The sequence below is a fragment of the Lontra canadensis genome, unplaced genomic scaffold (genome assembly GCF_010015895.1).
Source record: "Lontra canadensis isolate GAN:19392208 unplaced genomic scaffold, GSC_riverotter_1.0 scaffold109, whole genome shotgun sequence".
Lineage (NCBI taxonomy): Eukaryota > Metazoa > Chordata > Mammalia > Carnivora > Mustelidae > Lontra > Lontra canadensis.
In genome coordinates this window covers 5,264,377-5,336,465 of record NW_022631103.1, presented here as the reverse complement: position 1 = coordinate 5,336,465, position 72,089 = coordinate 5,264,377, and positions in this window count along the sequence as shown.

Genomic DNA, 72,089 nt, shown 5'->3' with positions numbered 1-72,089 from the left:
ATATTTAATTAGCTCCTTATGGTACAGTATAATTGTTAATATTTACATAGGTTTTCTTAAATCATCAATTTAAGAAGACGTCTACCTGTCTTCATGTCTTCATGCTGAAAGGATAAGAGAAAAGTATTTAATGAAAAAGAAAAAAAAAAAGGGAGAATGAGTTCCTTGTCTATGAGAAGTAACCTGGCACACCACGTAGTTGTTGGTGCACAGAGACCTGGGTTTCTACTTTCACGGGAACCACCATCTCTTTTTGCCTCAGTCTCCTCTTGGAAAATAATGAGAAACTTAGGATCAGAAGTTAAAAGACTTAAGGCTTTTTCTTTGGAATTCTTCTGTTTGCAAATGATAGAAACCCAAACCAAATAAGTTTAAGTAAAAAAAAGTATATAATTATTAAATAATTAATATAGTCACTGGAACAACTCCTAGAACTAAATTACAGAAATCATACAAAGGATCCAGAAAACTAGAACCAGTGGCTTGAATATCACTAGACTCTCTGGTCTTACATCACTGTTTTTCTCTGCAAGTCTGTCTATGTTCTCTTTCTCCTCCCTTCTTTCTCTTTTTGCAATGGTTTCCTCTAATCTTCTGGTGCTCCTGCTGGGAAACAGGGACAGGATCAGCATAAGGCACTTTGGCCCCAAACTGACCCAGGTGCTCACTCTCAGAGCCCTGTGAAATCTGACTCTAAATGCTGTGCTTCCTGTGCCTTGCTTGCCTCTCCTTGGTCCCTATTTTGCTGAAAAATATGGCTGTTGAGAGCAACCACATTTTTAAAAAAGCTATTTCTGTCACTTTCTTCTCTTATTCCCAAGCCAAACTTCTTAAAGCAGGTAAATCTTAGATTGGTTTGAGTTAGTATGCATCATCAACTAACTGTGGCCAAGGGTTGGGCATAGTTTACACAGTAGGAACCATGGTACACATTTGAATGAGATTGGGACAAGGCAAGAGGAAAGTTTCTAAGAAAGTTTCTTAGTTTCTAAGAAAGTTTCTAAGAAAGAAGTGTTAAGCAAAGCAGTTATTGATGGTACCCCAAACACTGGATCATTGCCTGTTGTTGGTGCCATAGTGGGATGAATAGTGAGTCCCCAAAAGATATAACCTCATCCATCCTAACCACTAGAACTTATGAATGTGACCTTATTTGAAAAATAAGTGCTTTTGCAGGTGTAATTAAGGATCTTAGGGGGTCCTAAATCTAGGTGGGTCCTAAATACAATGACAACTGTCCTTACAAGAGATACATAGAGAAGAGACAGAGAGGGGAGAAGGCCATGTAAGGATGGAGACAGAGATTGGAGTGCTGCAGCCACAAGCCAAGGAATGCCTGAAAGCTGAAGAAGGAAGGATCAGATTCTCCCCTGGAACCTTGGGAGGGAGTGTGACCCAGCAAACACCTTGATTTTTTGACTTCTTGCTTTTAAAACTATGAAAGAATCCATTTCTGTGTTTGAAGCTGCCAGATCTGTTGTAACACATTATTGCAGACCTAGGAAACCAATACAGGTGCAAAATAAGAAATCACAAACAACTCATAAGACTTCTGTGAAACGGGGAAGACGTAACATAGTGTTAAGAACATGAGCTCTGGAGCCAGGCAGTGGGGGTTTGGATACTGGCTCTGCCATTTAATAGATACCATCTTGGACAATTATTTAACCTCTTCTGGGGTTCAATTCTGCATTCCTAAAAGTAGAATAATAATATTTGTTAATTCATGCAGAGTTTAGAACAGTGATTAGCCTATACTATATACTGACAACGAGCCATAGTTATTCATGTATGAATTTGAGGTAATAATAATATTTCCTCTGACCATACCATTTTGTTGTTCGGATAATTCACTAGGAATAAGTGTGAATTTCATTCATGTCAAATGACCTATGTGTATGAGGAAACAGGGTGGTAAGTGCAGGGGGAAATAAAGTAAATATCTGGCCCTGAGGAGTGTATGATCCTGTTACAGACTGCACTGTATTCCCTCCCAATTCACATATTGAAACGTTAACCCCTAGTGTGACCGTATTTAAAGAGACACCTTTAAGGAGGTACTTACCGTTAAATGAGATCTTAAGTGCAGGACCCTAATCTGATAAGGCTGGTGTTGTTATAAGGAGAGACACCAGAGACTTTTTTTCTCTCTCTCTCTCTTTCTGCGTGTACACAGAGAAAAGGCCACCTGCGGACACAGTGAGCTGTTGTCTCCACGATGGGAAAGAGAGTTCTCACCAGAAACCAACTCTATTACCACCTAGATCTTGAACTTCTGGAACTCTGAGAAATAAATTTCTGTTGTTTATGTAACCAAATGTGTGGTGTTTTGTTATGACAGCTCTGGAAGACTAATACAAGCCCATTAATGGAAACTAGAAAACAATCCATATTAAAGTTATTGTATTCTACTACTATCAATACTAGCAGCTAATTCTTGCAACCAGTATACTTTCTGTGGAATGAAAGGATGCCTCTAAGATACAAACCTTTCTTCGTTTTACACTCTGACTCTAAAAACTTGGTGCAAATACACAGTGGAATTCTGAAAATTCGACAGCTCTAAATGAAATGCTCCTGTGAGGGTTGTGAGTGGGAAAGAGATTAGAATAAAACAAAATGCTTTCTACAGGGAGAGACTTTTTGCCTTTGTAAAATGTGTTTGCTCCATTTGCCCTCTCCTCTATATTTTTACCTTCATTTTGGAAGTCTTAAAATTGAAAAAAAATTGTTTTCCTGAAGTATGGGTGGAAATGAGTCTAAGGTAGAATATCATTTCCTTACTGGAAGAGGGAATTATTTTCCTTCCATATATTAGACAAAGACTATTCTTCAAAAGTCTCTGTCATAAAATTTCTGTTCAGCTCTCAGGTGCACTTACATGCCACCTCCTCCATGAATCCTTCTCTGATGCCACTTCTCTCAAATTAGAATTAACTAATTCCTTCTCCATCTGTGCCTGACATGTATCACAATCTGATCTGGGGCAGGCACATCTCCCTAGATCTTTAAAGTCAAGGACAGTCACCTTTAGTTCTCAACTCTTCCATCTCCTTATAGCCAATTAGGTGCCCATACTTAGAAGAACTTTGGTATATGACTTGAGAGGAATTTCACCTATTATTAACACACACACACACACACACACACACACACACACACACACCATTTCTATTTGGAATTCTTTTCTTCTGGTGTAACCTAAGTTTACTGTAGGATAAAGGAACAGTAAGAATGAAACATTTAAAGATCAAAAACTGGCATCTTATCCTGACCACTCTAATCATGTACATTTAAAGTCTGATGGACCTACCCTAATACCCCATCTCTGGAAGCTGTTTAAGCCTGGTGATGGGGAGTCTCAGCATGCCTGTGGCAATTACCTTAGCCCTTGACTTGATTCCGCACTCCCAGCACCATTCTGGCTTTATGGATATTGGCATGGTATCCAGTTTTCTGCCCTGTCCCTGCCTCTTGAGCATAATGAGTGATTTAGCTCTCCTGGTTTCGACTAATAGCACTGATGTTTCATAACTCAGTATATCAGGGTTTTAGACCTCAGCACTGTGCATTGCATGTTGGGAGGGTGGTTTTCAAAGTGTGGTTTCTGGACCAGCAGCAGTAGCATCACATGGAAATATGCTGGAAGTGCATGTTATATAGCCTTACCTAAGAACTGCTGACTCAGAAACTTAGGGGGATGGGTGGGCAGGAGGTATGCCCAGCAATCTGTGTTGTAACAGTCTTCCAGGTGATTCTTCTGATGCTAAAATTTAAGAACAACCACTATAGAAAGTTCACTGAATTTCTTCATGTTCTCAACTGTGTAGGTATAATTTCCATTCTGTGGGGTGATTTTTGTGACTTAATAAGCCCTAAAGTCCACTAAGTTCACATTGAAAGTGCTAAATAAACAGGGTTGAATCTGAACCTAATAGTCCCATATTAGCGCTGTGGGTCTGAATAACCACAATTTCACTTCACGGGGCCTTCTATTCACATGGGTTTTGTGCACCTGCTTCACAAGACAGCAGCACTCTCACCCATACTGTGGCAAGCGCTCAATCACCTGGCGCATATGCTGCTCCCAGTCTCATCACACCTTGGTGAAGGAACACATGGGCCCATATGTCAGGCAACGTGTTTATATTCTCTTATACAGAAAGGGGAAATACGTTTCACAATAAATGTTTGCATACTTTGGAGAAGACTTTTTTTTTTTATTTTTTTCTAAGATAGAAAGAGAGAGACAAACTTGGGCTAGAGCTCATTGAAGCTTTGTTTCTTTGCATTGTTTTTATCACCCAGTCTTGAAAAGAGCTTGCACGTTCACTGGGAAGAATCTGTGCTAAACTTCGGGTCCCTGGAGACTGAGCAAGTGTAGAATGTGTTTGTTGAGATAATCCGGAGGGGAAGAATCAATGGATTAGAGGTAAAAATTCTCAGAATCTATGCAGGGAAATCAAAACTAAGAGATACAAAATCCCACATGCTAAGAGGTGGGAGCTGAGAGCTGGAAGGATACAGGAGATATGTCATTAATAATTTAGAAGTTTGCTAGGTGATTGCCAGAGTGACCCTGGTATGCTTTAGTTCACTTCTGTGTATACAAAGGGAATGGATTGCACTTAGGAATAATAAAAGAAGTGTTTGGGGGCTCCTGGGTGACTCAGTTGGTTAAGCATCTGCCTTCCACTCAGGTCATGATCCGAGTCCTTTGATCAAGCCCTGCATCGAGACAATGGGTTGAGCCCTGTACATGGTCTCCCTGCTCAGTGGGGAGTCTGCTTCTCCCTCTCCCTTTGCCACTCCCCCTGCTTGTGCTCTCTCTTTGTCAAATAATTAAATAAAAATTTTTTAAGATTTTAAACATGTCTATTAGGTAATTGTGATTCAATAATAATGGTAATCCTAACAGGATGGTAGAGATGGTACGTGATAGGAGAAACTGATGTGCCTTTTTTGTGTGCACATCTGTTTAACCTTGTGACATTCTCCCATTGAGGCTCAGAATCAAGAAACAAATATTCCTTCAAAGGAGGGCTTTCAGTGGAGAAAATGAGAAGCCAAATAATAAATAAAAGTATTGATTTGAATCTCCCTAATGGCTAATGATAATGAACATTTTTTCGTATATCTGTTAGCCATTTGTATGTCTTCTTTGGAGAAGTGACTGTTCATGTCTTCTGCCCATTTTTTAAATGTGATTATCTGTATTGTGTGAGTTGAGTTTGAGGAGTTCTTTATAGATCTTGGATATCAGCCCTTTGTCTGTAGTGTCATTTGCGAATATCTTCTCCCATTCCATGGATTGTCTCTTTGTTTTGTTGACTATTTGCTTTGTTGTGCAGAAGATTTTGATCTTGATGAAGTCCCCAAAGTTTCCTTTGCCTTTGAAGACATGTCTTGAAAGAAGTTGCTGTGGCCAATGTCAAAAAGGTTACTGCCTATGTTCTTCTCTAGGATTTTGATAGATTCCTGCCTCATATTAAGGTATTTCATCCATTTTGAGTTTATCTTTGGTATTGTTTCTGTGTTTTAGAAAACAACATTTTAGGTGTAACAGAGAAATATTTGGGAGAAAATGAGGCAGAAATAATTTGCTCTAACCCTTCCCCATCCCACCCCCCCAGAGAACAAATCCACTAGATGAATATGTTCCTCCAAGCTAGGGAAGAAGAGAACATTTAAAAGATGCAGAAAACAAATGTTAATCACCACAGAAGACTATCCTGTATCCTTCTCTCCTCCAGCCATTCTAATGAGCAGAAAACATAGAACCCTCAGATGAATACAGGGATCTAAGAGTAGAAGAAACCCATGCTCACCTCCTGCCCATAATTCTGAGAGTAGATTCACAGATGGTCTCCACAGCACCAAGTCATAGAAACTATACAGAATTATGCCAAGTTTGATGCTAGGTTCTCTAAATATAGTTTCTGAAAACAACTCATATTATTAGACTCCTTTTAAAGAGGAAGAACGGAGATTAAATCCCAATGACTTCACAGCAATTATGTAGGAGAAGTGGTAAACAAATTCAACAAAATAGCAGATGGAGAAAAGCAGTCCTTGGTAAACTTCAGAATCCTGTCTCCTTGAAAACTTATGTGAATGTGGACAAAACACTTAATCTTTCATCATCCACAAAAATATGGGCATTTACTTTCACTATTTCATAGAGTCCTTGAGAAGATAAGCAAAATGCAGCATTTTGTTTTTATCCTGCTCAGGGTTCTTTGAGTTTCTTGGACATGTGGTTTGAGGTCATTTATTACTTTTTGCAGAATTTTTGGTCTTTATTCCTTCAACTAATTTTTTTCTGCATTGTTACCTCTGTTTTCCTTCTCTTTGGAGGACTCCAGTTACACATAGGCTAGACTGATCCTTTCACACAGTTCTTGAGTGTCCTGTTTTGGTTTTATATTTGTTGGTACGTGTTTTATTTGTTTTCAGTTTTTTTTTTCTTTTTTGTGTTTGTGTTTCAACCTGGGTAATTTCTAATTGATCTATCTTTGAATTCACTGATTCTTTCCTTGGCTATGTCAAATGTAATGATAAGCCTGACAAAGGAATTCTTTATCTTCAGTGTGGTCATTTTTTATCTCTCCTGGTGCCATTTGCCCTTTATGATTTTCATCTTTCTATTGAAATTTCCCACTAGTGTTTTCCAACTTTTTCACTTTTTTTAATACTGTCATTTTAAAGTCCAACACATGGGTCCTTTCTGATTGTGCTACTGTTAATTTTTTTTTCCTCTTGACAATAGGTTGTTTTCTTTGTGCCTTTGTAATTTTTTCAATGAATACCAGACATCTCATGCAGAATAATAGAGACTTGAGTAAATACTATTTTACTCCTAAAAATAGGCACACATTTTATCAGGTCAATGATGTGAAGGTTTGAGGGAACTCTAGCTAAGAGTTGAGTGAGGCTTGGGCTTTGTTGTTGCTATGGTTACCTTAAAGCACCATAACCTTTCTTCTAAAAATACCTTGTGCTTAGGTTGGAAATCGTGGTTTTTGGGGTAGGGTGGAGTGGTGGTTTCTCAAGGTACTTAGTCCATCCTTATTTTTCAGCTTTTCTTCTGACATGTGCCATGGGGTAATGTTCTTTATTTATACGTTTTCACCTTCCTTAGTGGTATATTGTTGTTAGTTATTTGGTGTGTGTAACACTGGTGAAGGGGGAGCAGAGGGCCTTCCCTTTTCCCTGTATAGCCTCAGTCTTAGGAAGATGCTATGTGGGTGGGTCTCTCTTTCCATTCTACATGCCCCAGAAAAGGGATGCTCCTCAGTCTGGGTACTGACATGAAGATAAAGCAGAAGAGAACCAGACTTGACCCCTGATGAGCAGGTAATGTGAGCAGGGAATGCATCTTTATTGTTGCAAGCCAGTAAGATTTTGAGACCTTCTGTTACTGAATAATAATTTAGCCAAATGTGATTGATATAACTCCAAAGCACTATTTTTCTCCATTTAGGTGATTAAAAGTATTTGCATACAATCAAATATTTTTAAAGCTCAGGGAAATAGTACATTTGGTTACCCAAGTATTCTTATTACTTAAAATACAGGCCTCTTTGGAATCTCTTACATTTAAATGGCTTAGGCAAAGGGTGGAGCAGGATCAGATAATGCAATTGCACTGGATTTTAAGTCAAAAGATATGGGTTTGATTTCTGACTTCATTTTCTTTACTTGTAAAATGAAAGAGATTGGACTAAATTTAGTAATTTTTCAACTTGTAGGACTTAGAATACTGAGTGACCATTCAATGGGTTTGCCTGTCCAAATAAGCTTGAACATTATTTGTAGCCTGAATAACCGATGTTTTCACATAGTGTTGTGGATTAGACTGTTTTTCTCTCAAAAAACGTGTGTTGAAGTCTTAACCCCCATTTACCTTACAATGTGATCTTATTTGGAAATAGGATCTTTAAAGAAGTAGTCAAGTAAAAAGGAGGTTATTAGGGTGGGCCCTGATCCAATATGATTAATGTCCTTATAAAAATGGGATATTTGGACACAGGAACAGACACTCCCAGAGGAAAACCAATGTGAAGACAAGGAGGGAGAAGATATCCCTGTGGCTGGAGTGATGCATATAAAAGCCTTGGGACACCAAGGGTTGCCAACAAATTCCAGAAACTAGAAGAGATGGGGAAGTAATCTTTCCTAAAGTCATCAGATGGCCCTGCTGACATCTTGATTTTGGACTTGGAGCCTCTAGAACTGTAAGACAATAAATTTCTATTGTTCTAAGCCACACGTGTTTTGATACTTTGTTACAGCAGTCCTAAGAAATTAATATAAATTCTGATATGAGGAAGTGGGATGCTGTTGTAACAAATATCTAAAAATGTGGAAACAGTTTTGGAACTGGCAATAGGTAAAAGATGGAAGGGTTTTGAGACACCCGAAAAGGCTCGATTACCTTGAAAGATTATTGGTAAAAATATGAATGTTCAAGTTGTTTCTAGTGAGGTCTCAGAAATGAAAAACATGTTACTGGGAACTGGAGAAAAGGTGGTTCTTATTATAAAGTGGCAGAGGACGTGATGAATTTTGTTCTATTGTGTGGAAAGTAAAACTTGTAAGTGATGAATTTGGGTATTTAGCTAAGGAGGTTTCTAAGGAAAGTATTTAAAAGGCTGGCTAGATTCTCCTTTTTGTTTATAGTAAAATCCAGGAGGAGAGAAAAGTTCAAGAAGGAATTCTGTTTCAAGACTGAAACACAGAAATCCTGACAGTACGGGCCTTCTCTGTGGATTTCAAACTCAAGACATTAATTCTTACTTGAATTTGCAGCCTGCTAGTACACATAGATAGGTGATTCCTTTCAAATCTATGTATATGCTATGGGTAATTAATATAAGCAAATTCATGTAAAAGTATCATGGTTGCTTTTTGTCCCTAGGCAACCACTGAATCCCATGGGCACGGTCTTGCTGCTGCACCTGGTTCACTATGAAGTAGGTCCCTTGTCAGATGCTAATCTGAATGATACTCCCTGATAGTGAGTCAGACATTCCTTAAATCCCTGGATTTTAGTGCTGGCTGAAAGTTTACAAGCAAGAAATATTATGCTATAGAATATAGAATAGCTATCTATCCTTGTGAAGACAAATTACTGGTCCCATCTAGGATGGAAGGGACCCAGTGTAGTTAACTTGCTATGAAATGGCTGGTTGGGCTAAACATTCAAAATTAATGGAAGTTAGATCAGTCTTGGTAAGGTGGAATCCAGATGTTTGGCTCATGTGTTACACCTATTTCTGCCTCTGTGCCTGCTCCATTCATGTGTCTATCATACCAGTTCTGGGGTGGCTGATTATAAAGGCTGGTTTATGTCAACTGGCTGAGTCATTTTTTCTCTTTGTTCTTCAATGTCTCTTCCATGATGGATGCTTCCTGCGGTGCATTAATGTGTAATGCAAACCTTTTCATACTCTGTGGTTTCTCACATATGTCCACTCACATGCCTCTATCCCAGACGTTCCTGTCTCTAATCTTCCAGGCTTTTTCATTAAAGTTCCTATGATCTGGTTAGATGATTAACTATTGCCCAGGACACTGTATGTTTTCTCACTTTAAGTCAGTTTTCCTTCTACATAATGTAGATGAATAGGTTTACTGCTCAGAGCTTAGAGTAAAGATTTTCCCCTTCTGCTATTTTTCAAGTCCACTCCTGACTTTGGCTGCAATGCAGGTGCACTTTTCCCCTCAAAAACCTCTTGTTCATCAAATCCATTTTGGTATCTGCTTCTCAGAGTAACTAAACTGTAAAAAAAGCTGGTGTTGAGAGTGATTTGAGAAAACAGGTTTGGGAACTGGCTCGTTCATTGACCAGCTAGCAGGGAAGACCTTATCTTGGGTGGAAGTTGGGTATAGACAGTTCTTGGCACAAAATTTCACCATAATTGCTGATGATTTACCAGAGTAGATGTAGAAAGATGTCCTAGTGGAAGAGAATGCCCAGGCCACAGTGGACTTGGCTTCTGGTGTCTAAGAACTGTTACTTAAAGAAATAGAGGGGCTCCATCATGTCCATGACTATTAAGGAGCCCAGTTCTGAGAGCACTTTCCTACTGTCAGCTTTTACCTGCATAGTGGGCCACTACTGCACTTTTTAGTGATGCCTTTGCCCCTTCTCATTAGCATATTCTTGATGGCCTTGAAGTCATTCTTGAGGTCTAGGCTACAGTACAAGCAACCCCGCTGCTTGTGCAGACCCTATAGAATTTTAAGTATCGGGGTAGAAAAGATGTAATATAGAGTTTATGGTAAGCCCTATTGGGAGAATCACAGCATAGGTCCCTGACATTCTGGAGCAAGGCCATTCCATCTGCAAGGGAGAATTATATGCCTTTTGAGAAGAAGTTTCTTGTGTGTTACTAGGTCCTGGTAGAAACAGAAGGCTTCCTAACGGGTCACCAAAAGAACATGCAATGGGAACTACCCATTATGGTCTGGATTGTGTCAGAGATACCAATTTTAAGTAAAATGGGGGCCAGGAGTTGTCCATTCTAAGATGAAAATAGTACATTTGATATTGATCTAAAGTGTGAATGGGGGCTCCTGGGGCTCAATTGGTTAAGCATCTGCCTTCAGTTCAGGTCAGATCCCAGGGTCCTGGGACTGAGCCCTGTGTTGGGCTTCTTGCTCAGTAAAGATCCTGCTTCTTCCTTTTCCTCTGCCTGCTGCTCTGCGTACTTGTACTCTCTCTATCTCTCTGTCAAATAAATAAATAAAATATTTTAAATTTATTATTGGGGGAAGTTGAAGGGGGAAACAAACCATGAGAGACTGTGGACTCTGAGAAACAAACTGAGGGTTTTGGAGGGGAGGGGGGTGGGGGGATGGGTGAGCCTGGTTGTGGGTATTAAGGAGGGCATATACTGCGTGGAGCACTCGGTGTGGTGCATAAATAATGAATCTTGGAATACTGACAAAATTAAATTAAATTATAAAATATGATGTATTATTTGTTTCAGGGGTACAGGTCTATGGTTCATCAGTCTTACATAACACACAGTGCTTACCACAACACATACCCTCCCCAATGTCCATAACCCAGCCACCCCATCTCTCCCACCCCTCTTCATTCCAGCAACCCTCAGTTTGTTTCCTGAGATTAAGAAAAAAAAATATTTTTAAATAAATAAGGTGTGTGAATGATATGGGTAATGGGACAGAAATTAACCACAGGATCAAAGGAAAGAAGGAAGATAAATAGCAAGAGCTTCAGACTACAGGGCAATTTAGAGAAAATGTTGGCCAGGCTAATGGGAAGTCTCTAAGCAAAGACTGCCTGTTAGATGTGTCAAGTGGGAATGACCTAGCTCTAGCACCCATACTGTGCTTAGTCCCTGGCTGAAAGCAACCTGGCAAAACCTTCCCTCAGTATGAACACTTTGATCCAAAGTGTGTTGTCCAGGGGCTGTCAGTCAACTATGCTTCTCAGAGGAGGTTCTTTCGAATGAAGATCTAAGTAGTGCTCCTCATTGCTGACACATCTGCTAAGTCATAGAACTTGGTTTTCCTTCCTTCTCTTTCTCCAAGTTATACTGACATAGTCCTGACATACACCATTCCCTTTGCTTGGAAAACTCTTCAGTACCTCCCGCCCCCTGCCAATCACTCAACTGATCTTCAGTTCAAAAATCACTTCTCCAGAGAGGCTTTCTTTGAACCCCCAAATAGATTCGTTACCACACTATTTCCTAACTTGCTGTACTTTTCATCCCAGTACTTATCACAGTTTAGAATTACACATTAGTAAAATGATTTTTTAAATGCCCTTACAAGCCTATAAGCTTTATATAGATATAGTCTTTTCTATGTTCTATCCCCAATACCTATCTTAATGCCTGGCAAATAGCATACATGCAATGTGTATTAAATGAATTAATGACTCAATTGTCTTTATTCATTCCAACTTATTTCTTTTTCTTTCTTTTTTTTTCAGTAACTGAAAAACTCTGAGAGGCTTAGGTTCATAAATTTGGACATAAGTTTTACCTTCATCATGTAGATGGATGAAGGTATAGAACATTCAAGGAATTGATGCCAAGAAGTTATAATTTATGAAATATACCTTTTTGGCTTTTTCCTGAATATGGATGGAATTTAACAATAACAAAGATGTTAACTTTTGGAGAATTTTGTATATTTGCTTTCTGGTCTTCAAGACTTTAGAAACGGGCATTTAATTAAAATAAAATTCCAATACTAAAAATAATAATGATATCATATAATTTCTTTTATGTGCCTTATATTGTACTGTCTTATATATGCTCTATTTCACTAAATATTCTCAACCTAGTAATTATTATTATTATTATAGTTTTGCTGATGAAGAAATTACATATTTGCTTAAGGTCTCAAGCATCACATCTTCTGATTCTAGTGACCATTGCCTTTATCCACAGTCTTATAACTGCTTAAATTTTAAATTTGTTACCCAAATACTGATTTTTAAAAATTTCTCTCTGGGAGGTTATCTAAAGAATAAGGACTTTGAAGTCTTACCTAATTTGATCCTTGATTCAAGTAAAAATTGAGCCTCAAATCCTCCTTAATAGGTCAAAGTCTCCTTTATGAGCTTTAGAACTCTAACCGCCAGCACCCCACTTGTCTCCATCTGGATATATTTCTTGTTTACTCCTCAATCACATTACGTCCAAGGTAGAACTTAGTGCTTGGATTCCCATATTACTTTGTTTCCTTGGTTCTTTTTTTCAGTAGTGTTGATGATATACTGGTGAGCATAGATACATTTCTTAATTCCCCTTTTTAATAAATTCCAGCACCATATTCCCAGGCACCCAGGTTTGAAATCTCAAAGCTATGTATTCTTTTCCCAAACAGTACTTAATTTAAGTTTCTTAAGGATAGAGACCTTGTTCTGTTTTCTCTTTGTGTTTAGTCTACATAGCATCTGGCATGAAATAGGTGTTCAAAAGTCATGGTAAAATCTCTCCTTCTTTCTGGATCCAGGCATCCAGATAAAACAGTGTTAAATGCAAGACTTTTCCAGTGAGAAGTAAATTCTGTTAAATATGATGCTTTTTAACAGGAGGTCAATGGATGTATCAGTCAATCCTTTGAAAATGTTATGAAAGTTTTTGTGTATGGGCATATATGGTCATTTTTTAAAATATGGTCATTTTGTAGGAAAGAGCACATCCTTTAAAGAGTTAAGGAATTGGGGCACCTGGGTGGCTCAGTGGGTTAAAGCCTCTGCCTTCAGCTCAGGTCATGATCTCAGGGTCCTGGGATGGAGCCCCGCATCTCTGCTCAGCAGGGAGCATGCTTCCTCCTCTCTCCCTCTCTGCCTACTTGTGATCTCTCTCTCTGTCAAATAAATAAGTAAAATCTTAAAAAAAAAAAAGAGTTAAAGAATCACTGGTCTTTGGAATTTTGCAACATGGAGGTCATCATATTCAAGAGCAATTTCAGTGAGTGGTAGAGGAAGAAACAGGTTTCAAAATGTTAAGAGAGTGGGAAATAAGAAAGTGGTAACAGAGACAAATAGGTTCCAAGGAGGAAAAAATAAAGATGGATGTAGATTAAAAGTATATTATGTTTCAAGATAGGAAAGACTTGAGCTAGAAGGGGATTATAAGAGCTACTTCATTGGACACTTCTTATGTTCTGATCATTGAATCATGTGCTTTACATAGATTAGGTATAAGTTTATTAATCAAGTGAGTTCTTGAAAGATAATGCAGTTGGGAGAGGAGACTAAAAAGAAAAATGGAACAGAAGAGGTGGCTTTGGAGAACATGAAGGATGTCACCTTCTCTGAGATTCAAAAGAAGGAGGGAAAATTGATTACAAATATAGAGAAGGGAAAGAAAGTTTAAGTTGGTTCATACAGAGGGACTCAATTTTCTCTGTCTGGTATAAGGCAAAGTCCTTGAACGAAAGGGGGAAGTGAAGTTGGGTATGGAAATTTTGGGAAAATTTTGAAAAATTCTGAGAAGCTTTTCCTCTGTATGTAATAAGTATTTTTTAAAAAACCTATCATGGAGATACTGAGAATACATTGTTCTTGTTCTCCAGGAAGTTGGTACGTTTAATAAATTATAAGTTTCTGAATGGTGTGGAGCATGTTATAATTATTTACATATTTCCCAATTGTGCATAGCATAGTGCTTTGAGGATAGTAGGTAAACATTAAGGTTTTAGGTCAACAAAATTGAATCCACAAGAACTGTTTATTTTAAGCAAAGCCTGAGAATCTTGGGCCATGAAATGTTTTGGTGGGAATCCTTTACATCCAAATGACAGAGATCTGTCAGTTGAGAATGTAGTTTGCAATCCTTGGTAACTAAAAATACATATGAAGCAGAGTCTCTCAGCCTCAGCACTATTGACATTTGTACTGGATAATTCTTTGTTTGGGGAGTTGTCTTACATTGTAAGAGGTTTAGCAGTATCTTTGGCTTCTACTGTCTGGATTCTGGTAGCATCCCCCAACTCTGACCCAGTTCTGACAAAAATCTCCAGACATTGTCAAATGTTCCACGGATGGGAGGGGCAGAGAGTGCAGCAAAATAAGCCCAGACCGAGAACCCATAATTTAAAATATTAATGGTTAATTTATGTAAAAATCATTTTGCATAACAAATAACTAATTTAGAAAATCCAATTATCAGGTGGTAATTACCAAGGCTTGCTGCTCTCCGTTTGTCTACTGACTGGCATTTGAACAATTTCCATTTCTCCAGCAGGGAAAAGTGAGGCGACCCTCAGGTGATGATTGTTCTCTCCCCTTAGTGGCTCTAAATGAGAGGTTGCCCATATTTCTTTGACCTTTGCCTTCCTTTCTTTATGATTGGAGAGAATGGGTTGTCCTTACTGCAGATATTTTCCTGTGATTGTACCTGTGTCCATACAGTGTGCACAATACATGCTGCGAAAGATATGAAGATATCCTGGGTTTAAAACCAACTTAGTTATATAACCTTGGTAAATCACTTATTGGTTTTTTAATTGTTACAGGGTCATTTTGATAATGAGATGAAGAATATAATAGACCTTTGTAAATTATAAAACACTGTGAAAATTTGAGAATTAATATTTCTTGCCTTGTGCATAGATTCAAGATGATCCCTTATTTGGAGATAATGGATCAGAAAGATGATTTAAAGAGAAAACTGGAAATATTTTGATATTTTTTATGTGTTGGGGATGACAGGAAGTCAAAGATATTTTCAAGTCACATTTTCAAGGTTAATGAATATGATTGTGATGGAGTGATGGTGTCATACATTGAAATAAGACTTATAGGAAAAGGTGGTTTTTTGAAATTGAGATTCATTTCATGTACCATAAAATTCATCCTTTTAAACTACACAATTCAGTGTTTTTTGGTATATTCACAGAGTTGTGCAACCATCACCACTATCTATTTTAGAATATTTTCATTACTCCAAAAAAAACCCTTATGCCCAGTAGAGATACTTCCCATCCCCCACTATCCCATTCTCTGGCAACCATTAATCTATTTCTGTCTTGACAGATTTGAATATTTTGCAAATTGCATATAAGTGGACCATATGATTTATGTCTGCCTTCTTTCATTTAGCATGACCTTTTCAAAGTTCATCTATATCGTACTGTGTGTCAGTACTTCATTCACTTTTATGGCTGAGTAATATTCTATTGTATAGATACACCACATTTTGTTTACTCACTCATCAGTTGGTGAATATTTGGGTTGTTTCTACTTTTTGGCTATTCCAAATAGTGATCTATGAATATTTATGTACAATTTTTTTGGGTGGAACTATGTTTTTACTTCTTTGGGGAGTATACCTGGCAGTATAATTGCTAGATTGTATAGTAACTCTATGCTTGATATTTTCAGGAATTGCCAAAGTGGCACAAAAGAGATAGTTGAGAAACTTTAGTTGAGCGTTAACTTGGATTTGTACATGTTGAATTTGGATTGTTTTCAAGACATACAGGAGACTGTTTTGGGGAGATTGCTAGCTATATGCGTTTTAGGCTTAGGAGAATAGTATGAGTTTGAGATATAGATTTGGCATCAACATGTAGAGCTGGAGATAACAGAAAGCAAGAATTCACCCAAGGAAAGTATTTAGAGAGAAAATGGCAGGGAAAATGAAGAACTACATCTCTAAAGTCAGTTAAGATAAATATGCATGGTCTATGTGAAGGGAGACAGGAAAGGGGAGATTAATTTGGATTTAGCAAGCTATGATCAAAATATTCTCCTGTTAACAAAAAGATTTGTTTGACATGAAGGATTTCACTGGCAGAGATGAACATACAGAGAAAAGAGAATGGCATTTTGATATGGAATCTTCAATCTTGAGGGATGAGAAGGAGTCTACTAAATGCTGGAGTGTGGGAAAGGCTTTCCAAGCATAGGAACCAGCATGCGTAAAGCACAGTTGTTCAAAGTATAGATGAACTCAGGATAATTAAACAATTAACATTCATTTGGTGGTTAATCTGTGCCAGCACTGTACTAGATGCTTCACCAGATGATCTCATTTAAACCTTTCAAATGTTTTCATTTTAGAGATAAGGAAGCAGACTCAGGGATGTTGCATACTGAGCTAAGGTCATGCAGCTAGGAAGTGGTAGAATCCAGACATGAACGAAGATAATTTGATTCCAGAGTCAGTACTCTTACACAATAAAGTATCTTCTATTATTAAAAAATTTTTAAAAAATTATGTTATGTTAGTCACCATACAGTAAATCATTTGTTATTGTTGTTTTTAAAGATTTTTTATTATTCACTTGACAGAGGTCACAAGCAGTCAGAGAGAGGCAGGCAGAGAGAGAGAGAGAAGGAAGCAGGCTCCGCACTGAGTAGAGAGCCTGATGCGGGGCTCGATCCCAGGATCCTGAGATTGTGACCTGAACTGAAGGCAGAGGATTTAACCCACTGAGCCATCCAGGTGCCCCAATCATTAGTTTTTCTATTAAATTATTTTTATTGACATATAATGTATTATTTGCCCCAGGGGTACAGGTCTGTGAATCATCAGTCTGACACATTTCACAGCACTCACCATAGCACATACGCTCCTCAATGTCCATAACCCAGCCACTGTATCCTACCCCCAGCCCCCAGCAACCCTCAGTTTGTTTTGTGAGATTATGAATCTTTTATAGTTTGTCTTCCTCCCGATCTCATCTTGATTCATTGTTTCCTTCCCTACCCCCCACAACCCCCTGCCCTTCATCTCAAATTCCTCATATCAGAGAGTTCATATGATAATTGCCTTTCTCTGATTGACTTATTTCACTCAGCATTATACCCTCTAGTTCCAACCATGTTGTTGCAAATGGCAAGATTTTATTTCTTTTAATGGATGCAGGGTATTTTACTATGTGTGTGTGTGCATCTGTATATATAGACACACACACAGGTGATATATATATATATATATATATATATATATATATATATATATCTATCTATCTATCTATCTCACCTCTTCTTTATCCAGTCGTCTGTTGATGGACATCTAGGTCCTTTCCATAGTTTGGCTATTGTGGACATTGCTGCTATAAACATTCAAGTGCACGTGCCCCTTTAGATAGCTACATTTGTATCTTTAGGTTAAATACTCAGTAGTACTATTGCTAGGTCATAGGGTAGCTCTATTTTCAACTTTTTGAGGAAACTCCATGCTGTTTTCCAGAGTGGCTGCACCAGCTTTCTTTCCCACCAACAGTGTAGGAGGGTTCCCCTTTCTCACATTCTCCCCAACATCTGTCATTTCCTGACTTGTTAATTATAGCCATTCTGACTGCTCTGAGGTGGTATCTCACTGTGGTTTTGATTTGTATTTCCCTGATGTCAAGTGATGTGGAGCACTTTTTCATGTGTCTGTTGTCCATCTGGATATCTTCTTTGCAGAAATGTCTGTTCGTGTCTTCTGCTCATTTTTTGACTGGATTATTTTTTCTTTGGGTGTTGAGTTTGGTAAGTTCTTTGTAGATTTTTGATACTAGTCCTTTATCTGATATGCCATTTGTGAATATCTTCTCCCATTCCATCAGTTGTCTTTTGGTTTTGTTGACTGTTTCCTTTGCTATGTAAAAGCTTTTGATGAAGTCCCAATAGTTCATTTTTGCCCTTGCTTCCCTTGCATTTGGCAATGTTTCCAGGAAGAAGTTGCTGCAGCTGAGGTCGAAGAGGTTGCTGTCTGTGTTCTCCTCAAGGATTTTGATGGATTCCTATCTCATATTTAGGTCCTTCATCCATTTTGAGTCTATTTTTGTTTGTGGTGTAAGGAAATGGCCCAGTTTCATTCTTTTGCATGTGTCTGTCCAATTTTCCCAACACCATTTATTGAAGAGACTGTCTTTTTTCCATTGGATATTCTTTCCTGCTTTGTCGAAGATTAGTTGATCATAGAGTGGAGGGTCCATATCTGGGCTCTCTATTCTGTTCCATTGATCTATGTGTCTGTTTTTGTGCCAGTACCATGCTGTCTTGGTGATCCCAGCTTTGTAATGTGGCTTTAAGTTAGGCAACATGATGCCCCCAGCTTTGTTTTTCTTTTTCAACATTTCCTTCATGATTCAGGGTCTTTTCTGGTTCCATACAAATTTTAGGATTATTTGTTCCAGTGCTTTGAAAAATGCCATTGGTATTTTGATCGGGAGGGTATTGAAAGTATAACTTGTTCTGGGTGGCATAGACATTTTAACAATGTTTATTCTTCTAATCCATGAGCATGGAATGTTTTTCCATCTTTTTGTGTCTTCAATTTCTTTCTTAAGTGTTCTGTAATTTCTAGAGTATAGATCCTTTACCTCCTTGGTTAGGTTTATTCTAAGGTATCTTATAGTTTTTGGTGCTATTGTAAATGGAATTGATTCAAATACCTAGTATCTACTAGGTATTAAGTACCAGTATTCAACATCAATGCTGTGCTCCTGGTAGTTGATTTGGTGCTTCCAATCCTGGCCCTCACTCAATGATTTGACAGCTTATTTGATATGCTCTCCATTGTTCTTAATTTTAAGACAGGGTTTTCAAAATGTCAAAATCATTTGGGAAGTACTTGAAGTATCTTGGCCCTTCTGTAAGATTTACATTCTTCACGATGAGGCCTAAAACTCATGATTGAGTACCCCCTAGGTGATTATGCTGCATCTAATCTGGATCCTGCATAATGTCTGTCATTAAGGACTCATTTCCTAGAGTCCTCAGATGTCCAAACTGGAAGAGAATACTTCCCAACTTGCCCAGTTCAGTTGCTAAAATAATAAAAAAATGCTAAAGATGGTTGTTCTGTCTGTTCTGGACCTTATTTATTTTAGAGAATTTTTTCTTTCATACTTACTGAATACTTACTAAGGACCCATCATGTGCTAGGTGCTTTCACTAAAACTGACTTGTTTACTTCTCAGAATATCTCTATGAAACTTATCATATTATTCTAGTTTAACATAAGAAGGAATTTAAACACAGATAACTTAAATAACTTGACCTGGTTTATAGGACTAGTAAGAACTAAGATTTAAACCAGATATTCAAAATTCAAGTCTAGGACCTTTCCACCCTCCCAGACAATCTCTCCCATGGGAAATGCTTAATAATAGAATCAATACATTTACTAGGTTTCCATTAATATATTCTTCATTCCTGGAATGTGGAAAGACTTGCACAAGGCTACTTATAAGAAAATTCCAACCTATACACTGGTCACACATTGTTATGTGACTTATATATTTTCAAAAGAAATTTTAAAAGTTTGAATTCTTCCTCCTCTAAAATGCAAATCAGAGCCGTCATGTGGTCTGAGGACACAGTCCATTGAAGGATCACAGACCTTGTTGGCAGAGGAAAATAAACCCCAACAGTTGGAGCTGCAAGCCATCTGTCCTTAGCTATTTCACATTTTGTCAAAAATCATCAGCATAGTTGGAAAATAGCTGTGACCAACTAATATTACTAAAATGTAAAGTAAAATGATTAAGTGGAATACTCAAACTATTTATTCAGAGATGAAATATATATCCTTTGACATTTTGGAAGGACACTACAAATTATGGAAATATTCATATTGCAAAGCTATTACAGAATATTTGATGGTTTGGGAAAGAAAATGATTTAAGAATCTTTGTTTCCTACACTAGAACTGCAATTGACTTCAGAGACCATTTGACTAAACTTCTTTGTTTAGTAGATGAGAAAAATGATACGATGAGAGATTAAATACATTGTCCAACATCAAAAAGTACTGGAAAAATGGCACCTAAATCTTGTCAGTATATGAAAAACAAATAGTTCCAATTTATTTGATGCTTATGATTTTGAGAACTTTATATATATATATTTAATCTATAATCTATATATATATTTAATATATAATTTATATATATATTTAATATATAATCTATAATTTAATTTATTTAATCTATACAGCAAAGGTAGATCATAAATATCATCATTGCCATCTTACAGAGGAAAAACTGAGGCGCATGAAGCTCAAGAAACTTGCAACAGGAACTCTATACAGATATGCAGAATGACATAAATAAGCAAATAAATACATGAGGAAGAAGTGATTGTTCTTCCTTGGATTAAAAGACCATCTAATCTGTAATGAAGAACAATGAAATAAAAAAATCACCAGTAAATGAGCATGATCATACTCACTGATTAAGGGAAGAATCATAAGATGATAAAACCAGTGGGTGAAACATTAATGAGATTAATATATTTACTTGGATCCCATAATTTTGACCCATAAGATACTTATTGGTTAAAAAGGAAAATAATAGTATTTAAATAGTATTTTACGGTGGAGAAACCCAGATATCATCTTAACCAATGACCAAAGTTAATATCTACATGAACAGGACAAAAATATCTTCTTTCTGACCTCATGCACTGAGAAGGACACAACATCACCTCTGGGGTATTCCTGTCAAAAATATATAACCTGAAACTAATCATGAGAAAGCTGAAAAATGAGGGACATTCTAAAATGTATATCTTGTTCTTTTAAAAATTGTCAATGTCATGACAAAGACTGAATGCAACAGGTGATTTGGGATTTTCTTTAGATATGAAGGACAATATAGGGGCAACTAGAGAAGTATGGATGCAACCTGAAGGTTAGATAACAGAATTAGATCAATGTTAACTTTCTGATTTTGTGATTGTCCTATGGTTATGTAACAAAATATCCTTGTTTTTAGAAAATACACACTGAATTATTAACAGCCATCATGTCTGTAACTTACTTTCAAATGATTCAGAACAAAATGTATATGTATGTATGTATGTGAATGATAAAAGAAATGTGGAAATGATTTTATCTTTAAGGAATCTGGGAGAAGGTATAGGGAAATTCTTTGTACTACTATAAATTTTCTCCAAATCTAAAATCATGTCAAAAAGAAGTCAAAAGAAAAAGAGAATAAATTTACAGTCAGTCACATGCCACATCTGGGACACTAATGCTGGTCTGCCTGAGTTCAAAGGGCATACTCTCTAGCCTCCAGTACTAAAGAATGTTAAACTCCCATGGATGTTATGCATTGTCTCATCTCAAGAGAGGGGCTCTACCTCACCCACAAATCCTCTACTTATTACTGTGAGGCAAGGAGTCCTATTTACTTAGATATATACTTCTCATGTATTTCAGCAACAATAACTCTTACCCTCGTCAGACAGTGTAGTTCAGAAGTGAAGTCTGGAAAGTAATAATTATCTTTTGTGAATCTCCGTTTCTTCATCCAAAAGGTACAGTAATATGTATCAAGGATTGTTATGAGGATTAAATATAGTAATCCTTTCCCCTTCAGTATTTACCATGTCATTTAGGTTAGGCAGAGGGGGTCTAGGGAACTGACTAGGTGATGACTAACACTTTTTGGAAGTTGGACTAAACTATTCCAAATTGCTCTCCCCAGTGTTCTAGTTCTATAAGGAATGCATATAGCTAAGCATGTAACTTTATGCACTCTGTCACAAGTGTTCGCAGAAGGGAGGTGAGATTATGAGTTTACATAGCAGCAGAAGAGCTACATGGTAGCAGAGGGTGCCTCTTTTCTAACATCTCTTTATGCCAATGTTGCACATCTACAGGATACAAGAAGTTTTAAACTACCAAGTTTTCTCAAATTTGTCTATTCCTATGAAAATCTTAGAGAGGCTTTTGTGCAACAACAAATTTATTCTAAAATTCTAAGTTAATTCTAAAATTTTTATATAAGAGGCAAATATAAGAAAAGTAAAAATACCTTAGAGAGGAAAATAAAAGCCGAAAACGAGGGACATGACCTATTAGATATCAAGATCCTTGTATAAAACACTAATAATTAAAAGTGTAGTATTAGTTTGAGAACAAATAGGCTAATAAAATTAGAATAGAAATGGAAACAAACTCACAGATATATAGAAATTTGATATGTAACAAAACATGCAGTACAAATCATTTGGTAAAGAAGAGACTAATTAATGATACTGGATAAAATAATATTTATACTGGAAAAAATTAAGTTGGATTTCTTTCTCTCTTTATAAAAAGCAATATTAGTTAAAGGCTCAAATTTGAAAAAGAACTATGAAATTGTTATGGAATATTACATAAAAAAACAAATGATATATTGTGTGGTGACTACCATAAAACAATAAAAAAAAGAAATAAAATAAAAAAGAAAGAGAACCATTTAATTTTTAGGAGATGATACAGGAGAATATCTATGTGACCTTGGGGTAGGGGAATATTTTCTAAAGAGGCCACAAGAGCACTACCATGAAAATAAATTTTATACATGTGACTATTTTGTACATACTATTTTGTTTTTGCTAGAATGGCCAAAATTTTTAAGTCTGCTAATATCAAGTTTTGGTAAGAGTGTAGAACAAAACAACTCACATGACTATTGGTGACTCTACATTTTACACCCTATTTGGAAGACAATTCAGAATTCTCTCCTAATTTGAAGATACATCCACCTCACAAACAAGAAATTCCTCTCCTGGATTTATACTTTAGAGAATTTCTTACACATGTGTATAAATAGTAAAGTACAAAACGCATTTTTTGATTTGTAATAGACAAGAGAGAAACAAAACAATAGCAACAAATATCACCACAGAGGAAACAACTCCATTGACAAGATGGTGTATAAATATAGTTTAGCTATGTGATGAATTAGGTCACAGGTGTAAAGTACTGAATCAACTAAAGCTATATAACTCAGCATGATTAAATAACAAAAGAACTCACACAACATGATCCCATTTAATGAAATACTAACAACATATTGTTTAGGAATATATGGATAATTTGAAAAAACTATCAAGGAAGGACAAGAATAATAAATACATAATTCAGAATAGTGATCACTATTAGGGAGAAGGGAATGAGATCAGAAGGCACAGGAATTCTCAAAACATTGTGTAATTGTGTACCATATTGTGGTACAGTGGTTTTTTTCCTCAAGTTGGATGAGGGTTATGTAGATGTTTATTTACTTTTTAATTCACACATTTGTTATAAATGTTCAGATTGGAACAACTGTAATTTCACCTATAACTTCTCTTTTTCACCTCTATCTTCTATTTGAGGGTTTTCACTGAAAATCTCAGTTAAATTTTGTCCTGTTAAGAAGTCATGATAAATAATGTTTCTAATTTAGTATTTATTTAAGATTTCAGAGGAATGGTGATCTGTTTTAGATTCAACAACTTTTATTTTATTTTATTTTATTTATTTTATTATTATACTATACTTTATTATTTTATTTATTATTTGATAGAGAGCACAAACAGGGGAGCAGCAGGCAGCAGGAGGGGGAGAAGCGGGCTTCCTACTGAGCAGGGAGCCCCATGGGAGGCTCAATCCCAGGATGTGGGGCTCGACCCCAGGATCCTGGGATCATAACCCCAGCAGAAGGCAGACACCTGACTGAGACACCCAGATGTCCCTAGATTCAGCAATTTTATCTTTTTGTCAAAGTTATCAGTTCTTGGCAACTTAAATATGGTAAATCTCCATTTCCAGCAAAATGAAAGCCATTTAGGTTAACCACACTGGAAATAGAGTCTTGAAATTGTTGATGTTTCCATTGTGGCCTCTTAGGTGAACTTTCTCCTCATTCTCATTGGCTTATTCTCATTCGGCCCTGAATCACATCAGCTCTTGTGCTGGTTGTAGCACCCCCAACACTGTCTTTTACCACATCCATCAATGAGTCGACTGCCAAGACTCCCAAATCAATGAATTTGCAACCAGATGATACGAATTTGTGCCTTTTCCTATCCACTTACTGCCTATGTGACTTCAGCAAAATTTGTGTCAGGTAGAGTGGGGAGAGATGGAAACTCAGTGACCAGCAACAGAAAAAAAAACAACCTAACACACATTTATTAGATTCTTATGCTGGACACGGGAGTAGACAGAATAATGACACCCCAAAAATGTTCATGTCTTGATCCAAGAAAACTGAAGATGTTAACTTAAATAACAAAAGGGACTTGGCAGATGTGATTAATGATCTCTGACATGGTAACAGCACCATGGATTATGAGGTGGGGCCAATATAATCCCAAGCCTCCTTATAAAAGGGTCTATAGACACTGGCAAAAGCAAGGTGTGGACTTCCTCCCAGAGGCACTGGTAGGAATCCAGTTCAGCAAACACCTTCCTTTTAACCAGGTAAGAACTATTTTTGAACTTCTGTTCTCCAACACTGTAAAGTAATAAATTTGTGTTGTTTTTAGCCACCAAGTTTGTAGTTATGTGTTTTAATAGCAATAGGAAACAAATACAGACACCTCTTGTATGTCGCTAAGAAACCTTGTGGGCTCTTGTGTTTCGCCCAACTGCTGCTGGTGTGACTGGTTCAGACTAGCTTTGTGCAGTAGCAACTGCATGGACCTTGCCCCTCACTTTTTTTTTTTTTTTTTTTTTTGGCTCTGATACCTGGATTTTTTTTTTTTTCAGCGTAACAGTATTCATTGTTTTTGCACCACACCCAGTGCTCCATGCAATCTGTGCCCTCTCCAATACCCACCACCTGGTTCCCCCAACCTCCCACCCCCCAGCCCCTTCAAAACCCTCAGATTGTTTTTCAGAATCCATAGTCTCTCATGGTTCACTTCCCCTTCCAATTTCCCTCAACTCCCTTTGCCCCTCACTTATATTGCTGAAGGTTTCTCTGGTGGCTGCAGGAACTTACTGACAGGCATACACAACCTGAAAATGCATGACCTAGAACTGTCCTTGACTGGTGGGGGATGGTTTCTGATGACTAAATACTTCTCACTTTTTTCCTTCAGTAAAGTGTCCTAGGATGCATTTCATAACCCTCCAGGGAAGAAAGGTCTAGTGCTAGTTATCTGTGCTGGAGACCAGCTGAATAACTTCCTTCTACTAGTTTTCCCTGTTTTCCTTCCTGGACCTTCACTCCTCCTGAGTGATCCTGAGATCACACAGAATAAATCCCATGCATACCTCAATTTCTGATTTCAGATGGTTTCAGACTAAGTAAGAGATCCTACGCAGATTGTTTTACCTGCACTTTCTCATTTAATTAGACTACCCAGTCAGTAAGGTATATTTATTCATATTCCCATAGTTTTATAAAATGTTTTTGACTCAGAGAAATTAGTTCATTAGCAGAAGATAATTCAAACAATTCAATAAGCAGTTGATGAAACCTGGATTCACCTTCCAAGTTACAAATTAGGTTGGCTATAAAGCCTGAATATTTTCTATATTACTTGTGTTTTCTGATATACTTCTCAAATACTATTGGGCGGGTTTAAATGAGATCATAGGTGTGAGATTCTTGGCGTGGTTAATTCTCAAAAAAAGGCCTACAATTTGTAAAATCAGTTTACTTTGTTCAGGAAGGGAAATACTCCACAATCTACTTTGCCCTTAAGGAAACATGGACAAATTCAGCTGAGCTTCCAAATTCCAAGTTCTATGCTTCTTAGAACATTTTGTTCCTATGGAAAAGAAACTTGGAAGAATTTTTATCAGGCAAAGACACTGTAGAGGGAGAATAGGAATCAGGCCATCACATTATGCCCCAAATGTAGAAGAGCAGCTGAATCTGATTGCCCTGCCCCTCTAAGTGCAGTGAAATTCTGGGAATTGGGATCATCCGTCACTTCAGACTTGTCATATTCTGCTGAAATAAAACATATAGTCTAATTTGCAAAGTTCTCTTGTGGGAAGAGTATATAACCTCTGCCTTGGTAATTCCATTAGGAATTTATCCAACCCAAAATCTAAAATGCAGAAAAAGATCTACATGTTGGATGCTTATGGCAGCCTTCTTTAAAATTATAAAAATTGGAAGCAAACAAAGACTCAAAAAGAAATACTGATGGTTAAACAATGTAATACAGCCACCTATACTATGAAATGTAGCAATTGAATATTCAAAGTATGTTTTATAGGAGAAATTATTCATGGCCTATTATTTGGTTAAAAATAGAATGAATTGTATTTTGTAAACCAGTGTTTCTACATTTTTATGAGCCTGAAGGCTAAGACCAATGACTACTTCTAATTGTTGGGACTAAGGGTGATTTTAATTTTCTTAAGGCTTTTGATCTTCTCTGAATCTTTAATAATCTCCAATAATTAATAACAAAAATACAAGTTTTAGAAGTTTCTTTTCTCAATAATAATATTATAGATCAACATTTTTATAAGAATCCTTAAAAAGTGGTATTAAACCATTTGACACAGATATTTGAATTTGCCTACTTAGAGTAGAAGTGAAGGACTAGTGCTAGGCATAATCAAGCAGATATAGACCCTGTTCAGTATTCATTTCCTTTTCCACTTTTACTTTTGTATCTGTTTGATTTTCTTGACCTACTGTAATCTTCCTTTTACCTTGTGCTCACAAAAACCTTTCTACCAGGCAAATCTAACCATGATACTCCCCTGAAAAGAGCTCTATGATGGCTTTCTGTTGTCATTAAGATAAAGTTTTTGCCTGTTTTAGTTAATTCTCTCACTTAAAATCAGACCCAATCTCAATATCCATTTTTTAAATTTTTAAATTTTTAAAATAAACATATCATGTATTATTAGCCCCAGGGGTACAGGTCTGTGAATCGCCAGGTTTACACACTTCATAGCACTCACCATATCACATACCCTCCCCAATGTCCATAACCCCACCACCCTCTCCCTCCCCCCTTCCCCCAGCCACCCTCAGGTTGTTTTGTGACATTAAGAGTCTCTTATGGTTTGTCTCCCTCCCAATCCCATCTTGTTTCATTTATTCTTTTCCTACCCCCAAGCCCCCATGTTGCATCTCCACTTCCTCATATCAGGGAGATCATATGATAGTTGTATTTGTCTGATTGACTTATTTCGCTAAGCATAATACCTTCTAGTTCCATCCACGTCATTGCAAATGGCAAGATTTCATTTCTTTTGATGGCTGCATAGTATTCCATTGCATATATATACCACATCTTCTTTATCCATTCATCTGTTGATGGACATCTAGGTTCTTTCCATGGTTTGGCTATTGTGGACATTGCTGCTATAAACTCAATATCCATTTTAATAAAGGATAACACTAATTTTATATTCTTAAGAAGTCTAGGTAGATAAGAGAATTGCTGAAAGATCTATAGGAGAAAATTCCTCAAGTAATAGAACTGAGACTGTAATCCTACCCAAAGTTTCTCTGTGTAAGTTTTCCACTTCAGTCTCTATTCTCTTTCCTTTTTATTGGTGAATGTAAGCTTTATTTTTCACTGCATTTAGATGTTCTCCGTGTGGTAGGGAACAGGACTACTCTCAGCCTGATTAGCAACTTGAACAGAAAGGGTTTCTATCAATAGTTACATATTAATCCCATCGGAGGATTGCAATTAGAGTGTTTGTGCCACATGCCCACTCCTAGGACAATTTCTGTGTCCAGAGGATTAGACTACTATGGCCAAGGCTGAGTCACATTATTCTCTTCAACCAGTGGCAAGAATAGAAGCCATCTGCAAAGAGAAAGGGGGATGTGCTGGGAGATACAAGGTAGCAATTAAGACACACTGTTAAAAAAGGCCTTTGTAAATAGACCCAAGTCCACATCTTAATTTTCTAAAAAGATTTTATTTATTGATTTGACAGAAATCACAAGTAGGCAGAGAGGCAGGCAGAGAGAGCGGGGAGGAAGCAGGCTCCCCGCTGAGCAGATGTGGGGCTCGATCCCAGGACCCTGAGATCATGACCTGAATCGAAGGCAGAGACTTTAACCCACTGAGCCACCCAGGCGCCTCTCCACTTCTTAATTTTTATTGGCCATAGCGCTTTTTGTGCCAGAAAGAACTATAGGCATTCTAAAATATTCTGTGCTGGTTCGCGATCTCTATTTTTATAAAAAGTATTTTCTCAGTCTGGAAACACAATGAATTATTCACCTAGAAGATACTTCTTTTAGTTTCACTCCAAGAAGTCTTTTTGCTGACTCCTGCTGGTAGGTCTTAATCTGCTTCCACTGCAGGGATATTCTGCATTTCCCACCATATTTGTATGCTTCTCGACAGCAGGTTTGGGCTGGGGCACCGTATCATTTTACGTGTATATCCTCAAAATTATGTAAGACTCTTAGTATATAAAAAGTATCTTAAAATCTATTAAATAAATGTGGAATAAATCACCAGTTTTCTAAAAAGACACATACAGAAAAGAAGGAATCCAATAAGTTAACCTGGACAAAATGGTTATTCACATATAAGGTAAATCATTTGATTCTTATTTCATGCTATATACAAAAATCAACTCCAGGACCATTGAAAATTTAAATGTGAAAAGCAAAATTTTAAAATATTTACAGGAAATCTAAATAATAACTGACCCTTGGAGAACGTTGGGATTTATTAATAGACTTTTCAAAAATAAATTGATACATTTGATTGTATTAAAACGGAGAAGTGTCATCAGAAGATGTCTCAAAGTATCTTAAATTGAATGTCCTAGAAGCATAACCCAAGATGGGGAATTCTGTGCAAGTAATTTATTGAGGACATGCTTTTAGGAGGAAGGAACCTGTAGGGAAATGAGGAAAGCAGTATAGGGAGGGGATGTGGCTGAGTGAAAACATGGTCTCAGCTCAAGTCTAGCCTTGCCTTAATCCCATGGGAAACTCTGGAGCATGAATTGTACCACAGAGCAAATCTTGAGATAAGGAGATGAGCCTCTTTTATATGTTATTAGTTCTTGGTTGCAGGCTGATCCCCAGGGTTTGGGTGAAGCAGATCCATTGCCCAATCACTTTTCTTTGAAGGATACAGTTGTAAAAAACTACCAGTTAACATTCTGAAAACAGAATCTACCAGGAAAGTCAGAAAACAAGATAAAAACCACATGAAGATACTTCTGATGCATATAACAACGTATTTGTATCATGAATACACAAGGAAGTTCTATAGATAAAAACGAATATGGCCAATGTGTGAAGATACTCTCAACATGATTAGCAATTGGAGAAATGTAAATCAATATCATAATGGGATACCTTTTCACATTCACTCATTTAACAAAATATAAGAATACAATAATTACTTACAATAATTACTGCAGAGAATGTGGATCATTGATATTCCTTGCACCCTTTTGGTAGTCTATATATATATAAAGAGAGAGAGAGAGAGAGATTTTATTTATTTATTTTAAAGATTTTATTTATTTATTTGGCAAAGAGAGACACAGTGAGAGAGTGAACACAAGCAGGGGGAGTGGGAGAGGAGAAGCAGGCTCCCCACTGAGCAGGGAACCCCATGTGGGGCTTGATCCCAGGACCTTGAGATCATGACTTGAGCTGAAGGCAGATGTTTAAGGATTGAGCCACCCAGGTGCCCCAGTTGTTAGTGGTTTTAGAAATTATTATTCCTTTATAAAAGCAACTTGGCATTTTCCTGTAAAGAAAAATATTTACATAACTTACAACCCAGCAACTCTACTTCCAGGTATATATTCAAAAGAATGTTGACCTATTTATGGCAACATTATTCATGAAAAAAAAAAAAAACAAAAACAAGAAAACCTTAAAAATAACCCAAATTTCTGTGAATAAAATGATAGTTGAATGAACTATAGTATATTCATAAAATATTCAGCAGTGAAAAATAAGAGCTGCAACTAAATAAAATAGGATGGATAAATATTGATAATAAATTAAAATCAGGTTCCAAAAAACTAAATACAACATAATTTTAATGTGAAGTTCAAAAATGAAAAAAACTGAACATGAACACAAATTCAAAGGAATGATAAGCATAAAATTCAGATTAAAGATACTTTATGGCTGGACAATAAATCACATTGGTGAAATGAGGAAGAGCGAGTATGTTGATAATAGTGACTGGAATTTTGCTATTTTTATTTAAAAATAAAGTAAAAATAAACATTTTTATTTAAAAATAAACTTTTAAAATTTTAGTTGTAGGAATATGTGGTGGATTCATGGGTATTAATCATATTAACACATATATACACATATATTACTATGATCAGTTCACTGAATTGATGAGGACTGTGATAAACCTAGGGATATGTTAATTCAATCTTGTTCATCTGTGTTCTATGTAAGTAAAATTTAGATTCAAGAGATAAACTTATAACAACATGGCTCTGAAAATTCCACTTAGTTGAACATACTGCATTAAAATCTAATATCAGAGGAAGAGAATTTATTTTTCTCCCGCTTATTTCCCATGGAATACTGCATAAGACTTTAGAATCTATCTTAACCTTTCTCATCTGAAAAATGGGATTAAAAGTAGTTGTCCTTACACTCTTGCCTGTATCTTGATACTCAGGAGAGACCACGTCTGTGAGTTCATTGTCTAAATTGTAGATAGACACAGATACACATATGGATATGGTGATGATGATGAGGTAGTAATCTTGTCATCATAACAAGTATTTACTGAATGTGTCCTATGTGCCAGGCATAGTGCAAGTCCTAGTCCAGCTATAAAGATGTATGTGTAGCTGATAACTGTAATAAGACTGGTAAATGTTCATATAGGAATATGATCAGGATATTGTTGAGGCACAGAAGAAGGAACAATAGAATAAATTATAGGTGACTTCTCAGGAGATAAAATTGTGGTAGGTCTTGAATGATTAGTAGTTTACCAAGAGAGAAGAGAAGACAACATTCCAGGTAGCTTGAACAGTATGTTACCTGGATGGGTTTGGGAAATGCTGGGTTTTTGGAGTCACAGAGGCAGAAAGCTGTAATCAAAATGAATTTCAGCTGGTGACAGCAGTGACCAGAGCTCAAATTCCAGAGAATGAAAAAATTATTATACCTGTCATGACTTAAAAAACCTCCTTGTGTTTAATTTGTCCTAAATCAAATCTTTTTTCAAATATTCATAAAGTCCCTTCACAGAGAATAAATAAATTACTGAAATGTACTGTGTTTTCTGAGTCTAAGGAGCTATGAAATCCATTTATAATTAACTTCTAAAAAAGAGAACTATTTCATGAATCATAAATGCCATTTGTATTATCACTGTGAGATCATTTCCTTCATACAGAGGAGAATAAACTTCAGGGCTCTATCAACTCCACCCAATTCATTAAAACTTGTCTCTGATTCTTAAGAAATCTCCTAAGTTTTTTTTTTTTCTCCTTCTCTAAATTTCCTACTAAGCTATTCTTTAAATTAGTCTCAGTTCTTTTATATTTTTAAAACTGTCTGAGAAAAACCACAGGACTCCTATCATTTGAAATCCTTTCATTCATGAGCTTAAAAAAATCCCCCAACCAACAGCAACCAAAAGATGATTGTATTTCCTATTACTACTGTATGAATGGGGCCTTTTAAGGTGTCCTTTTATTGTAGTAATGTTGGACATGGACTACTATTTTATTGTATGATTAATCCTGTATTGTTGGATGTTTAATTATTTTAAAAGAAGAGTGAACTGGCTTATCATCCCTTACTGTGTTAGAGAAAATGTGAGAGATGTCCTTCAAAACAGTGGTCAGCAAGTTTTTAATTCTTTCATTTTTTTCTTTATTGGTTCAATTGCTTTATCTTTCAGAGTCAGTTCATTTCACCTTGGTTGAGAAAGTAAGCAGCTTCTGGAAGAGTTTAATTCAGAATCTTTTAGCAGGTCTAGGGCTTCATTTGGTGTATTGAAAGATCAATGCCACTTAGCTGATAGGTATCTTTTGTCATAAATGTTGTCAACCTTTGGTGGTTTCTTCCTTGTTTGTACTCTCCTTTCGCTTGAAAGGAATTTTCTGAGTTATTAGGTATACTCTCATAATTGCCATTTCTAAGCTTATTATTTCTAAGTTTCTACCTGGCCCCAACCTCTCCCCTTAGCTCTAAAGCCATATGTCCAAATTTGTATATCAATTCGAGTGTCCCCTAAGCATCTCAGTCTTAGAATTTTCAGAACAAAATTCTTATTTTCTGCCCAACCCCCCAATGCTCTTCAACATGTATTCCAGTATTAATCACCTCCAAACAAGAAACCTGGGAACACCCTTGACCCCTTCTTTCCATGGACCAATTTCCAACTTCTAGAGATGGTTATCTCTAAAGATATTTTTTTCATGTCCCTTTATATTCCCTCAGTTCTAACCCTCATTATTCTATATCCCCATTTCTTATAATGCACTCTTAAATAATTTTCTGCCTCTATTCTTTCCCTTTTCATATTTATTCTTCATATACCCACAGGAATGTATCAAAATGAAAATATACATATGTCTCTCAACTGCTTACAACCTTTTGATGGTTTCACATTGCCCCTAGGAAAAATAAATCACATAATTGAACATGTAATACATAGGCCATCAAAGTGGAGCTAATAATCTCTTCAGGCCTAAGAGGATTACTCCTCTCTTTACTTCCTAAGATCTAAGCACACTGAACTATGGACATTTCCTGAATTTGCTATACTACTTTACCACAGTGGCTTTGAATGTTCCTTTTGCTTGAAACCTCTTTCCTTTCTATTTTTCCTATTCCTACCCTTTCTTTAGAGATAGCTCAAGCTTCACCTCACTTCTGATACTTTCCTTTGTCCCTGGAGAGAGCTAACCATTTCCTCCTCCTCTGTGTATAGATTTTTGCACTCTCCATAGCATCCATCAAACTGATGGATTTATTTTATTTACTTTATTCACAAGTCTAAATCTCTTAATTAGGAGTATTTTAAGAGCAGAGCCCATGTCCTATACATCTACTAGCATTCCAATCTGACCTAGAATAGGAGTCTAGTGAATATTAGTTCCATAGTTAAATGGATTGCTTAAAGAAACAAAATGAGAGCCACAAAATAGGTAATGTTCTTTCTCCTGTCTTCCTTTCAGCCCAAGGATTAAGTTCTTCTCAGGATGATTGTGGAAATGCCCACATTGTTGATGACAATCTCCACCTTTCACTGGAAAAGGTATGTTTGGCTCTATGGCCATAAGACAATGACACAGGAGGGCAATGGTCCAACACCAATACCATTTGAAAGGCTGATACTTACTTCTGACTTCACACTTGCCTAAGGTCACAACACTAGGAAGAGATGGAGCTGAGATTCAAATCCAGTCCAGTCTGAGTGGTGCCAAGCACACCAGCTCTTTTTCCAGTTTCTCTTCTAGCTTGAGTTAAATACTGAGCCTGCATTTTTTTCCCCTTATAATCATGGAGTCTCTATTACTAATCTCTTTTGATCTACTACAAGCATATGCATCTTGGTCAAAACAAGCAATAATTTGCAGCCTAAACTTCTACTTAATGAAGAAATCGTTCTCTCAAAGAAGCAACAAAGTATGCAAAACAATAGTTTTGCTAAAACATACATTCAATTTGCATTGTCAAACAGTACATTGATCCTTTTAGTCTAAAACATATGCACTCATGGTTATTTCACTATTTTCTCCAAGAGCGGGGGGATGGTGGTAAGATGGGATCTAAATACATATATCCAGATGATTCTTCCCACAACAAAGGAATAATGTGCTTTAAAATTTAATTAAAATACCTACCCCTTAGGAAATAGAAAGGCTCTGATATTACTTAAATAATTTCCACTTGAAGTTTAAAACAAAAAATGTGAAAGTAATCCATGAATGAATGAAAAATAACACAGTAATAATAGTCACAATAACAATAATATCAGAACTATTTACCAAGTTTATTTTTAAGCACTTTCATGTATGTTAATCTATTTAATCCTTCCAATTACTCTTTGCAGTAGATAAGTTATCTCCATTTCACAGATATCTTAAGATATTATTTAAGATACTGTCTGAGATGTACAGATGAAGTTACTTGTTTATCACCACATAGCAATAAATGATAAAGCTAGAATTCAAATTCTGAAAGTTGAATTTCAGAATCTATGCTCTTAACCACAATACCTAAGTGAGTGATATAGATGCCATATTATAAAACACATGTATATGTGTATGCATGTACTCAATTCTCAGATTTGTATATATATATAGATGAACATGTATATGCATACACTACATATAGACACATTCCCACATGCATTCTATGCATATACATAGAGAAATGGAGACATACATATTTATACACACACATATGAAAATATACAAAATGTGATTAATGTAAAATAGAAATATAGCAATCACATTGGTAACTTTTCTTGCAAAAATCCAACTGGGCCCCTAAATCCAACAATAAAAAAAAAGAAAGAAAAATTCCCTCACAATTATATTTAGCAAATGTTTTCCAAGAAATATTGTTTAATCACTTCAGGGAAGCAGAACTTTCTAAGGCTGCAGCCAAGTTAAACTTTCAAAAATTGTTTTTGTAATGTTTACCCAGTGAGATCATATTTTTATTGCCTTGATGAAATACAGGTGCAAAATCTAAATCCATCAGTCCCTATAGTGCAGTTTCCTGCTGAGTTTCTTTCCTAGCAGGGCTAAAACCCTTCTGCCTCTTTTTTCCTACCTTTGTCCTTCACCCCAGAATTTGTTGAACTCATGTGATTCTCATGCTATCCATTGAAAGGAAAAGCAGAAGGAAAATACTATTGACTAAGCACCTACTATATGTCAGTAGCTTTAACAAGCAATATTTCATGAAAGTGACTCAATGATACTATGTGGTAGACATTATTTTTACAGAAGGAGAAATGTGGGCCCAGAGAAGTTAAGCAACATACCCAGGAAAACAAAGCTATTAAGTAGAGCCAGAAAATTGGGGTGTTCCATTGTAATCATAGCAGAACAAAAGAATTATAGAACACTGTTGGAGGGGACTTTATTTATCCCATCGTAATTGTCTGTTTACTATGTACGCCTGGAGGGAAACAAATAATCTTATATGTATCTGAACTTCCAGCCACATGCATTGTGCTGGGACAGAGCACCCACTGGATAGCTGTCTAATTAAAAAAAAAAAAAAATGATTTCAAAAATACATTACGATATCCAAGGGTTAATATGTGTCAAATATTTTGCTATCTTTGTCCTATACCTTCTTTCATTTAATGGACTCTAACACAGCTTCCTAACATCGCATTTGAAGAAACTGAGGTCCAGAAAGGTAAAGCAGTTTGTCCAGTGATGGCCAATGGGTTTGGAAGTGACCATTTGGAATTTGTGCTCTTTGCACACCACAAGAAATAATTCTTCATTACTGCAGTATTTGTGTTTTAGGTGATTTGAACTAAACATATTTGAATCAAATGGAAAAGAAAACTATAGATTCCTTATCCATCTAAATTGCCAGTGCCAGTTCACAGACCAGATGGAAAGAATGTTGACTCTTAATACTGCTAGGAGGTTAGGGCAGCATTTTTGTTTTCATAAGCAGGGCAGCAGTGCCTTTAGCCTGGAGCCCATGCTCCAGGGGACCAGAACCGACAACTATGAACCAGAAGGGTAACACCCTCTGCTGGGAATTCAGACCCACAAATCCCTGCATGGAAGATAAAATCTTTTTTCCTTCTTAATTCAATCACATACCCAACTGGCAATCTTGCATATCAAAATGGGAATCCTGGGAGGCTGTTGGAATATGCAGATCAACAGAAGCTAATTAGCATTAACTTGCAGCCCTCCCGAACTGATTGGCAGCACAGCTGTGGGGACCCAACAAAACATGCTGAGTTGCATGTTTGTCAGGCCACCTGCCACTTGGCGGAATCCAAAATAGTGCAAACCACCATGCCATAATAACTTGGTGACCTTAGTTTGAGAGGAGTAGGAAATAGACATATTTGGATCATGGAGTAATTAGTCCTGCCTTCACCTGACATTCATTCAACAATAGGCTTCATGGAAGTACCTTCCTCATCTGACACTGTGATGTCTTAATTGAGATTGACAGTTTCTTCCTGAGGCTACCAGTTCTCCATGAAGTTTGCAATCTTACTTAGAATCACTACAGGCTACAGGCATTAAAACACCAATACAATTTCATTTCCAGCCTCCTAGAGCCTGGCTCTTGTCTCTTAAACCAAGGGCATTTTTTAGGAATCCACACAAAATACATTAGTGCAGGTACAGGGAGCCTGAGAGTCACCTGACTGGGTGACCTTATGTAAGTTACTTAACTTCCTAAACCTCAGACTCCTCATCTGAATTGTAGCACTTCATGGAGTTATTGTGAGCATTGGATTAGGTAATGTGTGAAAATCCCTAGCACAAAATAGGGGCTCAATAAGTGGCAGCCACTTTTTTATAGTAATTAAAATACATACATACACATACTCAAGAACAGGGGCTAACCATTTGGATCTAAGTTTTATAATCTATCAGTGGGGGAAAATGTTGTAAAAATATTTATAATAAATCACTGCTTTTAGTTGGGAAATTTGCAAATTACATTATAAACTTTCATTTTATTTGAGTCTCTCTCTATATATATGTGAAAAATAAACTTTAGTAATAATGAAGACAATTGCTAACATCTATTGAGAAATTACAATGTCAAACATTATATTATTACATACATACGATCTTATCTAAACTTCACAAGCCCAGGAGATGAGTACTCAAACATCTTACATTTAAAATGAAAACTAAGGCTCAGGAAGGTCTATTAACTTGCCCAAGGTGAATCTTTTAATTCAGTGCTTTTTGACTTCCTGCAGATTTTGGACGACCCAAATAATAGCTATATTTTGCACTTTCTTGTGCTTCATTCTTATTAGAGAACTGAGCTCCCTAATAAAGTCTGCAGGAGAAATTGAATATTTTTCTCGGCTGTAGAAATGATGTATGGAGTGAGTGCAAGGTTGGCGAGATGGTTAGGTTTCAACTTGGTGGTTTCTAAGATCCATTTCAAATCTGAGAAACTAATTGACATATTTATAGACTCTTTATTATAGTTAAGAGATAACTTATCTAAAGTTCCTTTCAGCTCCAGTAGGTGAGGCAAGCAAAGTAATAGCAGCTTCAATTTTAACACAGTTTTGACAGTGGTGATCCTGGGAGAGTAGAATTGAGTGTTCTGAACTTTGAGTGGAATAATCCTTCTTTGGATCTGGCAATATCTGTTCTACTGATCTACTTCATGGCGATGTTCTGAGCTATTGTGGGATTTGCTTTTGTTAGAGTTTTGATTGTTTTTGAAAATCCAAATTCCTTTTGTCTATCCATTAATGAACCATTTGTAGTCACCTGCCAGAGTCAGTTCACTGTGCCAGAAATCTTCCTCGTCACTTTCCCCCTTCTCTCTACCCTTGCTGGTAAGCCCCTGCTACCGTCACACATGACTTGTGAAATGTCTTAATAGTGTATACACTTGGAATGAATGAAACTCTAACTTGGAGTTAGCCAAATATGATTCAGCTCGTATCTTGTCTCTGACCTATTGGTAACAGCAACTGGAAATTGGATGGATATCACTTCAAAGCCCTATTCTAGCTCACTAGGCAAGTGTGAGAATGAGATCAATGGACCATGAACCAACTAAATGTTGTTTGTACTCCAAATTTGCTTTTAAGAATTGACTATTCTATCAAAGTAGGTTTGGATTGGAGAATGGTGGGCAGAGGGAATATAGTCATAAAATAGGGTGATAGGAGCTGTGGTATCTCTTCTGACATTATCAAATAAAGAGGCAAAATGCAAGCAACCAATATTTTGAAAGCACCTGCAGTGTTTAAGGAACTCGAACACATATTCTCATAGTCAGTCATTTGACAGATGAAAAGAACTGAGCACAGAGTTGGACAGGTGGACAGAGCTAGCAAATGCTGGTTACAAGATTAGAGCCCTGTCTCTATGTTTACGCTCTTTGCTAAACAATTTTATCTCTTAGACTAGAATGCAAAAGATGTGTCAGTTACAGAAAAGAGGGATAGCATGGAAGACTACAATGGGACACAGAGGGTTCTACTCCTCTCTGGTATCAGTGACCCTGGACAAGTCACTTATCTTAATAATATTAAAAGATACTTTGTATTGAGTCAGGTCATGCAATAAGCACCCAACATAATTGCTTGTTTAATTCTTACACTGCCTATGAGAGAGATGTGATTAACTCTATTTTACGGGTTATTAAATGATTTTTCCAAGAAGTATCTGGTGAGTATCTGGGATATAAATCCAGGTCTGTCAAGCTCCAAACCTTAGCTCTTAACAATTCTATCATGAAAACTCACTTATAAAATAGTTTTCAGAATACATAAATACTTTAGTGAAATCATTGCCAGTAAGAGGTAAGCTGAAAAAGACCTAGGATTTGAAAGGCTGAGAAGGGTATTGTATTGATAAATAGGAGAACAGATGGTAGTTGGTTAAGAAAGGAAGCTCTGTAATGTATATAAAGTGCCTATACATAGTGTACAATGACTGACTCTTCGTTCTGCCTTCATCTTCCCCTCCATCTTATGCCTATAAGATTTTGACTAATACTGCAGGGTGGTCTCAACTCTTAAACTCAATCTTAGTTCTTTGTTGAAGGCTCCTTATCTTGTCAGCTTGGGCTGCTATAACAAAATACCATAAACTTGGTAGCTTATCAACAGCCAGCTCTCAGATCTCTTCCTATAAGGGTGCTAATCCTATTCATGAGGGCTCCATTTAATGACCTAATCATTTCCCAAAGGCCCCACCTTCCAACATTAATACATGGACATTAGGGTTCTAGCATATGCACTTTGGGGGACACAAACATTAGGTCCCTGGCATTCTTACCTTGTGTAAGGTAGGCTCTTCCTGTTGCTTAAGAGTATGCATGGGAAAGTAGCAGGAGGAAGAATTCCAGGTTAAAGTGGTCAGGGTTTTTTGGTTTAACATGAAGCCCCCATTGGTCCATTGAAAGGAGCCAGAAAAGTGTCTAGCACAGAGGGAAAAAAGCAAGGAATCTTGAAGCCTGGGAGATCACCTGCCTTAGGCAGGAAAAACAGCATTCAGAATGGACTCTAGGAATTCTCAGGTCTCACTGGGTACCAATATGATTTTTTTCATGGTCAAATTTTGTGGGTTTTTTTTTTTTTTTTTTTTTGAAAGGTTTTAACAGTGGAGGAAAAAAAAAAACCCACAACAATCTGGTAATGGAAAGGTGATAGGTAAAAGGAAGATAATCAGAGCCTTTAATTTGACACCAGGTACACCAGCTCTGTGCCCATATACTGTGGTCAAATAAGCCTTCCCTGGTGCTATAGACTAAATTGTGTCCTTTCCAGATTGATCTGTTGAAACCCTAGCTCCCTAGTGTGGCAGTATATAAAGACAGACCTTTTAACAAAAAGGTAAAGTTACATGAGGGTGGTCCCTAATCTGCTAGGACCATGGCTTTATGAGAATGGGAGACAGATCTCTATCTTTTAATGACACAGATATCTATCTGTAGGCCAGTAGAGCTTCACCAGAACCAAACCATGCTGGCACTCTCTCTAATTTCTAGCTTCCAGAACTGCAAGAAAATAAATTTCTGTTTTTTAAGCTAGCCAGGCTATGGCATTTTGTTATTAGGTATCCCAAGCTGACTAATATACCCGGAATATTCTATAGGAATTCATTTAAAGACCAAGCCCGGCCTACTGGATCTGCAGGAACACCATGGAGCACAGGGCATGCTGAGATAATAAGGCTCCAGGGTAACTGGTTCAGTCCTAAATTTCAGGGTCAAAATAGCCATCAGTTATTTAGCACCAAGTGTCAAATGATTGACCTAAGATTTGCCATTTAGATATTTCCAAAACCCTGGAAGATAATGTCATTAACCACATGACAGGGAGGAGGAAACTGAGGGTCCAAGGAGAAGCATGATCCCTGAAGGTCCCATATCTAGTATGTGTTCAAGCTTCAAAAGAAATTAGTTTCTGTCTGAAATACTGGATTTTATTGAAGTTCTCTTGGCTTCTTGTTCTTTAAGGGCAAAGACATTTGAACCTGAATCATGCACTGAAATTAACAAGATATGGTCCTTACTCTTTAATCATATGTGTTCCTGTGTAGTGAGGGTAGTTTGGAGCATGAGGTACAGAGATAGGCAACTATGCAGAGTTTAAGAATTATCTTTATGGTGTTCATGACAAGAGCCTTCACTTCTGTAGGAAACACCATAGAGAGCACAAGTGCAGCAACAAGGATATAGTTCATCAGAAATTGTTGAAATTAAGGTTCCAATACTGGTTGGATTGCAGATTCCAATACTGGAAATCTGATTTCCAGTTCCTCCTAAAATAAACCTCATTGTGATCTCCATCAACAACTGCTTTCTAACTCTTGTGTATCATACTTTCTCTCCACTTATGGACCAAACCTGGCACTTTGTTGTTCAGCTTTGGCCATTGGTTCACTTTGCTTTGGACTCCATTTCTGACCAGTAGAAATCAGTAGTATGTAATATTGTTTATTCCTAGGGAGAATCTGGAATTCAGCATATTTACATTCAACCTTTTGTAATCCAGGAGTTCCAAGATGGGTACATGAGGGGAAAATGGAGACTAAAGCCTTTGGCCAGTATGTTTTGTTTTTTAATTTTAAACAACTTAACTGAGTTATAATTTATATATACTACAATTAACCCATTTTAACTATTACTATTTATTGACCTTGAGAGTTTTGTAAACATTATTGGACTTGAGAACATTTGCATCACCATCACAAAAAATACTAGTGTCTGTTTGCCATCACTGCTTATTCCCACACTCTACCCCAGGCAACCACAAATCTGTCTCTATAGGTTCACTTCTTCTGGATATTTCCTATAAATATAATAATAAAATATATGGTCTTTTTGTCTTTTTTTTTTTTGTTAGATGTGAGTTTTGAGGTTTATTCATTTTGTAGACTATATCAGTACTTGATTCCTTTTTATTGCCAAATACTATTCCATTGAATGGATACACTACATTTTATTTATCCATTCTCCTGTTGATGGACATTGGGTTGTTTCCCCCTTTTTTTTCCTATTATGAATAATATTGCTATGAACTGTTACTTATATACAAGTTTTGAGGACTTCTGTTTCATTTCCCATGCATAAGTGCCAAGGAGTGGAATTACTGTGTTATATGGTTAATCTATGTTAAACCAATTAAACTGCCAAACTCTTCTCCAAAGTGGTTGTAACATTTAACATTCAAATTGCTAGTTTACCAACATTCACATTAACACTTGTTTTTGTCTGTTTCTAGTATAGCCATTCTAGTGGGGGTAAAATAATAACTCATGGTTTTAGTATGTATTTCCACAATTCCTAATGATATTGGGCATATTTTCATAGGTTTATTGGGCATTCACATAATCAGTAAAATAACTGTTGGATTTTGTGTGTGTGTATTTTGAAATTCATTTGTTTTCTTATGGGCATGAAAGAGTTCTTTTTATCTTTGGATTCAAGTCCTTTTTCAGATACAGTATTGGCAAATATTTTCTCCTAACCTGTAACTCGTCTTTTTCACTTTCATGGTGGTGTCTTTTGAAGCACAAAAGTTTTTAATGTTGACTAAGTCATTATTTTTATCTCTTATCCCTTAAGCTTTTGGTGCCATATCTAAAAAATACTTATACAAGGTCACAAAAATTTACTTGTTCTAAGATTTTTGTCTACTAGCTCTTGAATTTAGGTCTGGGATCCATTTTGAGTTAATATTGTATATGGTGTGAGGTAAGGGGACAAATCCATATGGATATTTAATTGCTCCAATACCTTTGCACATTAAATTGTCTTGACATCTTTGTCAAAAATGACCATAAAATCAGTTGACCATAAATAGGAGGGTTTACTCTCAACTCTATTTCATTGATATATAGGCTATCCTTATGACAGTATCATATTGTTTTGATTGTTGTTGCTTTGTAGTAAGTTTTGATATCAAGAAGTATAAATTCTCCAGCTTTGTTCTCTTTCAAGACTGTTTTGGCCCTCCAGATCCTTTGATTTCCATATGAGCTTTAGGATTAGCTTGCTAATTTCTGCAAAATACCAGCTGGAAATTTTGAGAGGAATTTCTCTGAATCTTTGAAGCATAGCATTTTAAATCTTTAGAACTTAAAATTGAATGCATTTAGAAGAGACAGTTGCCCTCCAAATTGCCAAGATCCCCACCACTTTTTGTTTTATTCCAATTTTACATACCACAGGACATACCTGGTCCCTGAACCATTTGTATGAACTCCTTACCTCCACTTAGGAATGGCGGAATAAGAAATGGAGTAAGAAGGATAAAGACTGGGGCACTCTGATCTTATTATTGACAAACAATTATCAGCAAGCCCTTATTCCTAAGGATAGAATGTAGACTAATATTACTAAAGATATTTAGTAAGGGTCTGAATAAAAACTGGCAGTGAATCCTCAGAAGTTAATGTTTTAGTTCATTTATTGGTTATCAATGTTTGATATTTGAGACCTTTTGCATATGCACACTGTTATCTGTATAATACATCTTCAAAGTAAGCATTATTGTTCCTGTTTTATAGATAATCATTAGACAAGATCTGTATTTTCCCCCAATAATTAGGATGCTTTTATTTTATTTTATTTTATTTTATTTATTTTTTCAGTGTTCCAAGATTCATTGTTGTCTTTACTTGGGTGGCAGTGTTTCTGTCTCCTGAAATCCCATGGCATTTTCTCTGGACCCCTGTTAGAACTTATAGAAATACTTCACCTTATTTTACCCATTTATGTAGACATAATGCCTCTTACTAACTGGAAATTTTTGAGACTCTAGAGGACTCATCCATATCCCAGACTGTGCCTTTTACAGTAAAGATTAAACATTGCAGAGCATTCATATTTGCTACATGAGCAAATATACCAAATGATAACTAACTGAGGTTTTAATAGGTTTATTTTTCTAAACAGGAAGAACGTTGGGTCTCATTTTACACTTATTTCCAATAAAAATTCTAGCAAATTTAAAATATAACATCTTAGGGAATTTGGGCTACTAGAAAAATTCCTTTAATAAACTGACAATCAGCACATTCAAATAAGATGTAACATGTAGAATTTCAAAACTCATATTCAGATTGTACTATGTTTTATGTGTCCTTCTTTACTGGCATATTTAAATTTATTTTTTCAGGATTGTCCCTGAACAGTCGCCCACACAGCACATGTATTATTGTCCTTTCTTGGTTATCTTACCATATGAGTTCATGAAAATATTCCATGTCTCCTTCTCCGTTGCCCTGCAGTTGTCCACATAACTACTTTGTCTCTGATGCTGCCAGGTTCTTACTCTTCTTCTGAAGAGCAGCTTGGGAGTGAAACTGTGCTTATGACCTTTATTTAACTATCAGTAAAACAAGAGTAGTTTTATGGGATTTTAAAGCTAAACAGACACTAACACTGAACATTAAATTGCTATAGTCTCAATGGTTAATTTTAAAGTTGTTTTTTTTTTTTTTTTCTTGCTCTGAGAACATTTTGAGCTGAAGCAGGAGATACTTAAGGATTCTGAGATCCAAATAATATATGAGCCAAACCATGGAACACATCTTATTTCAACATGAATCCTGAGCACCTAACATGGTACCTAGCATGTGTTTGTTCTTAATTAGAAAGCATTTCTTTCTTCACCCATACTTCTGTGTGTATGTGTGTGTGTGTGTGTGTTTTAAGATTTTATTTATTCATTTGACAGACAGAGATCACAAGTAGGCAGAGAGGCAGGCAGAGAGAGCGAGAGCGAGAGGGAGAAGCAGTCTCTCTACTGAGCAGGGAGCCCGACGTGAGGCTTGATCCCAGGACCCCGAGGCCATAATCTGAGCCGAAGGCAGATGCCAACCCACTGAGCCACCCAGGCACCCCACCCATGCTTCTGTTTTTATTTTCTTTTTGGTATTTTACTTCTCAGCTCAATGGTCTCTAAACATCTTGAACTTACTGGGTTTCACATGAAAATAAAACTATTGGTAGATATTAGAGATCATGCAGTCACCTTGCTCCCACAGGGTGATTTAAGTGTTCCTAGAATACTGAGAAAGACTTGAACCCCCTTTCTGGTTATACTGTTGCAATCACATGGTCAGGAGCTAAACTCGACTCTTCTGTTCTTATTTTGGAAGTGCCTCTAAGGTTGAATGTCAGATGGCTAGGATGACTGGACATCTAAAATCTATTCAAATGTAAGTATTATAAGATGTTCTCTCATTCATTTACTCATTCAAGAGATAAATATGGACTATCTACAATGTGCCAGTCCTGGTGTTAGAAACTGGGGATAAAAGAAAGATACAGTCTTTGCCCTCAAGAAGCTTATAATAAAATTGGGCAGGGAGATAATCGACTCCAACATGTGCTGATTGCTATATTAGAGTGAATAATGTGCTCTGGAAGCAGAGAAGGGAGTGAAAAATGTTGCCTGAGTATTGGGGAAGCATGTTTATTTTGTTGGTGTGCATACTCTTTTGTCACTGGAAGCCCTGAGGACAATTTTTACACATACCCATTTGGTAAAATAATATTTATAAAATATTTTACTGTCCTCAGATCATAAGGAAAATGATTCATATATAGCATAGCAGGACATGAAGCACCAGAACACTGGATTAATACTTTTTAAGTATTTACAGTCATTGCTGTGAAATGACCTTGAAGGATTTTAATTTATTTTGTGACAATGGATGCAAACAGAAGCTAGCTGGACAAACGACCCTTTTCATCTTGACCCAAGAATATCTTCTCCCTAATCTGCCAGTATTAAGAAAACCTTTTTTCTCTACTTTCCCTTTTGTATCTCCCCCTCCCTTGTCTTCTTTTCAAGTATTTTTTTGGCCCTTGCCTTGTGTCAGACTATGTAGTATGTACTGAGCATACAAAGATGGCTAAAAATAGTCTAGCAAAGGAGACAAATCTACTCTAGTCACTAGGCCATATGCTTTAATAGAAGGATGTGTAATATGCTGGTGATGCTTTAAGGAACAATTATATCTGCCTCAGGGGAATCCAAGGTTTATGAGAGGAGGTGGTATTTGAACAAGGTTGTGACAGACATGCATTCTTTCTTTCTTTCTTTCTTTTTTAAGATTTTATTTATTTGAGAGAGAGAGAGAGAGAGAGAGAGAGTGAGAGCATGAGAGGGGAGAAGGTCAGAGGGAGAAGCAGACTCCCTGTGGAGCTGGGAGCCTGATTCAGGACTTGATCCACAGATTCCAGGATCATGACCTGAGTTGAAGGCAGTTGCTTAACCCAATGAGCCACCCAGGTGCCCGAGACATGCATTCTTATATAAAATCTAGTGACCTAATTAGTATCTGGACAATTATAGCAGTCAATGCAATTATGAGGGGAGTCTTCATAAGAATAATGTACAGATCACAAATACCCAAAGAGAATGAAAACTTTAATTAAAAAAATGTTCCTCTGCTTATTGCAGCATTATTTGTAATAACTAAGCTATGGAAGCAACTGAAGTATCCTATTGATAGATGAATAGAAATGTAGTGTATACATATACAATGGAATATTGTGGTATATACATATACAATGAAATATTACTCAACCATAAAAAAGAACGAGATCTTGCTATTTGCAACATGGATGGACCTAGAGGGAAATAGCAAAGTGTAATAAATCAGACACAGAAGCACAAATACCATATGATTTCACTTATATGTGGAATCTGATAAACCAAATAGAAACAGACCCATAAACACAGAAAAAGCTGGTGGTTGCTAGAGAAAAGGGACTGGTGGGGGGAGAGGCAAAATGGGGAAGGGGGCGTGGGAAGTACAAGTTTCTGGTTATGTCATGTAGGTCATGGGGATGAAAGGTATAACAAAGGGAATATAGCCAAAGGTACTGAAATAGCATTGAATGGTGACAGATGGTAGCTATACTTCTGAGTATAACATACAGATTTGTCAAATCACAATGTTGTACAACTGAAACTAATGTAACATTGTGTCAACTATACTTCAATTAAAAAATTCTATCCCTGAAATCCTTACATTCAATTCAGAATTATTTCATAAATGTTCTTTTGAGGCTTTTTTTTTTTTTAAATGAAAGCTGGATTGGCTGAGTTTTCTTGCAAATTCAGTGCAATTGGGATTAACATTCTTTGTGCTTGGTGCTCTTTGAAGAATAAAGGGCTACTAAATATTTTTGAAATGCAATTCTAATAGGTAGTCTCCACAGCATTCATATAAGATCATGCAATCTGTTTAGGTCCAAATCTAAGGGGCACTATTCAGAAAGACCATAATATGATTTTTTTTAATATGAGTTGGGCAGTGCAACAGTTATGATAGCTTCTAAGATAATCTCTTATTTGGCTTCTTTTTGTCTTTTGCATATGTATATACATACACATCTACATTTACATATATATGTGCATATGCATATATAGATATATATTTTTTCTATATTTTCTGTATTTACATACATATATAAATATGGAAAACTATACATAGCTTATGTGTATAACTTACTCAGTTATCACAAAGTGAACATACCAACGTAATAAACTTGCAGACAAGAAACAGAACTATACTGAAATATTTCCATAAATTTCCCCTTATGCCCTTTCTGTTTGTTACTCCCACAAATCTAACCATCCTGATTTTGAACAGTGTTAATTAGCTTTGCCTATGTGTGTATGAGAGTTTTAATTAGGTCTACATTTTTTATGTATTTAAATTTAATTAGCATACAATTTTATATTAGTTACAAGTGTACAACCTATTGATCCAACAATCCTATACATTATTTAATATGCTCACCATGATATGTATAATCATTATTTGTCATCATACAACATTATTGCTCTATTATTGGCAACATGCCCTATCCTGTACTTCTCATTTGTGACTTATTTTATAGTAGTTTTTTGGTGGAGTCTTTAGAATTTTCTGTATATATCATGCCACCTGCAAATACTGGTAGTTTTACTTCTTCCTTACCAATTAGGATGCTTTTTATTATTATTTTTTTCTTATCTAATTGCTGCATTAGGACTTTCAGTACTATGTTAAATAAAAGTGGTAAGAGTAGACATCCTTGTTTTGTTCCTGATCTTAGAGGAAAACCTTTCTTTCTTTTTCACCAATGCGTATAATGTTAGCTATGGGTTTTTCATACATGGCCTTAATTACATTGAGGTATGTTACCTCTAAGCCACTTTGAGTTTTTATCATGAGTGGATGTTGTATTTTGCTAAATGCTTTTTCTGCATCTGTTGAGATGATCACATGGTTTTTATCTCACCTCTTGTTAATGTGATGTATCACATTGATTTGCAAGTATTGAACTACACTTGCAACCCTGGAATAAATCCCGCTTGATTTAGTAGTGGGAATAAATCCCACTACTTGATTGTAGTGACTGACTTTTTTAAAATACATTGTTGAATTTGGCATGCTAATATTTTGTTGAGGGTTTTTGCATCTATGTTCATCAGAGGTATTGGAAGACTATATGTTTCTAGGAGTTTATCTATTTCTTCTATGTGGTCCAATGTGTTGGCATGTAATTGTTCATAATATTTTCTTATAATCTTTCATACTCTGTGATGTTATTTGTTATGTCTTCTCCTTTTTTATTTTATGTGTTTGAGTTCTATTTTTCTTGAATTTGGCTAAAGGTCTATCAATTTTGTCTATCTTTTCAAAGAACCAGCTTTTGGTTTCATTGATCTTTTTTTTTTTTTTTTGGTCTCTATTTCATTTTTCTGCTCTAATATTTATTATTTCCTTCCTCTTACTATCTTTCAGCTTTGTTTTTTCTAGCTCCTTTAGGCATAATATTAGGTTGTTGGAGATTTTTCTTGCTTCTTGAAATAGGCTCGTATTGCTAAAAATATCCCTGTTAGGACTGTTTTTCCCATGTCCCAAAGGTTTTATGCTGTTTTATTTTAACTTTCATTTGTCTTCATGTATTTTTTTATTTCCTCTTCAATTTCTTGGTTGACCCTCTGGTTGTTAGAATCATGTCTCTTAGCTTCCATGCGTCTGTCCACCCCCCACCCCCAGTTTTTCTTATAGTTGATTTCTGGTTTTATACTGTTGTGGTCAGAGAAGATGTTTGATAGGATTTCAGTTTTCTTAAATTGACTGAGACTTGTGGTGTAACATATGATCTATCCTGACTATTCTATGTACACTTGAAAAGAATGTTACTCTGCCATTTTGGGATGGAATGTTCTGTACATTATCTGTTAGGGCCATCTGGTCTATCATTCAAAGCTGCTGTTTCTTTGTTGAAAATCTCTCTGGATGATTTATCCATTGATATAAGTAGGGTGTTAAAGTCCCTATTGTATTACTGTCAATTTCTTGCTTTATGTCTATTAATACTTGCTTTATATATTTAGGTACTCCTATGTTGGGTGTAATGATATTAACAATTGTTATATCCTCATTATATTGATGCCTTTATCATTATGTAAGGACTTTGTCTCATGTTACAGTCTTTGTTTTAAAGTCTATTTTGTCTGATATAAGTATCGCTATCCTAGATTTTTGTGGTTGTTGTTGCTTCTATTTGCATGGAATATATTTTCCATCCCTTCACTTATATTTCATTTGTATCTATAGGTCTGAAGTAAGTTTCTTATAGGTAGCATATAGTTGGGTCTTGTGTGTGTGTGTGTGTGTTTCCCCCCATTCTATCACCCTATTTCTTTTGATTGGAACACTTAGTCCATTTACATTTAAAGTAATTATTAATAAGTATGTACTTATTACTATTTTGTTAGTTTTCTGGTTGTTTTTGTAGTTCTTCTGTGTTCCTTCTTTTATATATACATATATATAATTTATGTGTATATAAATTATATATGCATATATAATTTTTAAAAATTATGTTAAGTTAGCTGACATATAGTCCATCATTAGTTTTTGATGTAGTGTTCAACAATTCATTAGTTTGTTTCCCAGAGTCCAGAGTCTCTCACGGTTAGTCTTTCTGATTTCTTCCCCTTCAGTTTTGCCTCCCTTCCATTATGGTACTCTGTGCTATTCTTTATGTTCCACATATGAGTGAAACCATATGATAATTTTCTTTCTCTGCTTGACTTATTTCACTCAGCATAATCCCCTCCAGTTCCATCTGTATTGATGCAAATGGTGGGTATTCATCTTTTCTCATAGCTGAGTAATATTCCATTATATATATGGACCACATCTTTAACCATTCATCTGTTGAAGGACATCTTGGCTCCTTCCTGTAACACATTTTTGATTTGTGGTTACCATTAAGTTCATACCTTATGCATATGACAATACTTATTAAAATGATGGTCATTTAAGTTTCAACACATTCTAAAAGAATGAAATTTTTACTACACTTCTGTTCTACTTATATGACATCATATTTTAAGTATTACTTTGTATATCCTTTTTAAAAAATATTTTGTAGATTTTACTTTTGCATTTTAGCCTCCATACTACCTTTAGAAGTAATTATTACCTATATTATCTTTGCTTTTACCTATGAAATTTCTCATTTCATAATTTTCTTCTAGTTATGGTCTCTCATTTCCAGTTAAAGAATTCCTGTTAACCTTTCTTGTAAGGCCGGTTTACTGATGGTGAATTTGTTTAACTTTTGTTTGTCTCCTCATTTTGTCAAACTCACCGTGTTTGTCTCTATGCATTAAGTAGGTCAGCTATATCTTCTGGTCTTGAAAGCAGCGATCTTGTATATAGAAGAGGTCCTGTGGTGCCATGTACTCCAATTCCCCCTGGTCACAAGAATAAGGTGCTCCAGGAGTGTCCCCTAGTGTTGCACACAAGTAGTGTGGGCTACTTGCACCCCAGTGGTTTGTGTAAGCCATGATTGCCTTCAGCCCAACGGGCTGTGATGATCTGCTTTACTTGCTGTGAGTGCACTGGGCAGGGTTGTGCTTCTGCTGTTGAGACCTGTCTTAAGGTGCCATGGGTTTTTTGGTGAGCAGGACTTGCTTCCTTGCCCAGCCAACTAAAAGGTTGGGCTGCTGACACTATAGGCATACTGGTGTATTTGGTTATCTTCCCTTCTCCTCAGCTTAAGAATCCTTTGGGAGCAGTACAAGCAGTACACATGTTCCTGCAGGAACTGCTTTGGAGGAATCCCTACCAAGGTAGTCAGCTGAATGAATGGGTCTACAGGTTAACAAGGTAGGGGGTAGTGGTATTAGCAAGGTAGATAGAAAGTGTTAGTTTTGACTCCTACAAGTGTTTGGAATAGAAGGCTGGAGAATAGAAGAGAAATGGTATTTGCCAGCATTTTGGTTCCTGAAGAAATCTGAAAATCCCTGCCTCTACAGTATGTGTCCTAAGATTAGCTAATACCTTCATGTATACCTTGGGCACTTTTCAAACTGCTGTTTCTGTGCTGTGTCTTGAGCCAAGTTATTTATTATGCTTGTTCTTTAAAGGTGGGGACTCCATTTCCTATTATATCCTGGCTCTCCTGAAGTTAAGCTATGCTGTTTTTCAAAACCAGGGATTGTGGGGTTTAGTACCTTTTTGGGTCCCCTTTGCCAGGGGTGACTGCTATAGAGTCTGATCCTCTTTTCATTTGTGGTGTCCCTCCTCTTTGTTAGTGTTGCCCCGGGTTTGGTTCCCAACTGTGTGTCTTCCTTTCCTTCCTTTTTTAATGTGGCCTCTTTTCTAATGATTAATGGCAGAAGTCTATTCTGCCAGTCTTCAGGTAGTTTTCAGATTTAGTTGCATAGATGTAGCTATTTTCTCAGTATGTCCATGGAACAAGGTGAGCTGAGGGTCCTCCTATTCTGCCATTTTCCAAAATCTTTGATATATTTAGTAATGCTTGCTATGAGGTTTGAAATATGCATTTCTAGTTTGATCTTAGTATATGTTTAAATATACCATTTCCATATAATATTAAAACCTTATTGCTGTATACTTGGATTTTTCTCCTCCTGTCCTTTATGATGCTATTTTTAGAATTCTCATCTGTAAATGGGTTTTAAGCTTTCAAATACATCATTATTATATTTTATACACAAGGTTATTTTATAGAAATTCAACAATGAGAAAAAAGGTTATTTTATAGAAATTATTATTATATTTTATAGAAATTTTTTATAGGTTATTTTATAGAAATTCAACAATGAGAAAAAAAAGTCTTTTTTATAGGTTATTTTATAGAAATTCAACAATGAGAAATTATTTTATTTTATAGAAATTCAACAATGAGTTATTTTATAGGTTATTTTATAGAAATTCAACAATGAGAAAAAAAAAGTCTCTGGGATTTATCTGCTATTTAACCTTTCTAGGTATCTTCTTTTCTTTGTAGAGATTCGGTTTCCATTTTCTATTCTTTTCCTGCAGCTTAAAGAAACTCATTTAGTATATTTTGTGTTGCAGGTATGCTGCTGATGAATTCTTTCTGTTTCTGATAGTCTGAAATTGTAATTATTTTGCCTTTATTTTTGGAGAATAATTTTTGCTGGGCATAGAATTCTAAGTTAGTTTCTCCTTACTTATGTTTTAGCACTTTAAAAATATTCTTCTGTTGTCTTGTGGCTTCCATTATTTTTGTTGTGGAGTCAATATTGATTGTTGCTTTGTATTTTTTCCTCTCAAATTTATTTTAAAATTCTCTTACTGATAGTGAATAATTTTATTAGATACATTTTTATATTTTATTTTGTATTCATCCTTAAGGTTTATTTAATGTTTTGAATATGAGATGTATATAATATCAAACTTGAAAATATTTTGGTCATTACTTCTTTAATAATTTTTCTGCCTTTTCTATTCTAAACACCAGTTATATGTATATTAGACCATTTGTATTATTCCACATGTCACAGCAGTTCATTTCTTTTAGCTGTTAGGGTATGTGCACATTCATTTTGCATAGTTTCTATTACACTGATTTAAAATTTACTGGTATTTCATTTTCCAATGTCAATTTTCTTTCAAGACTATCCAGTGACATTTTTTATATTAGGTATGAACCTAAATGAACTACTATTCCATTATAACAAAAAATAAAATCCTACCATTTGTTCCAACAGGATAAACCTAGAGGGTATTATACAAAATCAAATGAGTCAGAAAGAGAAAGACAAATACTGTATGATTTTGCTTACATGTAGAATCTGAAAAAAACAACAAACAGATGAGACTGACACATACAGGAATTAAACTGTTGGTTGTCAGATTGAGGGAGGGTTTGGGAGATGGGTAAAATAGGTAAAGGTGATTAAGAGGTATAAACTTCCAGTTATCTAGTATGTTATGTGAGTGTAATGTACAGCAAAGGGAATATATACAATAATATTTAATAATTTTATATGGTGACAGATGGTAATTGAACTTAACACTGGCAACATTTCATAATATATACAAATATTAAATCATTATAACATATACCTAAAAGAAATAGGATATTGTAGGTCAGTTATAATTTTAAAAATACTACTTGTCGTTAAATTATCAGCATTTGTAATTTGAAATGTGATGTCTTACCTAGGATTGGAAAGTTGAAACTTAATATGTATTATTATGCTTGTTCTTTGTATATAATATATAATATATACAAATATATTATGTAATAAATATTATATAATATTTATATACAATATATACAATATATAATATATACAAATTTATTATATAATAAATATAGCAAGGTAGATAGAAGGTAGATATTTATTATATAATATATATTATAAAATTAGCATATTCACATTTTACTTATTGATACACTGATATGAGGGAATTTGAATTTTTTTAATCAAAGCTAAACTTAATTTTTTTTGCTATTTTATGATTGTGGGTATGTACAATATTAAGTAGAAATAAATACTTCTTGGAGGGTTGCTTCTTTCACTTAGTATGGCTTGTGAGATTCATCCATATTTTGTGTGTAGTGGAAGACTATTCACTCATTACTTTATAAAATTACATAAATATATCATAATTCTTCTAAGCTACTTCTAATGGGCTGCTTATAGGATTTAACTTATAACAGACAAGGAAAGAAAACCAATATTTGTAGAACTATATGCCAAGTGATTTCTTCACAATGTGGCAGCCAGTTATGTAGTATTGCTTAGGACCAGACATTGTTGTAAGTACCTGACATATATTAATTCACTTAATCATCACAACTGTCTTATAGAGTAAGTGATCTTATTATCATCACCCAAATTTCCACATCAAGTTACTGAGGCAAGATTAAATTCCTGGGCCAAGGTCCCACATAGAAATCATATGACCTGGTATTTGAGTGCAGGCAGTTTGCTTTAAAGGACATGGTCTTAATTTTGCAATATTGCCTGTGCATAAATAAGGCATTAAACATAAACCCATTTAGTTACTACTTCTAGATGCTATCTCTTTTTTATAGTTGAATAAACATGCATGTAGAGTTTGTCCAGTGGATAAGAGTCAGGTCTGTTGCTCTGTGGTTTCCTATTTTATATCCCTTTTCAAGGTATTTTTTCAATTTTTATTTTAAAATAATTATAGTTTTACAAGGAGTTTCAAAGAGAACAAAGAGGTTCCATGTGCTTTTTGCCTAGTTTCTTTAATGATAATCTTTTTGTATAAGTAAAGCTCGTTCTCAAACCAGGAAATTGATTTTGATGTGGTCCACCAAGCTTGATTTTTTTTTTTTTTTATATTGGCTTCTAAACACTCTCAAAAGTTCAGACACACAGAGTGAGACAGTTAGTTCTCTTTTCAATAGACAAAGGAGAACGAAAAACCAAAACAATCAAAGAATATTGTGATTCTAGGAATCAAACCCTCATACCTTCTTATCTTAAAAAAAAAATCGCATTTCACCCCGATAAGCTTAATGGTGAAACTGGCCAGCAAAATGTTCTAAGACAGTATAATCCTATTATGTACTAAAATCTCACTTTCATAAAAGAAGATGAGTTAAGCTATGAATCTGTAAAGATACCGACAGAAGTCCTCTTCGATGCATGAAAGCAATATCTATGTGAGATATTAGAAAATGGGATACCAGGTTCTGAAACTTATTGCAGGAGTATTGCTTGCCCAGCATGTCTCAGAAAATTGATGGCTGGCCTTTCTAAAAGTTTTCCACTCAGTCTGTGGTAGAAACTTTTGCTCTGTGGCATTACAATTCTAAAGATCTTTTCATGGAATTCACTAAAAACTTAGATTCATTGCTCAGAAATGAGTATAAAACCACTTAGTCTATAAGGCAAGAGAGACCTGTATTTGCTCTTGTTAGGCCATAAAGCAATCTCACCTCAGGTACTCCAAGCTACAGCTGCATAAGAATGAGAATTGTGTTACGTTCACAAAAATAAATCTTGGTAGCTTTTCCCAAGGCAGAACACTAAAGACCAGTCCCATGTTTCTTTCAAATTTGAAAACCAAATTCTTGCCTCTATTTAATCCAGAGCCTGTATGGTTCTGCCCAGTCCATCCATTTACTTTTTTTTTTTTTCCCATTTATAGAGCACCTTTCCTCCAAAACGAAGTCTTTGTCAGACCTGGCTCTTGGAGCCACAATTGATCACAGGGATGTTGTGGAGCAGGCAGGTTAAGCAGAATATCAAACACTCCTTTGTTATTGGAAAAAGAAATGAGTTTCCAGGATCTTTAATGTGGAGACACTTGTTTCACTTTTTTAAAAGCATGATTACTGTTGGGAATTTGTAAAATCTTAGAAAAAAGTGAAATCTTTTGCTTTCTTTATTATGAAATACTTACGTCCCTAAACAGTAATGCCTTTGTTACTAACTTGTAACAGTTCTGTAACAAATTAAAGTAGGAAAAGTTTCTTATTTGCCAATTTAAACAAGACAGAAAAAGAAAAAAAAAAAGTAGAAACATCTCTGGGTCATCGGAATTGGGTTTTGGCAGATTTGCAGACATTTTGATTTATAAATGTATCTGTCTTTCTAAACTGTGTCATACCTTCTTTTCCAGCATACTCCAAAAAACCATCAGGCAAAGGTCAAAACTTTGAAAACTTGTTGCAGAATGCTTTTGGGGAATACAGTCTCTCTGACCCATACGATGACAGTTAGGGGATACTAGCATGGAGCTGCAGACATTTCCATCTCTCCACTCTTGCCCTGACAGCACATTGCCATGGGATAAACAGAGGTGCTTTAAGATATCGCCAGAACAGCTTGAAGGGATAGGGGAAGGAATATTGTAGGTCAAAAAGCATGAAGCCAAGAGTCTGGAAACAACTTCTATATAGGTCCATTGATACTTGCGGTGTGACTTTGGATAACTTACTTGCTACTGATGGCCCTTAGTTTCCAAATATCCACCACTAGATAGAGGTTCAATCTCTCTCTCTCTCTCTCTCTCTCACACACACACACACACGTGCACACACACACACTTATTAAAAGGAAGGAACATCCAATTACCTAAATGATAACAGGTGCAAAAAGTAAGTGCAAAAGTAAAATAAAAAAAAATGTGTTTTCATTTGGTGAAGTAGCCATTCATTGAATTGTTAGGAGACTTTTGCTGTTGCTCCTGTATTGGCTTTAACAAATTTATTTTGATCTTTTTTGGGGGCAGGAAGTGTGTCTTGTTTATATAGTCATATAACCTTAAACAATATATAGCACTTCTAAGTACTTAATTTTTTGTGTGGTTATTGAATAAATGAATTTATACAGCTCAATTAGGTATAATATTCTTGAACCTTATGACTGAAAAAGGAATATCATTCAAATATCACATTGGAAGGAAATTAGCAGGGTTTTTTGGTTTTGTTTTGTTTTGTAAGGTGGGTCAAATAGAGACCATTATTGATTTAATGCAATATTTCCAAATGAAAAGTGTTTCTTGGAAGTAACTTTTGTTCTTTGAGACTGTGATTTAGTAAATTCTAATTTTCCTTCTGGCAACAATTCTTTTACTGATTTGAAATGCAAGGATTTTACAGAAGTTACCAATAGCATTAAAAAAAAAAGTCAAAATCAGGTTGTCTACATTATTACTCTGCCTCTTGAAGCTATAAGAATGGGCATCTTTCTGCTGAGCTGGAAGACTTTTGGTTATAGTGGAAGATATGTCAATGATGTGCCGATGGTGATAATTCATTTTAGGGGCTTAAGTAACATAGCTGAACATGTGGAAGATAGAGCTGCTATCTCTCTGTGTGCCACAAATTAGGAATTTCCTTTAGTTCTTTCCTACATAGTTTGGGAGGAAAGTATTCTATGTTCTGGAAATCTTTCAAAAACTAATAACCTCCTCAAAGTATTCTTACATCATAGAGTCTCATAATTGGAGGGGACTTGAAATATTATGTGACTAATATATACCTAAAATAGAACTTCCTTTTATATTATCCCTGCCTATTTTTCTCTCAGGTGACAGGGATTGCACTAATGTACAAAGCACCAACACAAGAGGTTTAGTTGCAATAAAACTCTTTTTGTCTTGGGCTAAGATCTGATTTTATGAATACTTTCCAATATTGATAGTTCATTTTTCACTTATTTATCTCAATATGTATAGTCATAACCATTTCTGAGCAGGGAATAAGCACTAGGTTACAAAGTTGGAAAGCCACGGTCTTTGATCTTTATGATCTTATAGTTTAAGTGGGAAAAGCAACATGGAAGCAAATAATGACCATACAAAGAAAGACTGACTTAATGAAAGTACACACCAAGTGTAGTGAGTACATAATAGAAGGAGTCCCTAAATCAGCTTTGAGGGATAGAGAAGGCATTATGAGTAGTTAATGTTTTCATTGATGTTTAAAGAATAAGTTGTATTGTGGGCAGGGAAATAGCATGTACAAAGGCCAAAATATTGAGATAAATCTGTGTTGGGGGTGGCAGGAGGAGGAAGTTGAAGGTGGAGAGCTGTAGGAACAGCAGGGCACAAAGTATGGGCTTCCTCAGGGAGTTTGTTAAAATGCAAACTCTCACTCTAGACCTACTGAGTCAGAATCTGCATTTTAACTGGATCCCTGGGTGGTGCTTTTATGTATTAAAGTTTGAGAAGCACTCTCTAAAACAAAAGATTGGACTGGAATACCCTACACTGAAGTGCAAAGCCCCAGAAGAAAACACCAGAGGTTCTTTTTGCAGCTCAGTTGTTCAGAGTTGAGAGAGGGCATGATTTCAGTTTAGAAGCATTGACGAGTTTGTTCTGACTGTGGAAATCTGACTGAAAAACCCATTATACACAGTACCTGAGAGCTCATGATAGATCATTTCAGCAACCATCAGAACATAGGAAATAATAAAAATCATGAGATTAGAGGATATTGCCTAAGAACGTAGACAGCCTGCAACCAATTGCCTTATGATATTGATATCCGATTCCTCATCATTGCAAAGATATGGGCTTGTTCAAGTCCATTTCTTCAGTTTGAATCATTTGGTAGCTAGTCTGTGAACATGGCCTCAAGCCATCCTCCCTCCTTATATACATGCTACTATTCACATCAAGAGGTAGGGCTTATTTACCTTCTTCTTGAAACTGGACTTCCCTTTAGACTGGCTTTGTCAATGAGAAGACCTAAGAAGAGACACCCAATGACTTCCACGCCTAGGCCTTAAGAGAATGAGCATCATGGGATACCTAGCTAACTCAGTAGGAAGAGCAAGTAACTTTTGACCTCAGAGCCATGAGTTCAAGCCCCATGTTGGCTGTAGAGGTTACTTAAATATGTAAAACTTTAAAAAGAAGATGAGTGTCTTCTTCCTTCTTCTCTAAAGTCTAAACAGCATGGAGAGGACATGTGGAAGAAAACTGAGGCACTACTGTCATTATAAACAGCTGAGCTCCTGGCTGACAGCCAGCACCAATGCCAGCTGTGTGAATGGCCCATCTCAGATGTTACAGCCCAGTCAAGGCCCTGGTGACTGTAGCCCCAGGTGACCTCACATCCAATAGAACCACCGGGCTGAGCTGCATTCAGTCAACCCACAGAGCCACATCTATAGTAAAACAGTGGCTGTTTTATGCAGTTAAGTATTGGGGGTGGTTTATTACACAGTAGTGAAAAATAGAAACATGATAGCTCCTCACACTTTTTTTTTTAAACAGCCTTGTCTTTGGGTAGTTAGTTGGACACAGGGCAGGCCTCCATTTGAAAATGAACAAAAAACATGCTTACGTACATATTAGTACATGGTGGATGAAAAGAAAAAAATTGGCAATGCTTACTATTTGTAGCTAAAACCAAGGTACAAATCTGGGGGAGTCACTTGGTACTATTAGTTGATTTTACCCCTCAGTTGTCTTTTCTCCTCTCACCTCTCATTCTTATTGCTATTGCTTTAGTTCAGTTGGTCTGTGAAGTAACGTATAGAATACAGTGAAGATCTTTATATCTTCAGTTTTGCTGGCTTACTCATCTTCCTTAAGGCCACCAGAATGATCTTCCTAAAAATCGTTTGAACAAAGAATTCAATGTTCTATCATTGACTATAGAATTAATAAAACTGTTCATTCACTCACTCATTCAGTTAAGCTCTTAATCAAAGCATGAAAATTGTTCATATTCTTATTTGAATCTAATTTTCCAGTCATCCCATGTACTTCCATGAACTTCCTCTTCCTCCACAGTGATTGTGTTTTTGGTTCTGTCTACACTGAACAATCTTCTGTTCTCCACATCTTTGGCATGAGGGCCACTCCTCTATGCATTTTCCTGGGTTTTATTCTTGGTTTTCAGGTTCAGGTGAAATACCACTTCCTTCATTAAGGGTTTTTCTATACCACCACTCAGAGCTAATGGCCCACTTCCCTTGAATCTAGTGTCATTTTTAGCTCTTTTCACCAGTTAGAAAACATATTATGCATATGCTGTGTTACATACTTTGCACACAGTGTGTCTCTTAATCCACAAGACAGAACGGCAAAACAAAACAAAAACCCTAGAGGTAGTGTTACTATTTCCATTCCATAGATAAGACAACTAAGACCCATGGAGATTATGTAACTTGCCCAAAGTCATGGAGTTTTTATGCTACAGAGCTAAAATTTTAGTTCGGACTTACCGGACTCAAATGTTAAGTACCAAATTATGTTATCTTTTGCTATGGAGCCCATTTTAGTCTCACTTGTACCTTTAATAGTCATTAAATAGCTGTCTCCCATTAGACTTGAAGTTCCTTGAAAGAGAGTTCCCACAGTCTTTGCACTTAGCAAGGTGTTCACTACTACTTTGCCGAGCGATTTGCCAAATTGACACACTTTAATCCAGGTTAGGGAGCTATGCCATTTAAAAGAACTTCCTATATGCCTTATACTGTTTGAGTTGTCAAAAAGGAGAGAGAAGAAAAATTATACCCTAGTGTTCCCTGACTTAAAGTTTATAATAAAACTGAAAAGGGAGACAGAGTTTACTACCACCCCACCAGTATAGATGGAGTTAAAAAGAATTTACTCTAGCAAAGCTCATTTTCCAATTAACCACTCTCTGTGCAAGCATTTCCCACATCTATTCTATTCTATTCTATTCCATTCTATTCTATTCTATTCTATTCTATGTTAATGAGGACCAGTGTTCCCAAAGTTGATAGGCATTGCTACCATAGATGTTAACCTAAGAAAGGAGGGGACAAAGGCACTTCCTACATGGTAAGGTCTAATAATAGACAACTTATTCACCTGGTGTTTACTGCATTAACATTCAGGATGAGCTCATTGTTTTGGCAATCAGCATGCTTACTCTAGGGGAAAAAAATCTGTCTCCTTCCATTTCACACTACCCTGTTCTCCATCCTCTGTCCTCATGCAAGCTCTTCCTTTATCCCAGCGTAAGTATTAGCAATGGCTAATAATAGCCCTGGTAATGTGGGGACTACGTTATAAATTACCAAAGGGACAGATACATTTCTGGTAGGATACAGAAATAACGAAAACAAGAATACCTCAAGTGTTCACATTGCCTTTACTGAGTGCCCCAGCTTTTATTGACCACAACTCAAAGATGATGTAAGTTCTAGATCTTCTCCTTAAGAAAAATATTCTCCTTAAGAAAAATATTCTCCAACGATATTTTACATAGTTTCAGTAGGATGTTTCATGAACTACTGGGGATGCAAGGGCTTGTTGTTCATAATCATAGTCTAGGAGGATTAAAAAAGATTTCCTTGCAAGATGTAAGAGGCCCATTCCCCTTCGCAGTATATGACCTAACCACATGTCTTGAGTCCTTTCTGGTCATGTCTCATCCTCCTCTTCAGTTTCTAGCAGTTTCTGAGCTTTTTGAGTGTTCATGGAACTTTGTGGTTTCTCATGTATGTTCTGAGCTCTCCAGGGCTTGCCCACAGTGAATACTTAACAACCAACATTTCAGACCTGGCTCAAGCACTAAGTACTTTGAAATCCTTTCCCACATTCTGGGCCAATTTAGTCTTTTCTTTCTATATATTCCGATTACATCTTCTAGAAATGACAATCAAACTGTACTGTAATTGCTAGTATATGTCCTCACTTAATAGTACTCCTTTAGGGCAGGAACCCTGATTATACATTTTTATATTCCTGTAACCTAATATCTAAAGGAACTGATCAAATTTTCTGTTCAACAATGGCTATAATATAGCTCTCTATTTTAATAGCGTTGTGGGAGAGAACACTGAATGGACTGAATTTAAATCCTCTGGCAACTTCTAGCTAATTGGGCAAAGAGAGGAAGATCTGTAGCAAGAGGAACCTGTTTCCTCCAGGACCACATATTTTGGGGGATTCTGCAAAAGGGAGATAAAAATCCAAAAATGTTATTGCCAGGAGCTAAGAGAAGGGAGTATAGGGAGTTATTGTTTAATGGGAAGAGAGTTTTAGCTACGCAAGATGAAAAGAATTCTGGAGATATTGGGGTGATGGTTGTAAAACTGCATAATGCCACTGAACTCTACACTTAAAAATGCTTAAGAGGATAAATCGTATGTGTATTTAAATTTTTTTAAGATAACAAAAAATGCAACTATGAAAGAAGATATTGACAAAAAATGGTAAGTGTCCATAACAGTGCCCAAGAAAAGAGCTAAGAAATCACTTTCAACTCTGGAGGCTTTGCTGCTGTGGGGTCTTAGAAGAATCACTTTACCTCTCTGAGACACAGAGTAAGATCAAATTGCTTGTAGCCAATCATTGTTCTGTTTCTGCTGCCTAACTCTGTGCAGTTTTTTTGTGTCTCTTTGGTTTCCAGGTCTGGTCTTCTAAACTTCTGTCAGTGGGATGGGTCCCTAATAACTTTCCAGTAAATTATTTCTCTGCTTTAAATATCCAGTTTATTTCTTTTGCATGTAACAAAAAACCCTGAGTAATAAAGCATTTTATTTAAACAAGTGTTCAAGGAGAGATCCTAAGAGGGGTAAGGCATCTAAAATAAGATGTAGGGACCTTGTGACGTTATCTCATCCTACATAGAGATTTTCTCTAAACACACACTTTTAATTATTCCTGGGAAGATCTGAGGTTTTATTGAAATAAGGTTTGTGTAAAACCTCCTTCAAGATACATCACCTTTCAAAACTGACATATTCTAATGCGGTGACATTTCCAATACTGCAATGTTTTCCGGACATCTCCCACAACACTCTTAGTTAAGCAACAAACTTGTCTTCAATGCTTTGTTGACTCATCTGTGTTCCTGACTCAACTCAGGTTTCCATGAGAAAAGAGATATATTAAATATGTCTACACTTTGTACCTAGGGAGTGGCTGGAATCTTGATCAGTAATGACAGAATTAATGAGGAGGAATGTGAATGGATGAGTAAAGGAATTGCTGAGTATAGTCAATTTGGACTGAAGAACTCTACTGGATTCTGTACACCTTTCAGTTGATTTCCCTTTCCCCCTCAAGCTTTCTGGACTTCATACATTCTTTTTGAAGTCCTATTACCATAGTCAACATTTGCACCATGGCTAATAAATTAGCATCACTTTGAAAACAAAAATGATTCCATTTTGCACTTGGAATGCGGTCTGAGAATTAGAAAGGGCAAGGGTGTTACTTGCCCTGAGGCCTGGAAAATCTCTTGGTGTTTTATTAGGTAACAATTTCTGTTTTTACTGGATTTGCTGGTCACTAGCCCCTGGGAACCTGAATGAATGCCAAGAGTAAAAAAGAAAACAGCATGCTCCCTGCTACCTAGAGACCAAATAACCTCCTAACTAAGAGGTATCTATTATTGAAATTAGAGGCATCTATGATGTTAATTCTGAGCTTGGCTTCTTAAAGGGAAAAGGCAAGGAGAAGTAGGTCAATGTTAAGACTTGGATAGAAGCAACTGGTACCAGGTTCCCTTCCTGCTGGTCCTGCTTGTGAGAAAGTCCTAGAAATGAGGGAGATAGAAATGTCTGTTTCTCAGGATGACTTTCTAAATCATGACTATCACAGAGGTGATGAGAAAATGAGTTCTCTTTTTAAAACATTATATTTAAAACATGTTAAAAATAATATGTATTTCATAGAGGCATTCAGAGAATGGATTCTCTTTGGTGATGTGTGACTGTCAGGAAAGTAGCACTGACTTTTCAGAACTTTGGGGGTGATTTGATGCTACAGTACTGGTCTTGTTCCTTCTTAAAACTTGTATTGGGCTCTTTCATAAGTCATCCCTTCAGTTATGTTGGAAACCAGAGCAGCTCTGTATCCTGGACCATGATATAGTGGTAGGGGCACTAACTCAGGAGTTAGAAGATTGAGGACAAAACCTCTATCTCCACCTTTAGCAGATAAGTGACTCTTGCTAAGTTAGTTAACACCTCAGCTTTGGTTTCCTGACTTCCAAATCAAGGATGTTGATGACTGTCCTACTTAGTCACCTTTCTATGTACGCTTTTAAAAGCTGTAGAGGATGCAAAGTCTGTCAAAATACTTGGTAGGCACAAAGACATTATCAAAATGGAAAAGATGACAAGAATATTAATGGGAGGAGACGAAAGGCTAGTTTTCTCTTTGTTCCTCAGTTGGCCTCCTGACAACATCCAGAAAACCAAGGCATCTTCAGAGTGAGGTTACAGAAAGTGTAGGGCAGAGAAACAAACCCGGGGTTTGGTGATAGGCAGGTTTGATTCAAATCCAACAAGGAATCTATTTCTGAACATTGATTTCCCCATTTGTAAAACAGATGATAATGCCTACCATAACAGGTTTTTTAAGTGCAGGGATAAATGAAATAATGGAATAAAACTCTGCCTGAAACATGGGAGGTCCTTGATTTTAACTTCTCTTTCTCTCTATGGGTTTGGATTTTAAGGGGTTTGGGGGCCAGAGGAATTGATAGAAAAGGTGAAAATTCTGCTATGTGTTACTGATGGTCTCTACAGAAATTTGCCCAATTGATTTTGACTGTTACTGGTGATTAAAGAATACTAACAGGGGTTTCTCTGAGAAATCAGAAATGTAACAACAACAAAAAAAATTCCCCAGGAGAGAAAGAGTACTATCAACAATGAATAAGAGGACAGGTATACAGAGTCATCCAAGAGAGATATAACAGTTCTCCAGATGAAGGTTCTGACTTTAATCTGATTAAATATATTCACGTAGTTTAGGGAAATGCCTTCATTTAAGGATAGTGGTCAGGTAACAAAAACATAGAGGAGAAAACAGTTATGTGGGTGGCCAGTGGCACAGTCTTTTTTAGTTTGGCTCTCTAATGACAAGTTATTGGCAAAGAGATTCCAAGTTTAATGGCCCCATTGGCAAGGTCACCCTCAAGTTGGGGAGGAGAGCTGTGTTAGTCTTATAGCAGGTAGCTCTGTACAGGAATTACATAGCTGTATTTGTATTACATATAGAAATTACTGCTGTGGGGCATCTGGGTGGCTCAGTCATTAAGTGTCTGCCTTCCGCTCAGGTCATGATCCCAGCATCCTAGGATCAAGCCCCACATCTGGCTCCCTGCTCAGCAGGAAGCCTGCTTCTCACTCTTCCACTCTGCCTGCTTGTGTTCTCTCTCACTGTCAATTTCTCTGTCAAATAAATACAATCTTAAAAAAAAAAGAAATTATTGCCATGTCATAACACAGACTGAGGTTTAAATCTTGGCCCTGGCATTTACTAGCAGAGTAAATGTAGCCAGGCTATTGAACTTTTCAACCTTCAGTTTTTTAATCTGCAAAATGGGGATAATATTATATTCAATGCATAGGGCTGCATCCCAGTAGGACCATAAATGCCATCAATGAGCAATTCAGAAGGGGAAATTTGATGGGGTTGTCATAGTCCTTTCTGGCTCATTCAGAAACTTCATTAGTTCATTAGACTAAATTCTTTAAAAATAAATTGTTTCTTGAAATTTAGCATGCCTGGAGGGCTTGTTAAAACTCAGATTACTGAGCCCCACCATTCAGAGTGTCTGATTCATTAGGTCTAGGGGTGGGGGTCCAATAATTTGCATTTCTAACTTCTTCTCGGGTGATGCTGATATTGCAAGTCTGCAGACCTCATTTTGAGAATCACTGCTTTAAAAATGAATATCTAAGTAAATATTCATTTTAGGATATATATTTTTTTTAGTATGAAAACATTTGTTGAGTGTATGTCATGTTCAGGTACCATGCTGGATTTTGGATATACAGGAATAAGCATCTATTAGGAGACAGGTAAATAAACCAGAATGCCAGTAGTTGGAAAAATTAAATTGGTAAGCCAATTAAACTACTTCATTTGGTTTGTCTTTCCTTTCAAGAAGAATCTATATGGAAATTCAATCAGTCTGAGTAGCTTGTTTGGAAACTGTTAAGCAGAAAGATGTTGAATAATATTAATGAGCGGAGTTTGAGTAGGAAAGGAATTCTTACGTCTTTCTGTCTACTTCTCTGACATTTAAACCTCTTTTCTTGCTTATTCTCCAGAAAGGAGTTTTTAGTCTTTGTAGTCAGATTGGGTCCATTTAGTGGGTATTATTTGATAAAAGTTTGCATATGTGTGGCTTTGTTTCTGTTCCTACATTTTCTTTCCATGCTTTTGGAAGGATAAAGTAAACCAAGGCTTGCCTTTTTAGAGCATATCCTGCCACCTTGATCTTTGGCTGAAAGGATAGAAAGACCTTTGTTGCGTTTGAAGCTACAGCAAGTCCTCCAACCCAGGATCACCAGAGCTTTGTCTTGGGTGATCTTGAGAACCAACTCAACTTCTCATAGCATAAAAACATGTTTCACATTATTCCATTTATTTCTTTAAAATATAGACTTTGGTCTTTTTTAGAGCAGTTATTAGGTTCACAGCAAAACCAAGCAGAAAGTCCAGAAAGTTCCCTTATTAACCTCCATCCCCACATACACAAAGCCTCTGCCACTATCAATATCCTGCACCAGAGTGGTACATTTGTTAAAACTGATGACTCTATATTGACATGTCATCCTTACCCAGTCCATAGTTTACCTTAGGGCTCATTCTTGGTCTTGTACATTCTTTAAGTATGGACAAATGTATAATGATGTGTATTCACCATTATAGTATCCTACAGAATAGTTTCACTGTTCCAAAATCTGTTCTACTCATCCCTCTCTTCCCCCAACTCCTGGCAACTCCTAATCTTTTTACTGTCTCCACAGTTTTGCTTTTTCTAAAATGTCACATAGTTTGAATCATCACTATTAATTTTTATGTGTTCAGATGCCTCAAGAACAGTGTGGGTGATTTTCAGGAAATATTGCAGACATTTTTGTGTATTCTGGACAAACAACATTGACCAGAAAAATACCTCCATAAAGAGGAAAGATGGGTGGCCAAAGGCTTTGCTGAAGAAAATGCACTGTCAATTCTTATGCTGTGATGAAAACAAATCTAGACTACAGGATACCAGCTTTCCATTAGTCCATCATTTGTTCTTGTGATCAGGGAAGGGATATCAAAATGATGGTGGGGTCCTATGGCAAAGGATAAATATTTCAAAGGAGGTCATCTGTGTTGCTCTCCATTGTTGGAGCTTCCATCACAATGGATACTGTTTTTATTAGAGTGCTGCTTGAGAAATGGAGACTTTGAAGACATCCCTTAGACTTTAAGGTCTGAAATGGGGTTTAATATTTTGGTGTCATGGACTCATTACTAATATTAAGGTTATGAAATCTTTCCAAAAGAGATGCATATCCATAGGTGTTTCCATAAAATGTCAGGTGCTATGCTGAAACATGAAGACCACTGACCCAATGTAAAAACAATATAAAAAAACAAAACACCCCCAAAGGTCAATATCTGTCCATGAATACATGATATTGTCTAACTTAACTAGGATTTGATTGACTGTCAATCACTTTGGCTGCTATACCCCAGTAGAGTGGATGGTGATTGGTTGTCATGATACAATCTGAATGTCAAACAACTTAATGAGAATTATAAAACAAACACACCTTGATAATCATTACAATAGCCTCAGGTCTCTGATCTTGTGTGCATTTAGACTCTAGTCATTGAAATTCCTAACCATGCCATAACCTTTTCAAGTAATAACGATTCTTAAAAATACAGGAATCTTCTTACTAAAAAACAATATATTCTATAATGTAGTTAATTAAATTTCAGCTTTCCTTGTTTCCTGTGGTTGTAAGAAAATGGAGATACTCTAGACATATGTGTTAGATATGGGTTTACTCCCAGGCCTTCTAGCTACCTCTTGTAGGGGCTCACTTTTATGTAGGCTTTTCATTCAATGCCTGTTCTTGAGGTCCATTCAGTGCCAGGCACTATGCTAGATCCTTCGAGTATGATGATAGAACAGGCTGAGATAGTAGAAAGAGCCTGGGATGTGGAACTAGATATATAAAAACCCAAATCCCACTTGTGGGACTTATTTTTTACCTTAGCCAAATTTTGTCTATCTTTTAAAATATTTTATTTAAATTCAATTTAATTAACATACAGTATATTATTAGTTTCAGAGGTAAAATTTAGCAATTTGCCAGTTGCATACTATATCCAGTGCACATTTCTTCAAGAGCCCTCCTTAATGTCCATCACCCAGTTACTCCATCCCCTCTCCCACCTCCCCTCTGGCAACCCTCAGTTTGTTTCCTATAATCAAGTCTCTCATAATTTACTTCCCTCTCTGTTTTCATCTTATTTTATTTTTCCTTCCCTTCCCCTATGTTCATCGGTTTTGTCTCTCAAGTTCCTTATATGAGTGAAATCATATGGTATTTGTCTTTCTCTGTCCATCCATGTCTTTGCAAATGGCAAGATTTCATACTTCAAGATCGCTGAGTAATATTCCATTGTATATATAGACCACATCTTATTTATACATTCTTCTGTCAATGGACATTTAGATTCTCTCTATAGTTGAGATATTTTAGACATTGCTGCTATAAACATTGGGGTGCATTTGCCCCTTCAAATTACTATGTTTGTATCCTTTGGATAAATACCTAGAAGTGTGATTGCTGGATTATAAGGTAAGTCTATTTAAAAAAATTTTTTTTAAATTTATTCATTTGAGAGAGAGAGAGAGAGCAGGCACATGTGTCCAAGAGCCTAAGAGTGTGTGTGTGGGGGGAGGGGAGGATCAGAGGGAGAGAGAGAGGAGCAGACTCCCCACTGAGCAGGGAAGCCAGATGTGGACTTGATCCCAAGACCCCAGGATCATAACCTGACCCAAAGATAGCTGCTTAGCCAACGGAACCACCCAGGTGCCCTGTTTTTAACATTGTGAGGAAACTCCAAATTATTTTCCTGATTGACTGCACCAGTTTTATTCCCATAAAGAGTGTAAGAGGGTTCCCCTTTTTCTGCATCCTTGCCAACATCTGTTGTTTTCTGAGTTGTTCATTTTAGCTGTTCTGACTGGTGTGAGGTGGTATCTCATTGTGGTTTTGTTATTGTCTATCTTTAAATCTGTTTCATGATCTGAAATAAAAAGGCATAGTGATAATGTCTACCCAGTAGGAAGGCTATGAGGACTATATTACATCATGTGAACTGTTCTAACTTATATTAGGTTTAGGGGATTTCTGCTCTAGAGGCGATATTTTGTCCTCATCTTGTCCACACAGACTGATAGTACCTCAATGTAGTTGCAATCACTGCTGTTAACATACCCCTCCCTCAGTTAGGCCTTTTATTCATTTCCCTCTAGTGCATACACTTCAGGGCAAAGTAGTATCTATTTCTTACTAGTACAAGCAAAAACATCTTGTGCCAAGAAATTTGCTCTGATGTGCTTGGCATAGCAAAGCAACAGAGAGAGAAATGAATGGTCACCGCAATTATAAATGGGTTAACATTCCACTGTACTCCAGAAGAATAGATTTCAGGCCAAGCTGCAATGAGAGACTGGGGGGAGGAGAGTAGTGTACAACTGATTCCATTCAAACATGGGAACAAACCCTTCTAAGAATGACTACAGAATGAAACACCTGCCACCCAATTCTTCACATAAAAGTTTGGCAGAAATACAAGGGGCAATTTGGAACAACTTTTATATTCCAAGTTAAAGGAACTAAATAAGAGAACTACACAGATGATTCCTGAGAATGGACTTTTATAACTCTCCTATTTAAAATCAATAGAGCAGAAGGCAGAGTTTAGAGCTCATCTTTTCCACTTTGCTTCTCCAAAATGTGTTTTCGTTTTGTATCAAGATTTAGTTTGGCCACTTGAAAAATTACAAAATGCTGGCTGGGCCTTGACCCTTTAGAGCCCTACTCTACTCTTTTCTCAGCTGTTGGCAACATAATCTCAAACTGTTGGCTCAGATTCTACCCAGTTCCAGGGCAGAATTATTTTCTGTTCCTTCTCCCTCTTCCCTCTCTCTCCTTTTCTTCCTCCATCACTTTTTTCCTCTACTTTTTTCTTTTCTTTTGATTGGAGTATAATTTTCATACAATGAAATGCACAGATTACAGATATGTAGTTCAATCAGCTTTGATAAATGCAATTGCTTGTGTAACCCACACACGTATTAAGATAGCATTCCCATCATCCCAAATAGCTCTCTGTGCCTAACCCAGACCTGTCCCAATTGCCCTAAAGCAACCAAAGACAACCAATTTTCATTTCTTTCACCATAGATTAGCTTTACTGATAATAGAAATTTAGATAAATGGATTCTAATAGCATATACTCTTTGTTTCTGGCTTATATTTTTGGAATTCATCCACATTGTTGTATTATTAATCTCTTCCATCTTATTGCTAAATTTATTTATAATATGAAGATATGACACAATTTATCCTTTCTCCTATTGATGAATGTTTGGGTAGTTTTTAGTTTTGTGATACTATCAATTAAGCTTCTGTGAACACTTCCTAAATATATTATTGAGTCTGTAGTAAATGGTATTATTTTTAATTTTTTCAAATGTGTATGGCTTATATATAGACAGTAAACTATCTATATCCTGAGATTTGCTGTATTTACTTACTACAGTTATTGAAATATAGATTCCTGAGGATTTTCTATGTAAATGATTATATTCTCTGCAAATGAAGACAGTTTTACTTCTTTCATTCCCCTGTACAGTACTGAATAAAAAGAAGGTGAACCAACACCCTTGTCTTATTCCCTGTCTTAGGGGAAATGATTTAGTTTTTCTCTACTAAGTGTGACCATATTTGTACCTTTTATATAGATGCCCTTTATCAAGTTTAGAAACTTTGTGTGTATTCTTAGTATGTTAAAAGGTTTTTTTTTTTTTTTAATCATGAATTAGGGTTGAATTTGGTGAAATGTTACATGGGTATCCATTGAGATAATCATAAAAATGTTCTTCTTTATGTAATCTCAATATTTGCAATGATTGATTTCTAAATGTTAAATTAACCTTGTATTCCTGAGATGAACACCTCTTCTTTCTCATAATATATTAAAGGTTTTCTGTTTTGCCAGATACAATTTTTTTGTGTATATCACTAGAAAAAAAATTAAAAATATTGTAAAATATCATTATTTTAGTTGAAGTAGGCTATATGTCCTAACTATGAAACAGGCAGGAAAATATATTTTTTATGGATGAGAAAAACTTATTTACAAGGTTTACATCATAGTCCAATTACCCAATGCAACCTCTCTGAATGGGTGTAAACTCCCACCTCCTGGAGTTTGGTGTGACATGATAAACCACCTTCTCCTACAATCTCATGCCCCACATGACAAAGTCCAAGTGTTAAATATTTAACCATATTCTGTTTTGATTTCTGCTCAACAAAAGTGAGATACTCCTTTATAAGAACTATCGTTTCCCTTCTTTCTTCCATTAAGTCGTATATTCTTCATCTAACCAAACTGGAGATTCTTTGTTTACTCACATAGTGAGTGAAGATGGTTACAATTCCTCAAGCACAATTTTCTGCTTCTTACTAAAACTTCCACATCAAATACTGTTCTTTCTGTTTGAATAATTCTACGAACATTTTCTGTCTCTCTCTCCAGGTTTTGCACAAAGGCCAACACTATGAGAGCCAAACTTTGGTCAGATTTTGAAAGTTTTCTTTTTTCCCTGAAATTTAAACAATATTTTCATCTGCTTTTTATATATGTTACCCCTAAAATTGAATATATATTTCTCCTTTTGTGTATGTTTTAACAAGAAAGTATTTTAGAATATGCATCCATTTGTTATTTTCCCCTATCAGTCATATTGTTTGGCCCTTAATTCGTCATTGAATATATTCATTTATTGTTACTTTGAATCTCCAAGATAAATGTTAGACTTAGTATGTTAAAGTATTTCATCTATAAAGTCTTTGGTAGTTACAGAACCCATACTAATATCTGGCATTATTTGGTCTATTAACAAATTATTCCTATTTTGTTATGTGTGATAAAGGTATTATTGTTATATTTTCAGATGTTAAACAGGTACTAAAGTTCCCACAAACTGAATGACAAGGCATCTTATATTTTCTTTATTTTTTAATTGAAGTATAATTAACAAACAATGCTATATTAAGTATCAGGTGTACAACACTGATTTAATAGCTCTTTAAATTACTCAATGTAATAAGTGTAGTCACCGTCTGTCACCAAATAGCACAATTACAATATTATTATGCTCCCTGTGCTGTACTTCTCATCTTTGCGACTTATTATTTTATAATTGGAAGTTTGTAGATCTTAACTCCCTTTATCTATTTTGTTCATTCCCCCACCGGTCTCCCTTTGACAACCATCAGTTTGTTCTCTGAATTTTAGTCTGTTTGTGTTTTGTTTTTGTTTTTTAGATTCCATTTATAAATGAAATTATATGGTGTTGGTCTTTCTCTGACTTATTTCACTTAGCATTATACCCTCTAGATCCAACCATGTTGTTGCAGATGGCAATATCTCAATCTTTTTATGGTTGAGTAATATTCTGTGTGTGTGTGTGTATGTGTGTCCACCACATCTTTTTTATCCATTCTCTTATTGATGGACACAAGTTGCTTCCATATATTGGCTATTTTAAATAATGCTGCAACAAACATAGGGATACACATATCTTTTTGAATGAGTGTTTTTGTTTTCTTTGGGTAAATACCAGTAGTGGAATTACTGCACCATAGGGCATTTCTATTTTAAAATTTTAAAAAAACCTCCATACTGTGTTCCACAGCGGCTGCACCAATTTACATTCCTATCAGCAGTACATGAGGGTTCCTTTTTCTCCACACTATCACCAACACTTGTTATTTCTTTTCCTTTTGATTTTATTCATTCTGACCAGTGTAAGGTGGTATCTTACTGTGATTTTGATTTGCATTACCCTGATAATTAGTGATGTTGAGCATCTTTCCATGAGTCTGTTGGCCATCTATGTCTTCTTTGGAAGAATGTCTATTCAGGTCTTCTATTTTTTAA